Genomic DNA, 62,626 nt, shown 5'->3' on the forward strand with positions numbered 1-62,626 from the left:
TTGCAAAAAATAAGCAGCAACCTCTGCTAATGACCAATCACAACTGAACATGTGTTCAAGTTGAATTAAAAAATTAACAATTTAGGCACATGTCCAGTTATGATTGATCATCAACAGAGACTACTGCTGATTTTTTAGCAGTCAAGTCCTGTTCTTTTCTTTACGTTAAAAAGCAAATAACTTATATTAGAGTAGAGAAACTGTTGAAGGTGGTCGTGCATGTTTGGAAAGATACCAAACAAGTCACTTTTCAAAAGTCCAATCTGAATCCACCCATGCTCATAATAATACACTAATAAAGACCATAGATATTAAAACTTCGTAAAATTAAGTGTCTTTTGAGAGACAAATTTACATGCAACCAAGTAATGAGACAATTATTCTTACAATGCTAATACTTGACAACAATTGTGATCACTCCAGAACAGAAAATGTATTTCTCCTTCTCAAGCCCTTTTGAAGACAAATATGTGTCAAGTAATTGTCATATTCACTAAATAATTAAAATGAAATGTTTCATTCATCTAGACAAATATAAATATTCTTCTCAAACGAAATCTCATAATCTCATCAGTATTCACTCTTGTCTTGTCATCAAGTTATTTAAAACAATTTGTTTTTATTTTGATGTTCATTACCAGCTAAATATGATGGACTCTTTTACAGATTTCTATATTTATACTTAAAATTTACTTATTTATCAACATTAAAGGTTGCTCAGAGCAATGAGCAATCATAATGTCACAAAATTAACCCTGCAAGACAAAGAAAGATAATCATAATTAGGAGCCTCCATAAAAGGCTCTTTGGTGCTCAAGTCAATAAAGAGTGATTTATATGGTATCAATTCAGTTCTGTTGGTATTAGCTAGCCTTCATCAAGTGGATTAGATCCTTAATTAGAGTCTAGTCTCAAACTTCCAACTTTGCACAATAGTATTGTATACGAAGAGGTGGGTTTGAGATGGAAACCTCCACAACGCAAGGTCTTTTTAGTAGCATGTGACTTGGTTTTACATAGTTCTTCTCATCTTTGATGTTGGGGAAACATACTCATGCCACAAAGGAATTAATTTCACCTATAAGGTAAAACACTAAGGAAGACCATGGACTCCGTGATGCATTATATTTAATGGCACAATTGTGCTAACAACTCTTGTCATTTATCACGTGATTGTTCATCACTACAGAGCTGTTGTATAAAATAGGACGATCTTTTATCCATACTGAACTCAAAATTTGGTTCTCGATACAAAGTTGCTATTCCTTGTTGTTCTGATTGGTAAAGGACAACACCCATTGTAGCGTACGAGTTGTTTCATATCGTATTTCACATTGGTCCTAGGGTGTGCTTCAGCCTCAATCATTTCTGAGCAGAAAAGCCATTTTCATTTTCAAATAGTGTTCGATCGATTACGTATTAATCACTTACCTTAAGTTTCTCATCAAGTGGAAGGGAAGGCTTAAAGATATTCGTATGCAAGTTCATCTCTTTCTCTAAAGGTTTTTGAAGTGCAATCCTACAAAGTAAAGTTTTAGCTAGAATGGATGATGAGATTCCATTGAAACAGAGTCAACTCCAATAGACTTATTGGAGGGTCTCATTGGCGTGCATTCAGTAGGAATTGAAACTACGAATTCACCAATTATGAGTTGGGTGCTTTAATTCAGCCATGGATGCTTAATTTCGATACTGATAGTGAAATTTTATTGTTGTGTCAGAAGAAGGATAGCTTATGGCGTAAATTCGGATGATTGATGGAAGAAACACCAAACATATCCCAAACCTCTCACTCCCACCGGATGGCTGAAGGAAATAGACTGACTACCAGAGATATTCATGTTACATCATCTGCACTGATTTGTATACGAATGCGTGTCATCTTTCTCAAAACCTTTCTAAATGTATCTCAAATATATTTCAAGTAATTACAAAATTAGTGAATTACTAAGCGAGAGAAAACTCTAAAAATCATTCTTCAGCCACTGGTCCCTGCCTTTGACTATGGAGTCGGTGGCAATCCCTCCCTTACCTTCTACCATATCTCTATTCTCTCTTGTGGTTTGCCCCATGTATTTCATGTGTTGGGGTCAAATTCAGATGCTTTAACTTATTTTTCTAGAGTTTTTACTTTCATTTTCTTGTGGGTCGGCAAGGCATCAACTGGTTTTTGGTTCGTGATGTGTTGATGGTCTTCTGTTCACATTTGACATGATGTCTCAAGTTTAGGTGATTTTGGGTAGGTCTGCCTATTCTAGGTAAAGTTGTATGGTTATGGTACGTTCATGCTTAGATTTGGTGGCACCTCATGGTAGCAAGGTGTTCTTAATTAGGATTACGTTTGTTGTTTGTCTTGTCATGAATCCTCTAATTCAGATTAAGTTGTCTGTATTATGTAGTCTCACTTTAAATGAGTTTTGAGTTTCGTTATAAGTGAGTTTGAATTCTCAAGTATGCTTTTGTTATATACATATATCGTTTTATGTCGATTTGCGGCCGATTAGAAGAAAAAGTTCTTGCCATTTTGAAGTCGGTGAGGAACATTAATCTTCCCACAAATTGAGTAATATCCACCTTAACTATAAGGTAAAAAAAACATGACTTAGACCTTGGACTCCATATATATCTGATCTTATTACTTAAAGCGAACGCAACAGCTGTCTACTTTTCTTACCCCAATGAACGGGACCATGTTTCTCCTTTCTCTTCCTGCCCGCAATTGTGACGTTCTTATATAAAAGTTCCTTTTTATTTTATAATCTTACCCGGAAAGAAGTAAAAGTGTGTGTGTGTTTTTAACTGTGTACGTGTAGTCGGTGGGTAGGAGTAAGACAAGGAAAAGCCCGAGTTTGTAGACTTTCTATTTTGTAGACAACGAAATGTTGGAAGTTGTTGAGTTCTTGATAGTCGAGTACGACAACCACTGGAAAGAAGACCTGAACAATTTAGAGGGTTATGGATACATTTGAACACATCCATGCAGGGGTGGAATTTTTTGCCATTTTTTACTGCATCATACCAATTTTGTGTCATTTTTTCTGTTTCAAACGGTAATGACACTGTAATTATACCAAAACCAAAGATATTTGGTATTGTATTAATATCCAAAACCAATATGAACGATATTACCGTACGAAACACACACACACACACATATATGTATTATATTTAATAATTATATGTAAATTTACATAATACTAATTCCTAACATTTATCTTTTATTCTTGATGCATGGCTTAACTAATTAAATGTGTGTGAAATAATGATGAATGATGAGTCTTGGTTGTAGGTTATATATATATAGCACAACGATATATTTTACATTAAGAGGAGGGGAGTTCGGCTAAGCCACACAATGGGCAACCTAATTTGGTTTCGAATTCGTCATCCACGAGATTCGAACCTAAGACTTCTTACTTACCGGTGAAGAGAAATATTACTAGACTGTAATATTGAATGACAGGTTATAGATATATTAGATTATTTCATATTTTAAAGATGATATTAAGGTTCATTTTAATATGTGGGCAACTCGCTTAACAAATGAAAAAATAAGCAAAAAAACATCTTGGGCCCTAAAAAATAGCTTAATGTTGTAAGCCTATTTGACTGAACTGTATTTAAGATTAGAGAGGGAGAGAGGCCAGCGGCAAGAGAAAGAGAGAAGAGAAAGATTTAATTGTGAGGTGTGTGTTGTATCACCCCATTGTGCCTTTATTTATAGTAGTATGATAGGTTAAATCCTTACCCTAATAGGATTACAACTCGAATAGGATAATAACTACTAAGGGGAATATTCCAAGATATCCCTAGATACACTAGGATTTACACAATCACATTCCTATTCTAAATATGACTGCAACACTCCCCCTTGAGTGTGAAAATATTCAAACAAAACATCGCATCAGATTTTCAGCAGATAAAGTAGAACAATTGATGAAGTCGGCGGCACAACGGGCAAATGCAAGTCTCTAATACAAATAAAGTATGCATTGGTAGTAAAACTCACAAAACCTCGTTATGGTAAAATCTAAACCAGGTGAAAACCCATAGACTAAGGAGAAAAGTGAGAAGTATACACAATGTCTAAAATAAACGTCAAACAAGACAAAAGTAGTGAATTCAACGAAGTATGATCATCCCAGGATGGGTGCCTTATCAAAACCTCGTTAGATAGCAAAAACCCAGTGGGAAAAATACTCCTAATTGTAGGGGAAAAAAAGTACATAAAGATCAAGTGAGTATGCTTCAAGATACTTCCCGTGAGTTAGACACAACTTCCAAATAAGAGAACTACAAGCAATTCAACTCAGATAATTTACACATATCAATTCCTTGGACGAGCTTCTGAAAAGTAGACTTAGGCAATGACTTGGTAAAGAGATTGGCCAAGTTGTCCTAGGAACGAATTTGCTTGACTTCAATTTCCGATGTTGTTGTTGTTGCTGGTGAGAATAAAAGAACTTCAGTGCTATGTGTTTGGTGTTGTTTCCCTTGATGTATCCATTCTTTAACTGCTCAACACATGTTGCATTGTCTTCAAAGATCATCGTAGGAAAGTTAACGACAGTAGTAAGACCACTAGTGCTTTGAATATGTTCCATGACTGCTGTCAACCAAAAGCACTCACACGATGCTTTATGCAGTGTGAGGATCTCAGCATGGTTCAAAGAAGTCGCAACTAGTGTTTGCTTGGTAAACGTCCAACGAGGCAAGAATCAACCTAATGATCGAGAGGGGTGGCGGCTCATTTCAAGGATTCGTGGGTGAAAAACAAACCCAAGCCCGTTGTACCCTTGAGGTAGCGGAAAATGTCTTTAACACCATTCCAGTGTTTGCATGTGGGCGCATTGTTGTATCTATCATAAAGATTAACGGCGAATGAGATGTTGGGTCTTGTGCATTGAGATAAGTACAATAAAACACCAATTACACTTAGGTATGGAACTTCAGGTTTCAAAATCTCTTCCTCATCCTCCTTGGGACGGAAGATATCTTGTTTAGCATCTAGAGTCTGAATGACCATAAAAGTACTCGAAGGCTTCGCTTTATCCTTATTAAAACATCACAACACCTTTTGGGTGTAGTTCGATTGATGTACTAGGATTCCATCCAAAAAATGCTCGACCTCCAGGCTGAGACAATATTGAGTTTTTCCACGATCTTTCATCTCAAATTCTGATTTCAGGTGAACAACAATTTCCTCAAGCACTGTGAAAGTTCTGATAGGGTTCATGTCGTCGACATAAACTGAAACGATCATAAATCCAAAATGTGACTTTTTTATGAACTCATATGGGCATAGTTTGTTGTTCACATAACCCTGACTTGTTAAATATTCACTCAGACGGTTATACCACATCCACTTGAATTGTTTCAATCGGTAGAGTGATCTCCTAAGTCTTATGAGAGTGTTCCGTGGTCTATAACTATTTGAACCAGTTAATGGAAGTCCTTCTGGAACTTTCAAGTAGATTTCCGTATCTAGATCCCCATAAAGATACGCAGTTACCACGTCTATAAGCTGCATATTCAGTTTTTCGGAAACTACCAAACTAATAAGGTAGCGGAATGTTATGACGTCCATTACGGGGGAATACGTCTCCTCGTAATCAATCCCAAGGAATTGAAAGAAGCCTTATGCTACGAGGCGGACTTTGTATCGCATTATTTCATTCTTCTCATTACGGTTCCTCATGAAAACCCACTTGTAGCACACGGACTTCACATGTGGTGGAGTAGGAGCTACAAGCCCAAACACCTTACATTTCGCAAGCGAATCGAGTTTGACCTGGATTGTTTGTTTCTAGTTTGACCAATCTATTCTATGTCGGCATTCATCAACGGAACGTGGTTTAATGTCATCACTAAGCATGATGTCAGTAGTTATTGTGTACGCAAATACATCGTTGACGATCATCTCATTCCGATTCCAAACCTCATCCAATACTACGTAGTGGCCTGAAATCTCACGATTCTCGGGGGGTCGGGTTATCTCATCTAAAAATTCACTCTAATCTAGAATAACCTCATGCGTTGGAATAAATGAGTGAGCAATGGTTGAATTCAGACTAGGGTTAGGGTCACTAGTCTGTGCCGTTTTCCTATTTCAGGGTTGTGAATCCTTTAAACCAGGGGGTATGCCACGCTTCAGGGTAGGATCAGATGATTGGCTATTCACCAATGTACGGGGCCGCGTGGAAGGTGTTGCCGCCCCACCCTCGGGGACAGTTCGGCCTTCCTATAAGGTATTACCGTGTACTCGAGGTACGTCTATCCTTGCAGGTGCATTTGCAACAGGTATATGTGATCTCGTCACCTTTGCTAGATCAGTAAAAGCATTCGGCATGCTTTGAGTGATGCTCTGAAGATTTATAATACGACGCACTTCGGTTTCAAATTGGGCAATGCAGGGATCTAAATGAGACATAGTGGGAGCATACCATGACAATTCACGACGTTCTACAGAAACATTAACATGCTTATATTCCCCTAATGACATGAAGATGATCTCATCAAAGTGACAATCCGTAAAATGTGCGCTAAAGAGATCTCCTGTCAATGGCTCTAACTAGCGAATAATTGATGGTGAATCATAACCAACATAGATTCCTATTCTTTTATGAGGACCCGTTTTAGTATGTAGTGGTGGCGCTATGGGCACATAGAATATCCTTACATACACTAGGATTTACACAATCACATTCCTATTCTAAATATGACTACAACACTTAATAGCAAATTGGTACAATACTATTATCATATCATCCAAACCAAATTTTATGTCATATCGAAATTTTGGTATGATAATGGTACTTGATTTTGCCATATCAAAAAAATTAATATGGTAGTTAGTGTAAGCATTTACGGTAACCACATTAAACCCACCCTATGCATGCATGATGTTCGTAATAAACAAATAGGATGTTTGTTCGAAAGTCTTAATTAAAGAGGGGTTATAATAAAGAAGAGTATCCTATGAATCATTTTCTCTGTCTAGTTTCCTTGAACCTTAATTAGCTCAAGTGTATATATTTATATCTTTTGTTTACAACAAGATTATTTGACCCCAATAAGTCAACCTCAATAATTTTTTCACCATGTCTATTTACTCTTGCTTCGGAGAGAAACTTACATATTACCAAGTTCTTTTGATTAAAACAAAAAAAACTTATATGTTACCGGTTTCATTGCCCTAGTCTGTCTACCTCCCTCTCTCTAAAAAATAGTATTGTAATAAATCATATTATAGAGAGAGAATTTTTATTTTTTTATTTTTAACAAGTGATATTATCTACACTAAGGGGAAGGGGTAGACTTAGCATCACAATGGGCTAACAATAATGTGGTTCAAATTCGCCTTTGGCGAAAATCGAACCTAAGACCTCTCACTTACAAGTGAAGATGAATAACACTAGACCGTAGTACTAAGTGACTATTATAGAGAAACAAATTAGGAAAGAAGTGACGTGATATTAAGTAAGGAGAGAAGTCACTTAGTACTACGGTCTAGTGGTATTCCTCTTCACTTTGAAGTGAGAGGTCTTAGGTTCGAATCTTGTGGATGGTGAATTCGATACCAAACTAGGCTGCACATTGTGTGGCTTAACCAAACTTTCTATTCCCTTAGTGTAAAATATCGATTTACTAAAAAATAAAAAGTAAGAAGAGAGAAGTATATAAAAAAAATAGTGTAAGCAGGCCATGTGAGAAGAGAGGTCGATGGAAAGAGGATGATCAACTCAATAACACACATTAATGATATATTTTACAAGCTAAGGATTTTAAATTGTTCCTGAACTTTGAGAAAAATAAAAGATAGCGTTATTTATACATTTATTTTTATATCTTATACACCTTATTAATTTTTTATCATTAATCATGTTCAATTCATTCGATCTAATTCTCGAAAGTTGAAAAGACTATGTAAAAAGTAAAAAAGATTGTAAATAGCACTACCCAAGATAAAAGATTAATTATGGAAAAATTTGAAATAGATCCAATTTTATAGATTACCTTTTGAAATAGGTCTAATTTTTAGTGACTTTTGACTGTTGACTTTTGACTTTTGAAATAAATCCAATTTTTAGTTACTTTGACCCATTTCAAAAAACCCCATTAATTATTTCTTGATTTCACCCTTCATTGAGAAAGAATGATGCTTGTTCTTCCAGTTACCCTCTTGCTTCATTTCATACAAAAATGATATGCAATTCATCAAAAGAGTCAAAAATTTACTTTATCACTTGGTAAGAAAAACAGTTAAACTTCAGATGAGTATGGAAACTGATTGATTGAGAGGGACAGATAAATCACCAGATTGGACAACGCAACAATTCCATTAACAATAATTAACAGAGAGCCTTTGAAACCCTAATCCATAAAGATTAGGATTCTCTTCCATACTCTTTCTATCTCCTTCCATTTCTTCCATTCATATTTTCTATCTTGTCCTTTTTTTTTGTATAAAAAATTAATATAAGTTGTTAATGTAATTTAACCGTAACTGTTTAAATAAGAAAAAAAAGAAAAAAAATGAGAGAGAATCCTACTTCAATCCATAAAGTATGGCGGTAGGATACTCTCAGATGCTTGAGCAGTGGATTTTGCCTTTGTCCTTGCTTCTTTTTTTTTTTGGTACAAGGGAGGGCAAAGCCCGGCAAACAAAACAGAAAAAAATCAGACAAGAACAGCCCTAGGGAGGGCCCTGCCAATAGAGTCAGAAACTAGACAATTGCTAGCAGTGGTAGGAGGAGAAACAAAAACATGAAGGCCAAGAGATAGCCCATGACCCAAGTCAGCCATGTGATCAGCTGAGGCATTCATTTCTCTATAGATATGAGTGACTTCACATCTCCAATTTTTTCCGATGGCTTCTTTGCAGTCAATAATGAGGTTGTAGAGCGGGTGCGAATCCAAAATAGGTTTTTGGATCAAAATAACAGCATCCCAGGAATCACATTCAAGGATTACATCCCTGCATCCCTCATCCCAAGCTATAGAAAGGCCCATGAAAACACCCCAAAGCTCAGCTTCCATGATGGTTCCTCTGCCCAAATTAGCAGCAAATCCCTTAATCCAATCCCCTTCAGAATTGCGAATCAAACCTCCAGCACTTATGTGCCTAAATGGGTCCTTACAACTCCCATCTGTATTGATTTTATATCTACCAATTGGCGGGTGGATCCAATGGATTGAGATGATTTGTCTAGGAGGCTTACTAGAAGAGCACTTGTTGGCATTATACCAATCCCTTGCAAATTGAAAAATGAACTTCTGGGGTAAGACAGGCGGTTGTTGACCCTCATTGAAGACAAGATTGTTCCTCCCTTTCCAGCAATACCAGAGAGTTGAAGCAAAGATTAGATTCCAGGGTAACCCATGAATGGTAGAACAATGTGACCTAAGGTTTATGGCCATCCAACTCTGGAAATCAAGAGCAAAGGAATGGGCAACTTCAGAAGGGATTCCAACACCGTTCCAAAAGGAAGGGGAATGCCTACAAGACCTGAAAATATGATCCATTGATTCCTCAATATTAGGGCAGATTGGGCAACACGGGTTATTAGTAAATCCTCTTCTAGCTCTCTGCACATTGGTGAGAATTTTCCCATGGCCGATAGTCCAAAGAAAAGTCACTAATTTGGGTGGGAGCTTGAGTTTCCAAATGAAATTCCAATTCCAAGGAATGATATCATCATCGCCAAAGAGAGAGAGATAAGCAGTTTTCACGGAGAAGGTTCCAGATTTAGTGAGGCTCCAAATTACCTTATCATCCCTATGATTCGCAGTTCCAACATGTAAACTGAAAATATGTTCCACAATATCAGGAGGAAGGCAGGAATATAACAAGTCTACATTCCAACCATCATCAGTAAGAAAGTCTTCAACAGTCCATTCAAGCATGTCAGCTGAAAGAGGGATGGTAGCAAAATTTTCAAGAACGCCACTCTCAAGCCAGTTGTCTGTCCAAAAATGAATTTGGTTTCCAGTTCCGACTCTCCATCTCATACCATTAGGGAGGATTTGGGCACCAAAGAGGATTCCACGCCAAGTATGAGAACAATTAGTGAACTTAGCAGAGCAAGCACCCACCATGTCGTAGTGTTTGAGATATTTTCCTTTCAAAACTTGAGCCCAAAGGCCCGGGTCTCTTTGCATAAGTTTCCAACCAGTTTTAGCAAGGAGGGCTTGGTTCATAAAATGAGTATCTTTCAAGCCTAAACCACCCATAAATTTAGGCGTGGATACTGTCTCCCACTTAACAAGGTGAACCTTGGAATTATCCTCAGTGTGACCCCATAAGAAATTCCTGTTCAACTTATCAAGTTTATCACATATGGAAACTGGGAGGCGAGTAGATTGCATTGAGTAGATTGGAATAGCTGAGGCAACTGATTGTATGTAGACAAGCCTACCTGCCATAGAGAGAGTATTGCTCTTCCATGCAGAAAGTCGTCGTTGAACTTTTTCCACAATGTTTCCATACGTCTCTTTATTGACTCTAGAATGTAGTAACGGAACACCCAAGTAGTGTCCTAGATCAGAAGTGAGAGGAGAACCACAGATGTTGGCAATTTCAATAGCCTTACTTCGAGAGATATTAGGAGAACAGTAAATACAAGATTTATCAAAATTCACCTGTTGACCAGACACGGCACAAAAAATATCAAGACAATCCTTCAGTAATCTGGCTTGAGTTGAGGAGGCTTCCGCAAACAAAATAAGATCATCTGCAAAAAAGAGATGAGAGACAGGAGGCCCATTGCTAGATAGCTTAACTGGCTTCCATTTCTTAGTAGTGATGCAACCATTAATGATATGAGATAGTTTTTCCATGCAAAGCACAAATAAATAGGGAGAAAGAGGATCTCCCTGTCTGATTCCACATTGAGGGGAGAAAGAATCAGTGAGCTCACCATTAACAATGGCTTGGTAATTGACTGTGGTAACGCATTGCATGATGAGTTCCAAAATTTTCCCTCTTAGCCCAATCTCCCATAGAACTTCTCTAATAAAACTCCACTGAAGACGATCATAAGCTTTGGAAAGATCAATTTTCCAAGCAATGAACCCTTTTTTACCTTTGGTGTTTCTGTACTTATGGAGGATTTCTTGAGCAACAATGACATTATCAATAATTTGCCTACCCGGGACGAAGCTCACTTGAGTTGGGCTAACAAGTTTATGGAGAAACGGCCTCAATTTACCCACCAAAATTTTAGAGATGACCTTGTAGAGCGTAGAACACAGACTGATAGGCCTCAACTGTGTCATGCTTGTAGGGTTATCAACCTTAGGAATCAACGAGATGAAGGTGTTATTAATGTTGTCAGGGAGTTGAGCTGTATTGAAACAAACCTTAACCATATCATAAACATCCTTGCCACAGAGATGCCAAAATTTTTGATAGAATCTAGCAGGGATACCATCAGGTCCAGGTGCTTTGAGCCCACCAATAGCAAACATACAAGCTTTAATCTCATCATCGGTGACATCCCCATTTAGAACAAGTAAATCTTCACCAATAAGACACGGGAACATGTGAGGCAGATTCTCCATAGTTGACGTCGTTATGCGAAAGGAGAAGAGATCTTTGAAATAGTTGACAACAATCGACTTTAAATTCTCTTTATCATCTGTCCACACTCCTTTAGAATTATTGAGGCCTTCAAGTTTATTTTTCCTTCTTCGCACCACCGCAGAGAGATGGAAGAACTTGGTATTTTTATCTCCCTCCCTAAGCCAAGTATTTCTTGATTTTTGAAGCCAAAAGAGTTCTTCTTGCTCAAGGATAGTACTATACTCATTGGTGAGCTGTTTTTCTAAATCAAACAGATACGGCACATGGCAAATGCAAAGAGCCTTTTGGATTCCGCATATACGAGCTAAGAGCCTTCTTTTCTTTTGAAAAATACATCCAAAGACATTGTGGTTCCAACTTTGAAGCTCAGAAGAAAGAATGGTAGTTTTGCAACTAGCATCACCTTGAACACTACTCCAAGTATCATTAACAAAGGATTCAAAATCCGGGTGAAGCATCCACATAGCTTGGAATCTGAAAGCTTTCAAATCAGGGTTAGGAATATGCTTGGAATGAAGGCCAATAAGCAAGGGGCAATGATCAGATTTCACTTTGGCAAGATGTCTAACATATGCCTCAGAGAAGAGGTGTCTCCAAGCTATGTTGCAAAGGCCTCTATCAAGTCTTTCCCAGACGATTTCACCATGCTCATTTTTCTTGCTCCAAGTAAATTTAGCACCAATGAACCCAAGGTCCACCAAGCTATTCCTAGAGCTCCAATTACCAAGACCACTATTTTTATTAACAGGCCTACCCCCCTTTTTCTCTGAACTATGAATCAATTCATTAAAATCCCCTGCAATAAGCCAAGGCAAGTTAGAAGCTGCAGAAACACCATCAAGATAAGGCCATAAGTGACTCCTCACCCGGGGGCAAGGAGAGGCATACACCACCGTTAGCATCCACTGAATCTGTCCATCCATTACAACAGCTGTGATTGTTTGGGAGGAGCAAGCCACAACAGTCAGTTTCACAACCTCATTATTCCATAAAAGCCAAACACCACCAGAGAAACCATTGGCATCAACAACATAATAATTTGAAAAACCCAAACCTTTTATGACTTCAATTGCCCTCTCCCCACTGATCATGGGTTCCAAGATAGCAAAAATATTCACTTTGTTCAATCTGACGAGATCTTTAGCAGTAACAGAGAAAGGTTTCCCTCCAGCACCTCTTACATTCCAGACCATAATCATCATAAAATCAATAAGGATAGGGAATACCTGAGTTATGGACCCAATCAAGATGAGGATATTGGCGCCTCTACCAGAGTAGAGGTGGCACCCACCACACCAGCTTGAACATCAATCATGGCTTCTTGAAGCCTATCTCTCTCTACAGACACAAAGCCATCATTAACATGTCTTCCATTCTCCAGCAAGTTCCCAACCGACATATCCGTAACATTTTTATCAATATCCGGTGGTTCATGCCCATAAATTTGAGTACTTTTGTCTGCTGCGTCATTGGCAGCTTGAGGATCAGCAATATTAAAGTTAAAGCCCCCCAACTCACTTTCTTGAATGTCCATGCCATCAACTTGAACGCCGTTGGAAGAATTTGTGGCAATCTTAGACTTGGCATTGGTTTTCCTCAGAGAGGATTTTGGCTTCGGGGACGAGGTGTTTCCAAGATTTAATTTGGCACTAGCCGCCCCCATACTAAAACCACTAGAGCCTCCTTTCTCCTTGTTAGAGCTGTCCCCTAGAGCCTTCCTAGGTCTGCCTCTTGTTTGTTTCTTCTTTTCAAATCCCATGGTATTCTCCAATATATGTTCCTTGCCATGTACAGACTTAGCTTTATCAATAGTATTCGGATCAACATCCTCTAAATGTAGGGGACAGAATCTTGAGCCAGAATTACTCAACTTCCTGGCATTTTGGCCCAACTCATAATTATTGGTTGGCTTGGTCCGACGATTATATGTCACAATACTCCAGGGCCCAATCAAGGCAGAATCATGAATCTTCATATCCTTCCCAGCCTCAGTAAGGCAACTCTTCTCTGATTTACCACCATTTGAGCTCCTAACTTGGTCTTGAACTGACCCCTCATCCATAGGTTGGATGGTCTCTGCATCTGGAACAGGAATTGTAGCTTGTTTCCTAATCAAAGAAGGACACTGTTCACGACGATGACCATAGCAACCACAGTTGAAACAAACAAGGTGAAGACCCTCATACTCCACAACATACCAACATTTTTCAACTTTGACATTAGCAATTAGGGACTTTGTTAAGTCCAATTCAACACAAACTCTAGCATATTTACCTCTAACTTGTGAGGCAGTGTGCGCATCTACACGAAGAGTTGTGCCAATGAGGTCCCCAATTCTTTTCATGGCTTCCGGATTGAACCACTCAACATGTAGCCCAACAATTCTCACCCAGACAGCCATACGGTTGATCGACTCACTATGAGGGTCAAACCCAGCTCTCCATTTTTGCATAACCAAATATTGTCCTGCAATAATCCAAGGTCCTCCGCACAAAATATTCTTCATATCACTTTCTAGAACAAATTTCACAATAAAGAAATTATTTTCCAAATCGATTAGCGAGAAACGCCCTTGTATCGTGCTCCACCGTTGTTGTAAACGGCCAAGGACGAAATTGTGAGTATGAGACTTACCCATGATCTTGATAATAATGGCATTTCGCCATGGACGAAGTAGTCGAGACTTGACAGAATCAGTGAACTTTATGCAAGGTCCAAGTGTTTCCTCATAGGTTTCAAAATCCCCATCTCCAATTTTAAATTGGTCAGTCTCCTCACCTGGAAACCCTTCCATCCGTGGGTTAGCATCTACAAGACCCATCAATTTGGCCTTGAAGTCCATTTTTGGGAGTGGTTCCAGAGGAGAGGTGGTCGCAGGATCCATCGTGGACACCTCTCGCTCAAGCTGGTTGTCAGTACGAAATCGTTTCATACCAATCGATTCAAGTTTTTCTCTGCTACCCGGTAGACCAGGAGCAGAGAAAATAAAATTAGGACCAAGATTCGCCACCGCAGAAGGCACTCACGAGGCTACAACAATAACTGTGTTCACTGTTCAATCGGCAGTATCAGTACGAATCAGATCTCAGATGGCGGAATTAGCGGAAGCCGCGGTGGAGCAGATCACTGCAAAAGCTTGAAGCTCGAGGAGCGGTTGCGTCTGAGAGAAGAGATTGCAGGTGGGATCAGACTCGGAAGCCGCGGTGGAGCAGATCACTGAACAGACTTGAAGCTCGAGGAGCGGTTGCGTCAGCGAGAAGAGGTTGATGGTGGAATCGGGCTCGGCGATCGATCGGAGATAGCTGAGAAGGCCGCGGATGCTGAGGAACGAGAAACGAAAGAAAGTCTGGGAGGCCGCTCCAGGAACGAGAACTCTTGTCCTTGCTTCTTTGCCTGCCTTTGTAAACCACTTCTTTTTTTTTTTTTTTAGTCGAATCGTAAACCACTTCTTGCTCATTACTTTACAGTAAATTTGACTAAACAGCACTTGAATTATTCTATTGAGTGATGCTTTGCACATTATTAAACATAAAAGAGAATTGTTGATGGTGTCCTTTTGTACCTTGATCTTTTATATATCAATGCTACTTTTTCTTTTTTTCATTCTACAACGTTCTTTGTTATTCATACAATATCTTAGTAAATAAGATGTTGAGTTTTTACCCATGAGCTATATAGGTTTGAAACTTTCTCATTTCCTAAATTATTGTAATAATTTTGAACTCTCCATCTTCTCTTAGTCCTTAATAATAGTAAAAGTTTAAATAAAAAATCATTCAATTTTGGTGTAATTCCTCAAAGATTATTTCTACAAAATATTAACAAAATCAGAAGTCACTTGTATCCATTTATTAACAATATAATAAAGGAATTGAGGTTTTATTATAAAATTAATTGATAATACGTAGAGTAGTCTAACTCGTACATGGAAATGTCTCTTAACTCTCTAATCTAAGTTTCACGCTCTTAATATATCTCTTCACATGTAAGTTCATTTGAGCCTAACATGTGAACAATATATATTGAACGACGTGGTGGCACGTGAGTTAACCTATCCTAATACAATAACTCGGGTTTGTCATTTGTGTCAAACGTACTTCATGTCACTCAATTAACAATATAAGAAGTAACATAACTCGATATAAATACATGCATGGTTTCTTAATGTTAAATTCACTCTATCAACATATAATAACTCGAGTTTGTGTCAACACTAAGTTCGACTCAAAGACAAAGCAGTTTCGATCATCAAACCAAATTACATGATAAGATATTAAGAATAATAAGATGCAAGAATGTACCTGGCAATTTTTTTTTTTTTTTATTTTGTATTTTTTTTTTTTGTTCAATACCTGGCAATTTAATAACCAACCCAGTTGAATGTGAATCCAATAGAAATGCTAATCTAAGCTGTAATAGCACGTGCTTTTTCACTTATAAATTACGCTTTTTAGCATGAAGATTGAAGTTGAAGGTCAAAGCATTGCATTGGAGTGAGGGATATGCAAATGAAGTGGTCAAGCTTCGATAAGTGAAGTAGTCGACTCGACCCCGTGAGCAAAAAGTCACAACAACCCATCCCCCATGACGTAACTCAGAACACCTACTCCTTAATTTAATTAATTAATTTAATACTCTAATTAATAGCATTTTTAATAGAGATGCAAAATGTAGGTACATTTTACATTTTTTGTTGGGTTGAAAATCTCGTCAATAAACGGAATGTAAAATAATCATTTTGGCCTAAAAATATAAAATTACATAACTTTTTTTTTTTACATATTTAGAATGTAGACCCCCGTCAATTGATGAGACACTACTAGAATTATGCTCATTGCACATCATTTTTTTGCACTTTTTGCAATTGGTGGCCATAGATATAAAGCTGCTACTCTTACTATTTTTTGGTGGCTTTACAGTGGGATGCCACTGATACGGGTGGCCTTCAACATTGAGACACCAATGATTGGTGGCTGTTAAATAGCTTTATTTCTTAAAAATATTTTTTTTCTGCATTTGTGATTAACTGGGCACCAATACAATTTATTGAACACCAATAAAACAAATAAAAAAAACCTCCGCTCGCTTCCTCCTTCATTCTCTCTCTCCTCCCTCCCGTGTACTTTTCTCTTTCATGCAGCAGCGGCTCTGTCCTCTAGTCACCAACGAGCGTCAAACTATACCTCCAGAATCCTCTTCCCTTCCTCTTTCCAACCCTCAAGTTAGTTTCTCCAAATTTATAGCCGAATTTTCTCAATTTCAGATCTAAGAAACCGTGACCATGGGTATTCCGACCAATTTTCGGCGAAGTCTGCCTGAATTGGACCGCAACCAAGAGGTAAAAATGATCCTCTCCTCGTGGATGTTCCCTAGTGTAAGTGATTTCTCAAAATAAAAACTTTCAGTTTTTGGATCGATTCTAGATTTCAAATTTTAATTCCATTTTCTATATGCATGTCCAAGATTGGGGACGAGGAAGGTGAATCAAGGTTGTTTCCAACCTGGGCCGAGAAGAATGGAAGCCTTGGAAGGTTGTGGGTGAAACTAAGGTGAAGAGGGTTCTTCTAAAAAATTAAGGTGAAGAGGGTGATTTTCTCCTTAACCACAACTATCACATTTTATCTCTTGCTTGGAAATTCCCAAGATCTGCAGTTGCAATGCTTTTGATGGATAAATTAAAAAAGAAACAACTGCTTTTATAAAGCTTTTGTAGTCTCAAGCACGGTAAATATATTAGCACTAGAAAGTGAGGAAATCCACTTTCTTTGGTCAGGTTGGATTCTCTACTATGACTACCATTTTTATCTCTAAACAAATTTTTAATGGTATGTATGATATAAAAGGGTAAATTTAACTATTTTGGTTTCTTTGTTCTCATGCTTTGGTGCCTCGATTTTTAATTTTTCATAGATGTGTCTGAGTGTTTTTCCAGTTATAATTCGAGAGCCATTAGCAACTTCTAGGGGACCAAAATTGTTTTCAGGTCAAAATACAAGAACCAAATCGTAACTAGACTAGGAGATTACATTACCAAAGTAGGAAAGTTCGGTCTTGATTCATAGTTTGGCAACATAATATGTATGTAGGATGTTGTTTTGGAACCGCTTGGTAAGTGTTAAATACATCCTATAACATGACTGACTAGCAAGCATGGTCGTTCAGATATACATGCAATTGAGATCACTGACTAAATCAAATTTCTTTTATATTGAAGCAAATCTTGTCTATTGGGTGTTTGTGAAAATTCCCCAGAGAGTTAGAAACAAGGATATGATGCAAATTTGAATGTAGGCTGTTTTGGTATGTGTGTGTACGTATAGAGGTGTTATATTGATATGACATGCTGCCTAATTTATCTATTTTTGGATTGCTAGATCAAAGAAGGAAGTTCAATTTATCAAGGATCAAGGTTTGGATTGCTAGACAGCACGTCGCCTTCGGTTTGAGGTATGGAAGTCTCGTGCTTGCAATCTGGCCGTTTACGTGTTTAAATTTCTGGTTTATCAATATGCTCAAGTTTTGCTTAGCAGGTAGTTATGCTAACAAATCAAAGTTCCTTTAAGCATATGGTTGGTGCCCTCCAGATTTGTGTAAAAATCTAGAGCCATCTGCATGGTCCTATGCTAATGAGTTGCAAGTAAAACTTCAGTAATAATGTGTTTTTGTATTTCTTTCTAGCGATCAGCTCTTTGCGCTAGAAATTTGGCGATCAGGACTTGCCTTTGATTTTATTCAGTGCAGCAGAGTTTTGCATCGATTTGTTCATCTTCTTCCAGAATTCTGTTCCATTTTTTTTTTTTATATTGTTTTGGGATATGTGAATGTAATTTTTTGGGTATTTCTTTGCTTCAATTCTCTCTAATTTTTTGCTGTTTAGTTTGAACCCCCATCGCGGCATCATCATCTGCTCTGGCTGCTGCTGCCGCCTTTGACTGGTATTTCCCTATTTGCTATCCAAACAATAGTCCTCTCAGATACTACTTGCTTAGAGTACCATATACCTATATAGTAGTTTGAAAGATGACCTGGTTTGAAGAAACCTAGCTCAAACATCCTACCTGCAGAGACAATGGTTTGATCGCTAGAGAGAGATTGGCATGACATGATTAAGCTCTTTGGAAACAGAGTGATTCAAACACTTTTCAAAGTTCTGAGTCCCAACATTTGTTCAAAATTGTATAAAAGATCAGTTATGCAAATTTGTAGTATATTCTTATATCAAGGATCTTACAATTTGTTTCCTCACCCAAACAAAAAATAAAAATAAAAGGAAATATTCCTATTCAAATCTGGGTGCCCACACAGGGCATCCTTTTATTTTTTTTAATATTATTTTGCAACTTGCCACCAATGTGAATTAGGATGGCACTGCAGGAAAGGCACCAATGCAATATTGGTGGCCATTGTTACAATTGAGTTCTCTACATAGGCCACACTCTCTAGTTTAGTGGGTGTTTGGTGGCCAATGAAAAGGGTGGCTTATAGCCAAATTTCTAGTAGTGAGAGAAAAAATTAGAATAAAACTTATATTTACATCTTTTAAAAATATAAAACAGGAGAGATAAATATAACTTATGCATTTCAAATTTGCATATCTGTTTAAGATGCTGTATGCTACAATAGTAGCAGTCGAGATGTTATTTAACTTGATAAATCGGCTTCTTGACGAAGAACAACATGGTTTTGCTTGCTAGATCACTCTCTCGCATATTAGGGATTAACAAACATGGGGTGTGCATTATGTCACAGTTACTGCAGCTTATTTGTTATTGGGAAACTAAATTCCTAGGGAATAAAGCCATCCTCTGAAAGAGTCTGATCATCTGATGTGAGTTTTACTATTAGTTTAAAGACTAGCAACGGTGCCCACGCGTTGCTGTGGGATTGGAAATGTATTCAAACTTATGCAAATTCGTTCACTTCATAAGCAATGTTTGAGTGAAGAACCGAGCATTACAAATCAAAAGTCGAATGAAAATTTAACTTGACAAAGAGACCTCAATGATCTGGCTCAATTCATCATTCAAGACTTGGTCAAACTATGATTCGCACACTCTATCCCTAAACAAAAGAAAACCAAACCAAGTTCAGCAAGAATTATGCACGATCTTTGTGAAACTATATAATGAATGATACAATATTGTTAAACAAACATGGACTGGAGCTGATCTTAAAATTCATTCAAAAGAGAAGTGGCAAATACAATTCACTTGAGATGCTAACTTAATGTTTCATCATTCAAATGATATTGCTTTTGAACCAAAGTATGTGGAAAAAAGAGTGGACACCTGATTAGCAATTACCACTTTCAGCGGTACCGCATTGGTAAGTTTTACTCTTCTAATCTCCAACAAATAAGCTTCTCTGTAACTTCTGAGCACTAAAATAAAAAAAATTGGTACATAGACGAAGAGTTAAGACTGCCTACTATAAATCAATTGAAAACTACAATAATGTGACAATCCGCATGTATAACCTATGCGTCCATCGTTATAGGTTTAATAAAAATACCATTATTTTAAAATCATGGATGATTCAATTTTAACCTTAAAATCGAGACCATCTCCAGTTCTTGACAAATCAAATTTCAATAAATAGCCACACATGTGAAATAAACAAAAAGAAACAGCTCTCAGAGAATAATAGCTTACCATCAACAAAGATCTTGCTACTGTCTTTGGAGGTTTGGAGGCTTGGAGGCTTTTTTTTATGTTCGTATACTATTAAAAACAAAAAACATATGTTAGTAAAAAGCATATAGCATTGACAACTGATTTGAAAAACAAACTGAAACATGAAAAAAAAAAAAAAAAAAAAAAAAAAGGAATGCGTTCTAAAGCTTTTATTTCTCCTGTCATACGAAATTGATAGTGTATCAGATCTTAGTGTTTTTCCCTGATATAAGATGTACTGTTATTCACTAAGACAAAGATCCAACCTTGACAACCATTAAATAGTGCATGACCATTTTGTTATCATGGGTAATCTCTATCAGAAACATTCTATTCATCTTTCTATTTCAACACAATTTTAACACGTATTCGTCTATAATGTGATTTCTTTTCTTTTCAGTGGACATCTGATTGGAGTTATAGAGTGTTCCTTCTTTTTTTTATTTCACATATAATATAGGGATTGATCATGACATCTAGCAACTGATAATATATGGATGCTCTAACCCAAAAATAAAATAAGAACATAGAGTGTTGTGAGCTGCAGAGCCACCATACTATTGCGCAAGATGCTCTGGTACAGATCCATTTGAGCTGCACCAATCGTGCTCTCAGGATGACACAACAATAATTATTCAAAGATTAGAAACAAATTATATAAGGTTCATTATTTACTTTAATAATTTTATTTTCATCTTTGACTGAATTATTTTCCCTAGATTACCAGTGACAACTGCCTCTTTTGTAGAGAAACGGATTTTCTACTTGTCTTGACATTGTTCCGACGAGAAAACTCAAAGACAAACAGAGACATGCTTATTTTCGTTCACAAAACTATCCAGAGGGGTGATAAGAGAAACTTTGCAAGTTAAATCACACATGGTTTCTAGTTCACATAACTAAAAATTATTGTAGACAACCAAGAACATTAAAAGAGATTAGCTTCTTAAACCGGTTGTATTTTTATATTTTCATTTTCATGTACCAGTAAGGAAACGATAATATATTCCAAAATTAGCAGGCTACAGAGAAATATAAATATTGTGTTCAAGGAATTAATATGATTGCAAATGTAATAGTTCCATATATAGTGAGGTTGGAGAAATGATGGAAGACGCACTGAGATTTGAGGTCCATAGGTTGAGAAGAGTCCATGGCACTGATCCATATATGCATATTTTGCACAGATCTACGGTTCAAGTTTTCAAACAAAGAATCAATTTATCAGTAATTGCGACATTCATTATTTGCCAAAAAGTTATTGATTCACATATAAACAAATGAAAGCAATTGAAAAATAAAGGCTTACCACAGGCTGGCTGAATCCGAGTTTGAAATGACTGCGGATTTGAAAATTGTATTAAACATTGTGTTTGAAAGATGTAAAAATGGTATAAAAATACATTAACATTATTGAGAACATAGGGGTTAGAAAACACAATCACACAGTTGGTATTTGGCGGCGAAACTTAAAAACCAAAAATGCACTTAAACATCCTAGAGAGAACAGAATTGTAAGCAAAACGTAGAATATTGAAAGAATATTGTGATAGTCACGAAATAAGTTTATGGGTTTGCTAATATTGATTTATTAGGTTTCAAGTTTGTCTCAATTTATCATTTTCTGTTAAACTGAAAGTGTAAACGTTTAGGTACTCACCAAGAAAAAAGCAATTATACAAAACCGGTTGACCTTGAAATATAAACCAGAGAAACTAATTGAAATAATCAAAACCCAAATTCAATTTCAAAGGTATATAAGAGTCATGGAAAGGTGTGGCAGATGACTACAGCCCATAGTGAAGCTACTTTTATGGTTATTTACTTCATTACATGATAATCAAGGTCTAGCTAAGCTTCTATACCTTTTTAGTAGGAATTAACTCTACTTCCAAGGCATCCACTCGACAAATAACAGCATTCGGCAATTCCAAAAGGAGTCCTCCCACAAAATCCGTAAAACAACTCAATCAAAATGAACGTAGACTGAACGTCAAAAGTAAAATCAAAATGAATGTAGAATCAAAATAAAACACTGGATTTAACATTATAGAGTCTAAAAACTGAAAGGGTTAAAATAGTCCAACTTCGAACTGATTACCTGAGTATAGGTTGGGCAGTGAAATTTGTGAAGTGTAAGATTGTGAATTTAGGACAATAAATTGTATACCAGTATACCACTCAAATAGAAGGAGATCAAAAGGAAAAAAAAAAAAAAAAAAAAAAAAAAAAAAAAGGAACAAAAAGAAAAAACAGTCAGTAACAAAAACTGACCCAGCAAAATTGTTAATGTATTAAAAACTAAATATTTCAACAAATTATATACCCTCAGCAAAACCCCAAAATAAGAACACCAGCGTTTGCTGAAAGCAAAAAAAGAACGAAATCAGACAGCCACACACAGAATCCGAGCACATAAACAAAACCCCCAAAATTATAAAAAGAAAATTTAAACACAATCCATCTGTAAATCGAAAACAACCAAAAATAAATAAATAAATTAAATCAGACACACTGAGAACGACGAAAAACTCATCAGGAGACTCTAGGTTATGTGGGTAAGAAATGGATTTCGATCAAATTAAGAAAAAAGGCAAAAACTTCTAGGAGCTCAACGATTTCCAAGGAAAAGTAAATTAATTTCTAACAGAAAATAGAAAAAATAAAGTACATGCATAAAATCAAACATATCAACTTCCACACTAATTGAAAGCACAATTAATTGCATGAATATTAAATTAAACATGCAAATAATGAGATTGAATGTGCGAACCTGAACAAAACAACGAAATTGACGGCGGCGCGAGCATGGCTGAGATGGCTGAGATCACAGGCGGTAATTCCATAGAACTACATGTTGACCTTGCCGGGTTCTATCGGCCTGCCGATCTGGAGAAAGATGGCAACGCTAAACAGCAAGTAAAACGGCAATGCGGGAGAGAAAAAAACCTAGGTTCCAAAATACCCAAAAGGTGAGAATGGCGAGAGAAGCGAAATTGGGAAGAAGTCGAACTGAAAGGGCCATCGATGATGGACGCGTGGGCTAGAAGGGAAACGTCGTCCATTCGCTGTGACGGAATCAAACCACACAGACAAAGGATGATCAACGCGTGGCAATCAGGGGCATAACAGATATTTAACTGTGCAAAGCAGCAGCAAAACGGCTAAGCAAACAAAAAATCAGGGGCATTTCCGCCCTTTTACTATTGCTAAACAGTGCCAGAACCCAACTGTGTTTTAGTATATATAACTAGCAAAAATGCCCGCGCGATGCTGCGGGTTTTAAAACTGTATAAAATACGTAGAAAGTTATAATATGTATATACACTATTTACATATACATGGGACTCTATTTACAACCGTAAAAAAAGGTTTTAACTTCCACATAACAAAAATAGTTGGCGCAAATCTTACTAAGACTTCTAATATATATGAAGGGATCCTGTAGATGACACTGTATTGAGCATAAACTGAGCAACACAAACCATACAATTGATATTCACATCAATCAGCTATACCAGAATCACTAATCAAGCAAGAGTTGATGTAAAAAGTTTTGCTTACGTGCACAGTTTTCATCTGTTGGAAGGGTGCAAGTGCTTTTCAGCAAGACCTAAAAATTTATCTAGTGAAGAGACGGAATGTAATTGTTATGAGTGGCAAGAAGAATTTCAGCATAACTAAATGTGGTCAAAGTTCAAAGAACTTTGAAAATGAGATCGTGATTGCAATAACATATAAATAGAAAATTGTAAAGAAGCAGATACCAGTTTTTTACATTAGATTTTGAATGTTGATTCAAAGTTCATAGTGAAACGGTGATGAACAACTCTATTGTTCCCCCTATTTTAACCAAACAAAAACTGTTTTGTCACTAAATATAAACCAGAAACTTGTGTTTTTAAAGCTACAACATCACTGAAAACAACATGGGACAAAAATTGAAAAAAACCAATCCAAAATTAATGTAAGCAAAAAAAAAAAAGAAAAAAAAGAAATAGAAACTTAAAATAAACATTCTGAACTGGTGATGTAGTACTTTGTGAAAATAGATAAATACAAAAATTATAGATCTTGGTTTATACATTTGTTGCATAAATTTGAACTAACAAATGAACCTCTAAGTTATCAGAAGTGTTTAAATTGGAAATAATAGATTCATAGCAGTTTGTCCAATTATATTCAATACCAGTAAAGCATACTATGAGACCATGTTACAGGGAACAAAAGAAAAATTATATAAACAATTGAAACAATATAATTGTAAATGTAAGTTATGTGATCTATGGTTAAAAAGTATGTAAACCACCTGGATATCAAGAAATTAAAAGTAAGTTAAAATTATAGAACAATTTGGCCAAAATGATAAAGTAGAATTAAAATTAGTAAAAATTTACGGACAAAGATCAGTTAAAGTACTGTTATACACATGAAAATAGCAAAGATGGAAATTGATGTATCATGTCAGAAAATGAAATGATGTGACGTTCAAACATTGGAAAAGCATTGTAAAAAGTAGAATTTATGTCTGATATTGATTAGAATGATTGGTAAATTCTAAGTGAATCATCACTAAATGACTACATACAGAGTCAAAATAGTAACCAAATTTAATGAAATGAACTGAAGCAAATTGAAGACCACAATGTAAAATGCATTAAATCTGAGAATATGGCCTAAAAAGATATCCAAGTGAATTTCGCACTATTTTTATTATAAAAATGGAAAGAAGGGGGTGTTGATAGATGGATCAGATATAGCCCGTTTAGTGAAATAATCATCATTTCCAATTTTTCTCTTCAGAGGAATTGGCTAATACCAATTTATAGACAAAGACTTTCTTCTCTTGACCTGCTATAAGCGCATGGCTAATTCCTCAGCTGTTCGCTAAGTGGTTTAAGATGGACATCCAAAAGTATAAATTGAGATGGTCAGACCAAATATGTACTCTCTTCACATGCCTTAACTAAACCAAAGAACACCCTAAGAATAGGTGAATTATTTAAGCTAACTAATGAATAATGAGAATGATGATAGATTTAACAATTTTCCTATTGCTAAGGTGTTCTTTGGCTTTATCAAGAGATGGAGTGGGTAAATTTTTTGTGAGGGAGTCTTCACTCATATTTTTGGATGTCTAACTTAACCCCTCAATGGGCAGGCTAGTAATTTGGTCATATATTCAAACCAAGTGAAAAGGAAAAAGTCTATATATATTGGTATCAGCCAATTCCACTGAAGATAAAGGTTAGTAAAGATCGAATTGAAATGTAAAACGTTAATGAAAGAAAGCTAATAAACTCTGAATTTTTTCACATACCATTGATCCTTACCATTGTGGTGTAAGCTTTAGTGTTTAAGGTATAGCCAATAATCCTTGTATATGTACCTCTGTTAATATTAAACGAACTTTTAATACCTTATTGCACACCTGAACACCAATTATGTAAACTTGATTTATTAAACTGGACGGGTAAAAGAAATAGTTTTCTGTTTTGACTTTAGCTAACATAAGTCTGTTATTTCATTATTAAATAAGATTGATATGTATCATGAGGATTAAGAAAATGACCAATTCAAGAATTTCCAAGAAATTATCAAGTTGGACTGAAACTTATTAATTTTTTATTTACGCAAAGTAAAAAAAAAAAAAAAAGTTAGTTGCAATGAAGCTAACCTGAGTTTGCTATATGTGAGTGTGACCAATTTGATTTTACTCACATAGAGATCATAAATCTTTTGCCTGTAAATTCAATGAGATGCATTACATCTCGATGATATCAAATCGGATCAATATAATGAATAACAATATTGAAGCTATCAAATAGAATAAATCTAACCTTTGTTTCCGACATGGAGCAATGTTGCTTTCTATCTCGACTTTGCAATGACTGCACTGTTCATCTTGCATACATAAAAATTACATAGTTACAATGGTTAGCAATGATTTCAAACTATGTTTAAACAGCATTACACAGTTGCCTTAATTGTATCCAACAAATATATAAAGAAATAAACTAACAATTTGATTGTAAATTTTGTAACACATCTTTAAATACTATGTTTGCAGTATAGTTGTTTACATTATTTTCTCCATCTCCTATTAAAAATTTTAGACCTTCTTTTGATGTCACTCTGGATAATGCAACATATAATTGACCGTGTGTAAAAATAGGTTCAGGAAGATATAAACCAACTTGTTTCAAAGATTGTCCTTGACTTTTGTTAATAGTCATTGCATAACATGGTCTGATCGGGAATTGACGTTTTTTTAAAATAAAAGGCCACCTACTTTCAGTTGCTGTAAGAGTGATTCTTGGTATAAAAACTTTGTGACCAATATTGTTTCCAACAAGTATTTTAGCTTCAATAATTCTATTATATAATTGAGTAACAACTAATCTAGTTCCATTACACAAACCTAAAGATTGATTTAAATTTCGTAACAGCATAATTGGCATTCCTATTTTTAGAATTAGGTTATGTGTAGGTAAACCATTGAAATCCAGTTTATTTAAAAACTCAACAGGATAAAATGTTTCTAGATTTTCGATATTTCCATTTGAAGAACATAAAGAATCATAACTTAGAAACACATGTTGTTCTCCAGGTAACAAATCAATTATATAATTATTTATATCTGCAACAGTTGTATTTCGAGGTGTTACAATAACACGTTCTCTTAAATAAACAAAATTGTCAAAAGAAATTTCAAAATTGGGATAAGTTGCACGAAAGATTGAACAAATCAGATTTCCAGAAGAATTAATTATCAAATCTTTAGGTATTTCAATCAAAGATGTGTCTTTGTCATTTTGATTATCTTCATTATTTATATCACTAATTTTTCCATCACCTATTTGTAAAATCCAGTTTGCAAAATCATTGATTTTTTTCTTTTCTTCATTGCTTAATCCATTTCTTGACAACCTCATATTTTCTTTCAAATGAAAAATTTTAAAATGTGACCACAAATAAGAAGTATTTAGAGAAGCATTTATTATATCTTCTCTGGTTCCTCCAGGTATAACAGGTAATATTTGTCGAAAATCACCACCTCATAAAACAGGTTTACCACCAAATGGGATATTATTTTGTGAACCATGTAAATGTGACAAAATGTCAGAAAGTGATTTATCCAATGCTTCAAAACAATGTTTATGAATCATAGGTGCTTCATCCCATATAATTAAATCTGTTTTTTCAATTAATCCAGCAAGATGAGTTTTCTTTTTTATTGGACAAATTGAAGAATCAGTAATAACCAAGGGAATTTTAAATCTAGAATGAGCTGTTCTACCACCTGGTAATAACAACGATGCTATTCCGGATGATGCCACTGCTAAAACAATTTTTCCTTCAAATCTAAGTCTACTTATTATAGCATCCCATAAAAAAGTTTTTCCAGTACCTCCATGACCGTAGACAAAAAATAGTCCTTTTCTTTTATTTACAGTATCTATAACACAATCATAGATATGTTTTTGACCTTCATTAAGTTGCGATTTTAAAAGTCTGTGTTTTTTTTACAATTCTTCACAATCATAATTTAACTCTTCTCTTAAAAGTCTATTTTTTATTTCTAACATTTTTCTTGCATCAGGCATTGGTAAATTATATTTGTCTAAAGAAGTTGATGCATTATTAAAAAGCAATTCTAGCTCAAATAAGACAAAAAAATTTAATTCATCTTGTGGTACAATCATATTAGGAATTGCAAAAGTTTTTCGTAATTTGTACAAAATATCATCATACATGTTTTCCCAATGACTATCAAAAAGAATTTGAGGATTTGCTACATCACAAAATAAAATTATTGTAACAAACAATAGTCTCAATTGAGCAGATGATGCTACATTTACATCATTTGACAAAGCTTCAATCCATTTTTTATCATCGCCTAACAATCCTAATGATTTACATGCAACATGATATGAATTATGTACAACACCATTAACAGTTTTTATATCATCAAAGTTTAATGCACCTTTTTTCAAATTCAGAAGCATTCTTAAATAATATAATTCACCAGATGTTGGATGCACATATGCTATTCTACCTATTGAACCTTTTTGTTTTCTTGGTTTCCAAATTTTTTTCCCATGCATCATATAAAAATTTTGACGGAAACTGTGCATAAGTTAGTGAACGTGCTTCGTTATAAATTTTGTTAGCTTCAAACCAACTTGTTAACATTGTATGTTCAAAAGCATTTTGATTGATAATTGATTGCAATGATTGATCGCCACTGAAAACAATATTTTGCTCTAACGATAAATGTACTGGCAATCGTTCCACAGAAGGTTCTCTATGATGTATAGAATATTGAAACAATCTCCAAACAGCTTCGTAGGGTGATATGTATCTACAATTTAGATATGTTAATATTTCATCATTTGGATCTTGTTGAAGAATTAATCGTGCTCTATATGAACCTTTATTTACATATTTGAACAAATATTTTATAAGCATTGATTGACAACAGGATTCAACATTTATATGAGCATTATATCTCAAAAGTAGTTCAGGATTATAAGGAACAACAAAGCTGTTATCAATTTTGATTCCATTTTTTAAAACAAATTTTGTATCATCATCAGGACGCCTATAAACTGGAAAACCATTAGGTTAAAAAATTGTCTCATTTTTATATGGTTTAGGAAAGTTTTTGGAACACTTATTTTTCCGCATGCAAGGAGAATTTTGATTAATATGACCGCATGGACCATGAATCATGAATTGATTAACAATTTCATAAAGTTGAGGATTGACAAATTTGTCTAGCAACTCAGCTGAAATAATAGAATCTATATCTGATGCAATGTAGCACTTGAAATTTGATTTCAGCCATATTAACATATGAGAATGAGGTAAACCTCTTTTTTGAAATTCAATTGTACAAACATCTGTTTGCAAAAATATTGAAAATAGAAGAAAACCCTTAAAAAAAAAAAAAAAAAAAAAAAAGAAGTTAGTTTTATGAAGCAAAAAAATGAAAAAATTACGGTAAGGAGAAAAATGAGTTTTTGGTACTCGCTTCAACTTCTCCAAAAGGCTTTCCAGATTTGATGAAGTCAAGCATATCATCAAGTTTCATTTTAAATATTCTGGAAATTATATCAGGTCTGTCCTCAGGTTTGAATCCCCATTTTTTTGCAAATTCTCTCATAATTTCTAGCCACTTTACATTACATGTAAATGTTATGAACAAATCAGGATGTCCATGTTCATTACAGATAGCCATAGCATCTTGATAATTGTTAATCATGTATCTAGGACTTCCTGTATATGAAGCAGGCAACACAATTTTTTGTCCCAAACTACTTGCATCATTATCACCTCTTGATATTGCATTGTAAATTCCTTTGTAAACTTCACTTCTCAAATTTTTTTATTTTGTCTAATGTAATCCAATCTATCTTCTTCAAGTGTTGCATAAGAATCTACCAAATATTGTTGAAAAAGTCTACCTCCTTTTAACAATGTAGTTAAAATGGTTCTCTTTCTTGAATTTGATAAGTTATATAAGCTCTCATAGGCACTCTTTGTCTTTTCATTTTTGGACCTTTATAATTTTCATTCCATTTTAAATCTGGTCTATAGTCATCTTCACCATACGGAAAAAGAATAGGATATTGAAGAGCCATAAACTTTGGATTCAATTTTGTAACACGTTTTAATCCTTCACTTTTAGAGTCTATAATGATATCTCTATTAGAGTCGGACAGACCTATATCACCAACTATTAAACCACCTATTTCATCACTTGTTGGTCGGTCATATTGCTTGCCATCATTTGGTTGTCTTCCTGACACTATCATTTTCAAAGAGATGAGACCATCTCTTGCCGTTCGAAAATGTTTGACCAACTCATTTGATTCATCAAACATTTTAATCAGATTTTCTACAATTTTTGAATCAAGTCTTAAATTTTTTCCATCACAATCAACAGCTTTAAGACGATTTTGTACTTCATTATATGTATCATAAACATATAGCTGAGCAAATTTTGGACTCATTATTAGCGGGTAAAAGAGATCCCATCAAATGATAAACTTGATCACTAATTTTAAAAATGTAAGGACTTGACCCATCATTAATTGAATGATCAACTTTCGCTCCCATTGAAGTAAATGAAAACATAGAATTATAAGCTCTAATATTTTCTCGAAATGATAAACTTTTTTGACCTCCATTCGGATCAAGCAAGGAATCTAAAAAAATCGGCGTTGGCTTTGGAGTTGAAAATTTAATTTTTCCTTGTTGACAACAAAGAGTGAAAATGGGTTGATTTTTTTTCCAACTTTGTTTTAAGTGACTCTTTTAACCAAAAATATGCACCACAATCAACACATTTATAACTCTTATCACCCAAGTCCGCATAATCTTTCACAACCCCTACAAAAATACACATGCCAAAAAAACAATATATATATATATATATATATATATATATATATAATCACAACATACAATTAAGTAAATGCTAAAGTTAAAACTTAATGATGTACAGAATTTAAAACGTACCGTTTCTATTTTTTTGGAAGAAGGCTTGACCCTTATTCATAAGATTACAATTGTCACCAGCAAAGGTTTTTTTAACTCTGTTTTGAGCATTATTTGACAAACTAACAACGTTTTTCCCTTTTCGATGACGTGCGTACAATTTCTTTTCAAGTGGGGTCACATCTAGCATTTCATCATCAACACATTCAATGGCGCAGTGCTCAGCAGAAGGTCTGCTGGTGGAGCACTGAGAATTATGGATATAAGTAGTTCTACACACTTTTTGATTGATGATTATGCTCAAACAATGTATTATCATATTTGTCATCAGTGATATTTTGTTTTCGCTTTATAGTATCATTTGTTTGACCAGTTATAGGCTTTTTAGACATGATGGAAACAAACTGTTACTGTTATTTGAAAAACAAACAACTGCAAAATAGATTTTAAAAAAAAAAAAAAAATCAATTAAGACACGAAACATATGCAAAAACAATATAGCTCTCATCTAATATAAACAGTAAACGAAAGTTGACTTAAACTATAGAAAACTATATAATTAAACTTTCAATTAAATCATTCCAGAAGTTTAAATTACTAACCTTGAGCAGAGAGCGTTTTGGAAGCTAGAAACAAACAGCTTAGAAACCAGAATAACTAATTGCTTTTCAAATCCTGTTGAAAAAAAATGATCACTTATCATTAGCTCAGAAAAGTAAATTGAATTTAATAAATATAGTTAATTTCATAAAAACAAACAAAGTCTCATTTCTCCATTGCATGTAACGTTTTAACCATAAGTATTACAACCATAGCAACCATAATAGCTCGATGCTTCACATATGTATAATTTCTTTGAGCAAATACATTAAAAAACAAATAGGCGATCCAAAACCAGTAATCAACATTCCACAGTAACAAAAAAAATGGAATTAAAAAACAATCATACTATACAAATAGTTATTCAAAATGGTGTTGCTGGCCATTGCAAGGAAACCCAATCCAAAATTTACTTTATCAATCTCAAACCCTAACACTAAATTGCCAATTTCTTCCCTAGAATGATACGTTTTAGATCCCATGGAGAAGGTCCAAAACGAAGGTTTCTTTCCACTCATAATTTTACTCAGGAAATTACCACAACACCCTCCTTTTGCTAACTACATTGTTGAGAATTTGGAGATTACAAAGTCAGCAAAAGACCCCAAATAATTTCTTGAATGAAAACAATAGCTTTCCCAAACAACTCCACCTCTGCAAATTTGTTAATTTTAGTTGTTGGTCAGTTCTTGCATCCAAGACACCAATCCCCTAATCCCCTGCTCTAACCCACCAATTATGAGAGAAAGAGAGAGAGGGACCCAATTAATAAATTCGGAAAGAGAGGAGAACCAATATTTCTCTTCTAATACACACCCAAATTTGTGATCCACATTTAATATCAATTTCGTCTCCCCAGGAGTGCAATAATACTAAAAAACTTATAGCAATGGAAAAAGCAGGCATGATTATCACAAATGAGTATAAAAAAAACTTGAGGCATCCATTTAAATGAAATCACACAAAGCGAAGAAACATTTGATAAAAGCACAACTGCCTTCTCAAATTTTGAGATATCCATCGAAATCAATTCACACAAATTCCAATGATTTAAATAAGAAATGCATACAGAATAATGAAGAAGTGGAGGCACGGAAACCATACCCAAAACAACGGTTCCAGTTGCTGCCAAATTTCAGATTTTTCAACAGAGGATGTCAAAGGCACAATTCGCTTTTTGCCGGCAAAGCCTCGAAAACACTACAACTCACCGTAAAACCAAACCGTTAGGGTTTCGTTCATTCAAATCAATAAAAATCCAAAAAAAAAAAACACACACACACACAGCTGTTATAAAACGCACCTGGATTCAATAGAATTTATCGCACAATAACCTGAAAACAGGCCGTTCCTAAGCTGGGCTGAATATTCGTCAAAAATCCGGCGACAACTTCGGTATGACAGATGGAAAAAGAGACACAAAGTCTTCCTAGCAATTGCAAGTTGAGGATAAAACCTTGGAAACCAATTTTATGAGTTTCCACAGAACGTCAACAAATCTACGTTCACAGGGATGCACAACTTCTTTGAAAACGGAGATCGCAAATGAAATCCCCAAAAACCAAAAATAAGAACCGCAGGATTTTAGAACAAAGGATAAAACTTCAGAGGCCAATTTCATGAATATTTTGTGAAATAAAGTACAGAGGATTTGAGAGGAACGCAAGATTTTAGAAGAACATAACGCAAAATAAGATGGATCGAAGCAGAGATCGGCGAGAGAGAAGCCAACAAAAGGGTAAGGGGAATAAAAAACCTAATTGAAGGCTAAAGAAGTAGGATGATGGACCCGTGCCCAACATGGGCAAAAAGGCCATTTCACTGCATCGAGAAAAGAATAGAACGGAGAACCAAGAAGAAATAGAGGGCAATTTCGCCATTTCACTGTTAATGAACAGTGATCATCAACTGAGTTTTAGTATATATAACTAGCAAAGGAGCTCGCGCGATGCTGCGGGTTTTAAAACTGTTAGGCATAACAAAAACAGTTGGTGCAAAGTTGTAATGAATAATTTGAAACGAACCGTTTCTTGACAAAAAAATTATTTGCTTCCTCTACCCAACCCAAATTAATTCATACAAAATTTGCACAACACAAATTAAGAGATCAAACCAAATCTACACAATTCAAATAAGACATCAAACCAAGCTAATCTTTTTCTTCCGGAAATAGCAGCATACTCTTGGGAGAAAAGTGAGGTAATTAGTAGTGTACCTCTAATCAGACCTCTGTAAATCAGGTTGGCCTTAATTGATCAAACCGCATATGTTTTCTAAAATTTTGAAATATCTATCAAAATGAAATCACACGAAATCAAATTGAAAGACAAACCATACTAATTCAAATAAGAAATACATAGAGTTCCCAAATAAAGAGCATGGTTCAAGTTAGTGATTTGATTTAGGCACAGAATGCAATAGCAACCTATCTATTTATATAAATTAAAAATATTTAAATGTATACTTCAATAATGTTTATAGTTATTCTCTACTGTAAGCAATTATTTTTGTTTAACAGAGTTCATTATTTTGTACGCAATTATTTGTCTACAAATTCGAAAACGATTTATTCACTTAAGTTCCTAATCAGAATAACATAAACATTCACATTAATAAAGAACTTGGAAACTGGTATGGACCTCCAACTGTTTACATCTTCCCATCTTGTCTAAAAATAAACACCACGTATGGGTTTTTCCACTGGATGAACACGTCATTTTCTATATTCTATTGGGTTCACTTTCTTTTCATTTTTTTTCATTTTTACCATACCGATTTGTGCATTTTTCTGTCAGTATGCCTTAACTTTTGAGTCCCTATATGCACCTGCTTTATTACCCTCTCTCTCTCTACAGCTTTCCTTTTAAATAGGTTATCATAAACCCATGCTCACTTTCACCCAACAACAAAAGAAACAGAGGAGAAAGGAAGACACCACATTTAATTAATTCAGGATTCTGTCTAATTAGCTTTGATTGAACTGGAAAACCTAAATCCTAAGCTCTATATAACAACCTGCATTTAAACTGTAGTGATTTAAACTGCATTAGGCTAATGATTTCAAATTTAAACTCTCAACCATTACAAAGAGTTGCAAGCATCACAATGCATAATTGAAATATTAAAAGAATAATAAATCTCTCCCCACCTAAAACAGTCAGATTCTCATTCTCATCCAAGGCCCCGATGATGTTTAAATACTCTATGGCGTTTTGCACCTGTAAAAGATATCAAGAGACAAAAGGTGAATTGCAGATGAGCAACAAAATTTACAAATAAGCACAACATCATTTCAGGAGGAACAATTTGGGGTCAGCCTTTAGCTGCATGTGTCTAGGGTGCAACTAAACCACCATATGCCTCTAAGATAACAAACAAACATTAATAAGCATATGCACTGAATGCTAAGGAATTAGCAAATCTTTAGCTCTAATCAGTTTAAGAAAGTAACGCTACAATGAAAAGCAAATTACAACAATTCTCAATAAGCTTTCAGATCATTTTAGTTCTGACAACTTACATATTTCCATGTGATCTCAAATAATTGGAGAAACTCACATGATCCATCATCCATGTGATCTATCTTCTTTTTCAAATGGGTAACCTCCAATCGATCTAATATCTACTGAGTAACACTCAAAGATCAATACTTTAAGCAAAAACATAAGGGGTTCCATTTATTTCCCAAATAAAATCAATGGTTTACATAGAAATTAGAAAAGCTGACCAGTGAGTGAAGAATTAGACTATGGAAAAGGAGGGGTGTCTCCAAGGACTGCATCAAAGCTGGTGGCGTTCAAATCTATGGCGAAGTCGCAAGCTGATGTTCAAATTCCTGATTTTCTGTAATGGTATAATGATGTTTGAGTGAAAAGAATAAACATTAGGCTCATTCATATCTCTATCAGTACAATTAATTTGATTAAATCGTCCATAACTTTCTTACAATAAAGCTCTATATTTCTGTTTAACCGCACTAAAATGCCTATTTTCACTCAAGAATCTTGTCAATCCATCTCACCAGTAATTCTTCGAAAAAATTACACACACATTTTAATCAAACACCAACCAAGGAGTTGTCAAATCAGGAAAAAATAAAAAGAGAAAAAACTTACCCAAAAAATAATAGGACCGCCGGAACGTTCGGTAAATGTGAGACTGACCAAGCAAGGAACCAAACCGCAAAATATCCTCTTAGCCAGGGAAACTCTAGCATAGGAACAGAGTCAACCCAAAACCAAACGGTTACAATTCCATCCAAAATTAATCAAAACACTGAATAAAAATCAAAACACAGTAGTTACAAAACATACCTCAATTGTAGAAAATTAACTTCCCAGCGATGCAAAAACAACCGGTGCTCAAACGGAAAACAAAATCAGAAATAGATCCAACCAAAATCGGTGCAAATCAAACATAAACAAACGCAAAAACCGCGAATATGATCTCTTGTCTAGGCTTGGAAGCTACGAAATTGAAGAATCTATTCCTCATATTGATTCTACTTGATATATCATTAGTAGGATCACTAAATCATGAAATTATCCAAAAATCCTATATCGTAGAAAATAGCAGGTAATCAAAAGCTTAAGAATTTTACACAGAAGAACTAATTTTCAAATAATTAAATATATAATTACGGGAGAAACGATACATGTGTATGGAGGTGCTTCAATGGAGGGGAGAGAGAGAGAGTGGAAGAGAGAGAAGCTCCGAAATCGGGAGGAAGAAGCCGCGAGTAGGTTTTTGATTTTTAGTTGCTTCGGCAAAGGAAGAGGTGGAAGAGAAAAAGAAGAAAGAAAGAAACGAAAGATGCTTCCAGCATCTTACGGAACCCACGGAGGTGAAGCGGGAGAAATGGAGGGTGAATCGGTGTTGTAGCTGGTTGCGAGATAGTGACAGAGAAGTCGATGGAAAAGAACAGTCCAGAAGAGGAAAAGAAGAGCAAGGAAGCAGGGGGAACACCCCAGATTTTTCAGCCTGCTTCCATTTCACCGATGACAAACACGTGTAAAACATGGCGCAATTGAAATTAAACAGACCAAGCAGGGGCAAAATCGTCAAATCACTGTTAATGAACAGCATTCATCAACTGAGTTTTAGTATATATAATTTGTACCAAAATAACGCCAAGTAGAGCAAAAGAATTGGACACCTAATAGATCTGGAAGTACTATTTTTGCATCTTTCTAATCCAATCCACTCACATTAGGATTACTTGTTAATGGTTTTTTTTTTTTTTTTTTTTTTTAAATATATACACACACACACACACACACATATATATATATATATATAACTAAATTAAAATTCTATTCCGAATAATATCAACATGTTTGGGAGACAGAAGGTTTACATATACAACATGTTTGGTAACAGCATATATTAATTATTAAATCTGGCAGTGTACTTTGTTAAGCTGTTAAAATGCAACGGAAAGACTAAGTCGTGAATCCTCTTCAGTACAAACTCTTGAGTTTGTTTACTTGGTCAGCAGTTTTTATTGGATAACCTTTATGTTATTATTATCTTGATAAGATGAATGCGATTGCTGACAATTTGGCTTTAGCTGGTAAGCTTGTGGACGATGATGAACTCGTCCAAATCATTTTGAACAACCTTGGTCATGCGTTTGAAATGACTGTTAATGCTGCTCAGGCACGTGATACACCTATCATATACCCAACTCTTGAAGCTCTTCTCTTGACTACGGAAAGGAGGATGGTGGAACAAACTCACCCACTAGTTAAATCAGCCCCGGTTAATGCTTTTGTAGCAGCGAGAGGACGTGTTGGACATTCTCGTGGCACTGGACGCGGTGGTTTTCCGTCCAATCATGGAGGTGTCAATACACAAGTTTCTGGTTCTCGCAACAACAACTATCAACACGCTCCTAGTGGTAATGGTGATCGGTTTGGGTGTGGAAGTAGTCGTATTACTTGCTAGATATGTGGAAAGGAAGGGCATTTAGCCCTTGATTGTTACCAACACATGAACGATGCGTATGAAGGCTGTATTCCCACCAAGCGTCTGAGTGCAATGGCCTATTCATCAATCGTTTTGAATCACCAAAACAATGGCTCCTGGTTACTTGATACAGGAGCAAATGCTCACATCACACTTGATATTCAGAACTTGGTGAATCCCAAAGAGTACAATGGTAATGAAAACATTGGAGGTGTAGGTAATGACATCGAACTTTCTATTGCTCACTCTGGTTCGAATCAAATAAATACTACTTCTTGCTCGTTTAACCTTAATAATATTTTGCATTGTCCATCTGCTTCAACAAACATAATATATGCCCAAAAATTTATTGTAGGTAACCATTGTAACCTTCTAATTTTTCCATATCATTTTGTTGTTAAGGACTTCAATACCCGGATGACGCTTTCCCAAGGGAGGTGTGAGAATAGCTTATACCCATTTCAAAGTGGCGGTGGAATATTCAAACATCCTTTGTTTGCATTTGCAGGAATTCGTGTCTCGGCACAAAAGTGGCACTCTTGTTTAGGCCATCTTGCCGTTCAAATAATCAAGTTTTTAATTTCTAATAATCAAGTGCCAGTTCATGGCACCAATGATGTAAAGTTTTGTCAATCATGCCCATTAGGTAAGATTTCTAAATTGCCGTTTAGAACCTCTGAGTCTATTTCTAAATTTTCATTAAAACTTTTACATTCTGATGTTTGCTGTTCTCTTGTGGTTTCAGTTGATGGATATAAATATTATTTGCTTTTTGTGGATGATTTTTCATGATATTCATGGATTTTTCCCCTTAAGCAAAAATCTCAAGTCTTTACAGTGTTTGTCGCGTTTAAAAAGAAAGTGGAAAATATATTTAATTGTACTAGTAAAACTCTTCAATCTGATGAGGGAGGAGAGTATAAGAGTCTTGCATTTACTCAATTTCTTGCATTACATGGAATTTCCCAAAGATTTTTGTGCCCTAAACACCCTAAACAAAACAGTCTCGCTGAATGACAACATCGTCATATTGTTGAAACGGGTTTAGTCATGTTGTCTCATGCTCATGTTCCTAATAAATTTTGGTTCAATGTGTTTCAAACAGCCACTTATATTATAAATAGACTTCCAACTCGAGTTCTCTCAAATAGTTCACCATTTGAAAAATTGTTTCAAAGGAAGCCTAACTATGAGATGTTTAAAGTGTTTGGCAGTCGTTGTTTTCCATGGTTGAGATCGTATACTAATAATAAACTTGAGTCCAAATCAAAGTCTTGTGTGTTTTTAGGATATTCACTTAACCATCAAGGATATAAATGCTTGGATTTATCCACGAGACGAGTTTATTTGTCTCGCCATGTCCTATTTGATGAGGACTCTTTTCCTTTACAAGAACTCACACCTACCGAGGGTTGCGTCGATAAAACAGGTTTGGATTCCTCACATGATTTTTTTTTTAGTTTCCTATCTTCTCAACCTGCTTCCATTGAGATCATTAACCCCATTGAGCTAGTGCCAAATCCCATAGTTCCACAAACAAATCTTGTTGTACATGAAATCCTAGGATAACCTGCAGTAGTGCCTTCCAATCCTACGAACAATAAACCACCTCTAGAATCCCTAAATGAGCAAGAAGTAGTGTCGTCCATCCAGCAAAATGAACCAGTGAGTGCATCAACTAGTTCCATTGCTGCACAAACTCCAATGCATCCCATGACAACTCGCAGCAAAGCCGGTGTCCAAAAACCTAATCCTAAGATGCATTGCATGTGACTACTAATAAAAAAATGCTTGAACCTACTTGTTTTAGTCAAGCAGTTAAGCATCAGGAATGGAGGGATGCAATGGTGAAAGAGTTCAATGCCTTACAGAGATGTGGAACCTGGAGGTTGGTACTTTATTATTCTTCCATGAACTTGCTTCCTAATAGATGAGTTTACAAGATCAAACAACGTGCTGATGGCTCAATTGAATGTCATAAGGCAAGGTTAGTAGCTAATGGTTTTCACCAACAAAAAAGGATTGACTACAATGAAACGTTCAGTCCAGTTGTCAAACATAGTACCATTCGATTGGTTCTCAGTCTTGCAGTTTCGAATAAGTGGTTGGTCCGTCAACTAGATGTTCAGAATGCATTTTTGCATGACCATCTTGCAGAGGATATTTACATGAAGCAGCCACTGGGTTTTATTGATAAACAATTTCCCAATCATGTATGCAAGTTGCAAAGGAGTTTATATGGTTTGAAACAAGCACCTCGTGCTTGGTTCCAACGGTTTTCAGATTTTTTGCTGTAACTAGGGTTCCAGGAGTCAAGATGGATTATTCTTTATTTGTGTTTAATCATCGTGGAGTCTACTTGATTTTATTAATCTATGTGGACGATATATTGATAACGGGAAACAGTCCAGTTCAAATGAAGAATTTAATAACGAAGCTTGGCACCTTGTTTTCTATAAAGGATTTGGGGCCCCTACATTATTTTTTGGGAGTTGAAGTTACTTATTTTAAGAATCATATGCATCTAAATCAAACAAAATATGCTCTTGATTTATTGAAGAAAACCAAATTCGCTGATGTAAAGCCTATTTCAACTCCAATACCTTCTGGACACAAATTGAGTGCTCATGATGAAGACCCTCATCCTGATCCATAAACATATAGGAGTATTGTGGGTGCTTTGCAGTATTTGAGGATAACGCGTCTTGACTTGTCTTATGCCGTTAACCAGGTTTGCCAATTCATGCATTCACCAAAGAACACTCACTGGACAGTTGTAAACCGAACACTGAGGTATTTGAAGGCCACTTATGATCATGGTTTGGTGTATAAGCCTGGTAATATGCAACTTAATGCTTTTTCTGATGCGGATTATGTTGGCGATCCAGATACTAGGCATTCTACAAGTGGTTTATGTATTTATTTGGGGTCTAATTTGGTTTCATGGAGTTCCAAGAAGCAAAAGACGGTGTCTCGTTCTAATATTGAGGCTAAGTATAGACAATTAGCATATACTGCTGCAGAGTTATCATGGTTGCGATCCTTATTCAAGGATTTGCAACTACAGCTTGCTCGGCTACAGATATGGTGTGACAATATTTCTTTGATTTCCTTGGCTTCCAATCCTGTTTTTCACTCACAAACAAAACACTTGGAGGTAGATTACCATTATATTAGGGAAAAAATGGTTCATGGTGAACTTCTTGTGAATTACATATGTTCTCAAGACCAAATTGCATATTTATTTACTAAAAGGTTGTCCTCTGAACGTTTCAAACTTCTTGTATCCAAGCTTCTAAGCGTTCCCCGTTCTGTTAGCTTGCAGGGGGCTGAAAGACTGAGTAGTGAATCCTCTTCTAGTACAAACTCTTGAGTTTGTTTATTTGGTCAGCAGTTATGATTGGATAACTTTTCTGTTATTATTATTTGATATTTCAAAGTTGTAATTAGTTTCCGCCGTGTATTCAGGTGATGGTTTGTTATTTTTTGAATTTTGAATTATAACTTGTAAATAGGATTTTGAAAGTTATGATGTAATCCGAAGTTGATTATAAATAGATTGCATCCTACGTTGTTGAGGGCATGCAATACAGTGAAGAAAAACCTTGTGCGATATTTACTTTCCTGCAGAACCAGTTTATTGGAAATCTAGTTCTTTACAAATCCTAGTTCTTTAGCAATGACTTCTTCCTACAGTTTTTATTTCATTCATTGCCATGTGGGTTCCCCTCAACTCATTAAGTCAGAATATTGGCCTAGCTCATGTACATATGGATTTGGATCCTTACATATGGATTTGGATCCCATCCAGATCTAAATTGTGGGGATCCTAGAGATCCTCACATCTTAGCCATTTATCATACATCGTGTGGTCAGAAATCATTTGATTTTTTAATTTAAAATTAAACATAAATAGTATCTGACAGAAATATTAGAATTAATTAGGGTTAGACCTCAACAAGGATTACAAACATATCACTAGACTTTAAGCATTGCATGTGTGTGTATCTATGATTACCCAGGAACAATCATTATGCACATGCATATAAGTGTTTGCAGTACTACTAGAAGAACATTTATCAAGAAAGACTGGGTACCTGAGGACGTCATTGATGTAGTTGAGGAATGCACAGAGAACCAAGGAGGGCCTTCTTTTGATTCTTGATTCTTATATGACATGCTTCAAGATGAAAGTGATGAGTCTGACAAGCGTAGGAAAACCCTAGTTCCTTAAGGGAAGCCTTCTACTCACTGAGGAACCTTTATGTCAAACCCTAGTGATAGTGCTAGAAAGTGTTTGATGTTATCTTTCTGTAAGCAGGGACATCTCGTATATAGGCAAATTACCCAACCGCATCCCAGCTGTCATGGAACGGTTGAAGCCTAGTAATCCTCCATGTTTATTCAGTTGTAAAACCACAACTAATGCACGTACACTTAGTGTCCTACAAACAAGAAATTGTATCCTCCAGATGGTTTTGAATTTAATTAATTAATTCCACGTTGATTATTCTTATAATACTCAGTGATAATTCACATGGAGTCCTAACATAAAACTGTATGATACGATAAACGACTACGATGTGAGGATCCCTAGGATCCTCACAAAGTGGATCAGGAGATCCTGTACATATCACCAACTTTTCCTCACCAAATCAAATGTTCAATGGCAACTTTCATTTTTATTCACTCTATATATCACATGACAAGAAAGACGAACTGATTACCTGATTGAATTTTAAACTCAGTTAGGACACAAAGGATAATCTTCAGTGCAAAACTAAGTTATCGTCCTTTATATTTTTAATGTCGAATCATGATCAACTATAAATAGTAATCAACTCAAGGATGAACAACACATTGTAAAATTAGAAAGTCTCCATCGACGTTATTGAATACCATATGATATATATATTTTTTCTTTTCTTATTTTGTTATTCAAATGAATTCAAACAATGGATGCCAAGATAAAAGAAGTGATCAAAACATGTCATTTTCTCAAATTTCTCCTAAACTTTCAATCAAATATTCTGAATTGTGGATGATCAGACAACGACATTGATGAGAAAGTTTGAAACTTTGGTAACTGTAGGACGAGGATACACTTCAGGATCCAATGGCTTCCCGTCCTAAGACAGAGAGTAGCTCAAGAAAAGTTCACGAGGCGTTATGGCCTCTGTTGCTTTCGGCTCCAGCAGCACAATGCTGTGAGCCTTGAGGCTGTACACTATGAACAGAGAGGTCGTATAGGCGTACATCATTAACAGAGACGCCACTAAGCGCCGCCACCACATACGACGACTCATTTTGGAGGGAGAGGGTCCGTCGGTGATGCTACTGGTGAGGAGGAAGATAAGTGGATTAGAGTTCCTTTGGCGGTAGTGTTGGTGGTGACTGGTGAGGGTAAAAAACGGTGAAGTCAGCACCGCCATATATTCGTGACACTGGTTTGTTCGTAATGAGCAAACACGTGGGCTGGAGAAAGAGGAAGAGAGGCCCAATTGAAATCCAATGGGCTCTATGTTGGCTCAATTATATCACCTCTCTAATTTCAAGGCCCAAAAGTGTAACTTTTTTTATTGTCTGACCCAAAGGTATAACTAGATAAGCTAATCCACATAACCATACGCTTTGAAGTCAGGTTAACTTTATTCTCAAATATGAATGTGACCCCGTAAATAAAGGCCAGGTGTAGCCATACCTTGTGGCAAGGTGGTGGTGGTATTCAAAGATGGATAATACTTAGCTCCTTGTAAGAAAGAGATTATTGTTTCATACATAACAACGCAACTTTATTTAACCGTACAAGCATCATAATTTGAATTGTTTATTCTCTTTATCATCATCTTAAATTATCTCTAGAAAATTTCATTAGTTTTGAAAACCGTTTAGCCATTCATATATTTCGAATAAATCGATGGGCATGGTAATGAGTAATATTCTCTTGATTAACATCGACGTGTTTGATTTGTATGGATTAATGACTAAACAATCTTTAAATCGAAATATAATTTTTTAGAAATGATTTTTAGATGATAATGATAAAGAGTTTGAACGGTTAGAATTATAATGATTGTAAGGTGAAACGATGTCATGTTATCATGTAAGGTTCTTCCTCCTTACATGTAAGGAGCCAAATAGTGTCATTCAAAGATAGTCGCTTCACCACCAATCTTGTAAGTATGAGAAAATTGTAGTAATGGTCCATCAACTTTAACAAAATTGGAGCTCCAATGTTCCCACAACTAAAAATCCATGACCATCGGTCCCTTAACTCATCAAAACGTGTAGTTATGGTTATTTTCATCAACTTCTTTAGAATTCTATCAAAATGAGTCATGTTGGAAGAATTAGTGCTACAAGTGGGTTAAAGTTAAAGGATCATTGCTCAAATTGGGTTAAAGTTAAGGGAATCTTTCTCCAATTGGGTTAAAGTTGAGAGACCATGACTATAATTTCCTCTGTAAATATTGAAGAGGGTTGTTTCAAACTATTCTTGTACGTTGTGTCAAGTAAGGAGGAATAACTTCTTATTTGTCAAGAGCCAGACAATGTCCCTTAAAAATAGTCGCATCACCACCTCTTGTAATTATTGAATTGGCTGCTTGGAACTGCTCTTATTATGAAATAGTTTTATTCATAAGGGTTTTCTACATAAGTGTTTTATCGTAAGTGCTTTTTTCAGAAAATGATGTTATGACTTAGAAGCATTTTAAATTCTTCTCCCAAATGTATATATGAGTATTTTTATTGTCAAAAAAACATTTTTAACTTTTTTAAAAGCAGTCTCAAACAACTATCACTATTGAAGAGCCTGTTAGAGACATACATATTTGTGGTTTTATTTTTTATTTTTTTAAATTAAATTCATTGAATACTTTGTAGGATCATTATCCGGAACAATATTTATTGAATCACCATAACCAAATAGTGAAGACATAATTGGCGTAGCCACACCAAAAGCTACGGTGGGCTGTAGCTCAGGAAGGGTTTGTGGCAATATGTATACATATTTTAGTGTATAGTCTAATATAATAGAAAAAAAAAAAAGTGCAAGAAGAATTATATTTAATGAAACTAGCCCAATGAGTATTTAGCACAACTAAAAATATAAAAATTACCATGAAAATTGAGATATCATGTTCAATATTATTTTGCTTTGATTTAGTGGTCTTTATATTGTTGAGTCCCACATCAGTAGTAGAAAAAAAAAAGTAATAGTTTAAATATTATAACCCTACTCTAACTAACACCATGACCGTTTGTGATAAAACCTCATACCTGACGGATTGTGCAGTAGTAATTACCAAGTTGAGAACAGATCGTTGGAAGTGATCCCTTGGCCCGTCTCTCTGATAATTCTACATATATTAGTTTCAATCAATTTTTGTTAAGATTGTCTTTACTTCTACTTTCATTGTTTTGTTTTGTACTAGTTGTGTGGATGTAGTTGAGATATCAAGTCATCTCCAACCAAAGGGTCCTAAGGGCCAGAGGGCCGAAAAACGCCCGAAAACCGTCTCCAACCGAGGACTAGGTCAGAGGGCTCGTGGGCCCCAAAAAATCTGAAAGGGCCAACCGGCTGGCCACTTTCAACTAGCCCACTGGCTATCCCAATTTCAATTTTTTTTTTTTTTTTTTTTTTTGTTCTTTTCCATTAGCCCAGCCCTTTTTCTTTTGTTCTTTTCCATTGCCCAGCCCACTTTAGGGTTTAGGGCTTAGTTTTTTTTATGGTCCTAGCCAATTTTTTGTTTTTATGCCCAGCAGCCTTTTTTTTCTACCTTTTTTTTTTTTTTTTTTTTTAATTTCTAATTTTTTTCCTACACCATTTCTTACATATTTTTCACTATTTCATACTATCTTACCTCATTTTATTTCAATTCTTCACATTCCATACTATAGCCCTTTGGCCCTAGATAGGAAACAGTTTTTTGTGACAGGGCTAAAATGAGCCCTATGGCCCTCGGTTGGAGATGTTAAGGAATATGGTTATGCACTGTTCATTAAAATATTAATTTTTAACGAGCCTTCTGACCATCCTTCAGTTGGAGATGGCCTCAAGTTTTTTTTTTTTTTTTTTATCTTCTTCTTGTGTTTGCATTTAATATATGTGAAATTTGATGATTCATTGTAATTTTTGCAGTTTACAATTATGAAGTTTATTGAGTTCATGCGAAACAAATTTTAAGTATACAAATACAAAAGTTAAACTTAAATTTTTGCATACAATACGTATGTAGGAAAAAAAAAATCATTTGATTTTGGGGTAATCTTTTTAGCTAGCTCAGCCATAAAAAATTTTCTAGCTCCACCCTATTACCCTTAAGAAAAGAACAATAAGTTGAAGTCCAAATGCCGTTAGGCTTAGGCTTATAGCTCAAATATTTTAGAGCCTTAACCTTTGCACTCGCGTTTCTTATTATATACGAGTTATCCCCTCCAAATTTATTGTTTTTCCAGTCATTATTTTCTGGTTGAATTCAATCAATTTCGCTAAGTGATCAATGAGGTTTAGTGGAGAAATTTTTCAACGTGATCGGTAAACAGGATGGTATACCATGTGTTACTATACAAATGATGAGATACGTGTGTTAAAAAGTTAATAACTTAAAAAATAAAATTTTCTACCACTTATATAAAAATACGTGATGTGCCTTCCGTATTCCGGTCACAATGAAAATTTTCTCGGTCCAGTGATCTACCATCAGAGTAAGGAAGAGCTTTCAGCCAATGCTGTTGGTGATCAAAATCTCAACTTTTTATTACTTTACATAAAGTTTTGTTTTCATTAAACCATCGAGCATTATGTAGCTTCTGATTTTCTTAACATAAAAAAAAGCAAAGAAAATTACGACAGAATAATAAAGCAATATTGTAGCATCATTTAAAAATGCAAATTGGAAACTAAAGAGAGAAAAAAATGAAGTAAATAAGCAGTTAGAAGTCGTAATCAAGAGACAAAGAAAAATGAAAACCCTAATAAAAATTAAAAGGAAAGCCCAGCAAGCAGCCATAAACGAACAAGGAAGAACATCACAGACATTCAGACCCTACATGCATTCCAAACACAACAAAGAATCACAAGTTGAAGTTAGTGAAGAATTCTCTTTCTTTTTTTAAATTTCCACGCAGGTCCCTACCAAACCGGCCACCGTCCAATAACTTACATTAAAAATTCATTACCAATAAGTTTTGGTGCTGTTAGGCGGCTCTTGTCTTTGACTTGTTAATAGTGTTTAGCACTAATTGGTTTCCAACTAAGTTCAGATCACCAGTGAAAAGCAGAAAGGAAGGAAAAAACTTGACGTTGAACTAACTTCTTAATTTCCACTTCTTCAGTTTTTCCCCAAGTGATACGAGTACGACTTTAATTAAACCGTATGTTGTCAGTAATCCGTACATGTGTGAAATTAAAAGGTGTTTAGTCGCTTTTATGGATACATGGATACATAGACAGGCATTACAAATTAAAGCTAAAAATCCAAAACCAACTTTATGTATATAAACGTGATTCAGATTAATAGTTTGATAACATAATTTAACATTATTAGAGTGGTCCAGATGGGTATGTAGAAATTGCAATGTGAACGGTTGGAGCCGGAAAACATTTCGTTTTGCCATATTGACTATAACTGTAAACACGAGTGGAATTAGGGTACGGTCTGCTTCCAAAAGATAGGCGGGCCACACTTAAACGACTTATATTCTGGAAGTATTTTTGTGTATTTCTCAACTGCAATAATTGCATTCGATCGATGGATATATATTTGTATTATTTTCAGATGCTTAGTTTGATGTGGGTAAGGGTAACCGGCCGGCCATTGAGCTTGCAGGAGGCTGTCTAAATACACTGACATCCAACGTAACCAGAGGCCCCAAGAAAAGGTGACACGTAGGGATCCATGCATTTGACAAATACCAGAAATCATTGGGTGATTAGGGGCCTCTAAATTCTCTCGTATAGCACCTTCTTTAACATAATAATCTTTTTTCAGGTTTTTTTTTTCTATAATATACGTACTCACCTCCCTCTAAATTAACTAAGGTATATACCTTTAGCAGACCCTACAAGTCGTTTAGAAGAATCGTATGTTACTATAGCGATCAGTCATATCGCTTGTATAAACAAATGACATCCTTTGAGGTGTGAATAACGTTTCCTATATACTAAAACTTAATTTGAATAGTCTTATTTAAGGTACAATACTTCATGAAGAAGCACAATACTAAAGAATAAATTAAATATGCCATAAATTAAGGGGAAGCAATGTTGCTTAGATTCCATCAATGTGTCTAATTGCTTTGGTTGTGGTAGGAACTAGGAAGGGAAGGCCACTAAGTTTTGAGTTGGAAATAATAAAGGAGAATAAAAGGAAGAAGATGATTATATTAAATAGAAAAGTAATCCGCATATCTTTCGTCAATCATAAGCTTCAACTTGGTGTGCTTTCAGTAATTAATCAGTTGTAACCTTCAACTATATAGTAATTTAGTTAATTAGTATGTGAAAAGCATGGGGACTTAATAACAAACCCACTCGCAAATCTTCTTTCCTATTAAATTATAGAATATATTATCATTATTTCTCAATGTCATACAAAATGCCATACAACTGTAAAATTCTATCCTTAGAGTATATGGGTGATGATCATAATTCATAAGTAGCTTCTATCTAGGCTCAATCATCATACAATTAGCTTTTGCAAGAGTGGAGCAAAGGTTCAATCATCCTCACAAGGTAGGCTCACTCTCCTATGCTCAAAATATATCGAATTATGTTCCAAAGTCTTTGAAGAGAATTGAATCTACAGTCTAACTACCTAAGCTAATCCTTTTAACAAATCTGTATATATTATGACAAGTAGTGCTACTATCGAATACTTTTCAGGAAGATGTACATGAATTTTTATTTATTCGAAATATGGTTAGGCCAAGCTTAATTAACATAAAGAAATAAAATGGTTTGGCAAACACTAGAAATAATTGAAAAAGGTGGTTCGACTACTTTATCATGGATATATAGATTAAGTGGAGGCAATTTTCAACGGGAGTAGTCCAATTAATCAATTAATATTGTGCCATCTGTTTGCATGATCAGATGAATATCTTACATATATTCTCCTTTCATGCTTGAATGCGTTTGACCATCTTTGTCATATGTAACTACTTTTTATAGTTCATTATATCCATGAAAAGCAATATTAATTAATATGATAATCCCATTTGGATTACACCTGTTATTTGAAGCACATTACGAATAAGTCTCATGTTTGCGTTTAGTTCTCGATGCCATGTTTTGAAAATGCTTTTAAACAAACTGAAACTCTTGTTAGATAACCAAAATTGTTTTAGCAGTGTTTGACAACAAATTTTACAAATGCTTATGAGTAGCGAACGCATTTTAGATTAGTATTTGAACAACCACATAAAATACATATGCCTCTTCAAAAAGCACTTAAATTTTGCATAGTTTTCTTTTCCACTTTTGTCAATTATAAGCAATTGTAAGGGTAAATGTTTACGACAAAGATAGTATGGAATTGACCATAATGTTAGCCCACCTCAAGTCTCCTTCGACGGTTGAAGGAATGTGTGGCTCACGATTATTTAATTAATTAGATAAGCGATATGTATAAAAATTTGATTGCCGTTGAATAACGCATGAAAGGTTCAAACTATTTTTGAGAGAAACAACAAAAACAAGTTTCTGTTTCACATGAAAACAATTGCAGTTTATTTTTTCTGCATGGCCTACTACGATAATTAATGAACCAGAATTATTAGAAGCACTTGTCAATTGTATATATTTGTATAAAAACAAAAGGAGAGCATAAAGATGGTGACCTCTCTCTATATATATGCATGAACATTTTTCTTTGAAATAGGCCGGGCAAAAATTATAGAGATAGAGAAACCAGTAATTGGTTAAGCAGTCAATTATATCAGGGATGTCCTTGTTTTTGGTGGTAGTCAATTATTTTGGAGATGGCAGTTTAGAATATTCCGGTATATTAATATTAGTGAATAAGGGAACTTGCTAAGCCACACACAATGTATGTCATATATTATCAATTTGATATTGAATCTGTTATTTACGCAAGTCAAACTTAAGACTTATAACAGTCTTATTATAGGTTAAGATGAATATTATTAAAATGTATGCCTCACGTAGGAATGAACAATATTAGTTGAAGTGGTAAAAAGATAAATATAAAAAGTCATTCATTATATATTCACACATCTTTGGATGATAAACTAACCAAAAGTATATTGTACCACATGGATTTGGATCCTCTCCTGAGCAGGGGGTTCGAATCCTCCTGACCCAATAACACGGGCCGTTAAATTTTGATCCAATAGTTACAAACAAGGGATCCCTCTAAAAGTTATAATAATTGTAGCTATTGGATCAAAATCCAACGACCCATGTTATTGGTTCAGGAAGATTCGGACCCTTTGCTCAGGAGAGAATCCAAATCCGTACCACATAACTTTTGATGTTCTATTTTGTTGGACAAAACTTTTTAGTTCATACAGTTATACGCATATATAAATCTTATAGAGTATGTATAACCTTAAAACTCATCCTATCTCATCTCACCTAATATAATCAAAGAAGAATAATGCTAGAGATATTCCAAAAAATTCTATACTTTGAACAGTATTTTGTACGGAGATTCGAGTATGATGTTAATTTGTAACCTACCATTCATCAAATGCCAAATGTTGAGAAAAACAAGTATTGTCAACAAGCATCCGAATGAATGAAAAATGCTGGTAACGAAGGTTAGTTGAGTTAGTTGGAACTGGTTATCATCATTAGACAAGGCCTAGGTTCGAGTTTGTTATTAGCAACCATTTTGGTAGGTGATCTATAAAAATCAAAAGAGTTAAGATTTTCTCTATAAATACTCAAAAAGGCTTGTGGTATATTCTGCCCTTAAGATGAGGTAGCCTCCCCTTCCTCTTTCTTGTATCGAGAAAAAAAAAATGACTACCCAGAAGTTAAAATAAATGACATCAAGGGATTTTCCATATATAGTGTTAAAAAGCCAAAGAACGAGAAAAAAGAACAAACATATTATAAATTTATACTATTATTTTACTAACCGAAAAGAGTAAAAAAGGACTACATATGCGATAAGACGATTATATAATGCAAAATGATTATATCTTGCTAATTTAAAAGTTTTACCATATAGCTACTTAGTATTACGACTTAATAGTTATTTTTTTCACTTGTAAGTAAAAAGTTTTGGGTTTCATTCTCGTCAAGACGAATTTGAACCACATTATTACTAAACTATTATGAGACTTAAGCTACTCCCCCACCTTCTAGTGTAGATAATATTGTTTGTTTAAAAAAAAATTTAACATATAAAACTAAAATATTGTGATACACTAAATTGTTAAAGGGCTGTTTGATAACTATTTTATTTTCAATTTTTAGTTTTTAGTTCTTTCGAAAAATTGAAAACTCATTTGATAACTAATTTCAATTTTTTTTTTTTAACGATAAAAATTTCATTAAATAAGAATAGAAACATTTACATAAGCAGCCAGAATATTGAATAATTACTCTGGCTCAAACTCAAACCTATTATGAAAGCCACCTTCCTTAGACACAAATGACTACTAAGTGGGCTGCCTTATTACAATCACAAGAAACATAACAAAACTCAACAGACCTTTCAATTGTTACTGCAGAATTCGAATATCGAAACATAACAAAACTCAACAGACCTTTCAATTGTTACTGCAGAATTCGAATATCGAAAAGAATGCCTTCTATCGTTACCTCACTCTGCAAATTACCATTTATCATCGCAATAAGATTTTTAGATCAAACTCTATATGAACGTCCAAGAAGCCATGTTCTACGCACACCCCTACCGCGGCTCTAACTGCCTCTGCCTCCGCCACCAAGCTGGACACACACGGGGTACTTGCCGATACCACCTGCTGCCTTTAAAATCCAAGCGAAGTCCCTTGCAACCCATCCAAAACCCCCCATCCCCTTTACTGTAAGCGCCATACAACAACGTTGCGAAAACGACACCGTTGGCATTACAACACTCAAGTACATGCATGTACGAAGGGACAAGTAAAGTTTGTGTACGATGGATGCATACGGTCTTGTTACAAAAGGCAGGAATCATGGATGCGTATGCATCTCTCCCCTTCCAGTCTTCCACTTCACCCAAATCCCAAAGCAACCTAAAAACCGAATGAAGTATTTTTCTAAAAACCGAATGAAGTATTTTTTTTCTCACCATCATTTAGTGTGTCGTATACTCATCATCTTATTTATCATCGTTAAATAAGTTTAAATTTCGAGATTCGTACGGTGGATAAACATAAATTTCAAAATTCAAACTTATCTAACGATAATAAATAAAATAGTAAGTACACATCACATTAAATAATGATAAACAAAAATGCATTCAAAAAGCGAAACACGAAACACCCAACCCTAACCCAAAAGAGATGCTGTCTTTCTCGATAACCTCGCCGCCCAAAATGCGTGATAGCTGGCATTGCAACCACTCATGACGCGGCCTCCCTTCTATCCCTTCTTATCCTCAACGGAAACGGACACCAACACATATCTGATATCTTTGAGCTTATAATATTGAGTCGAATGTGACCATGCATTATCCATCATATTGGTTCGAATGTTAACTTTGAAATAACCCATTTTAAATGTATAAAAAACCCTCTTGGCCAAAAGATGTAATATTTATGTACATTTACATACTGATTTTTATCTCCAAGAGAAAGAAAAAAAAGTATAACCTTATCTTGAAGCAAAAACCTACATTTGTCTCTCTCATAATTGTAGAGGAAAGCTTTATATATTTTAATTGGAAATTGTTATTGGTTTTCAAAAATATTTTTTTTGCACAGCAAACTTTATATATTTAAGAAAAAACGTAATTGTGAGGATTGTAAAATGAAATTTTTTTAAATGCCAATAATAATTTCTCATTTTAAATATGAGTCTCTTCACTATTAATGCTGTTAGATTAGAATTTTTTGGATGATATAGTTGCCAACATAATAACATGATACTGGCAAATATGTATACTACATAGCGTCATTATCAATAATATAAACCAAATAGTTGTAAATGATTTTTTTTTCTAAAAAAAAGGGGACAACTAGTGACAAACCACGATTATCCACTCTTTTCGGGCCCAAAGAGGCTATGAGGAATTCATCATGCCCGTGGCCAGCTCAGAGCATCAAACCCAAGACCTCCCACATTTTTTTATTTATTTGGGAGCCGCTATTCGCACTCTTTATCACTGGACCATTTGTTGTGGTTAAATAGTTATAGTTGACAAATGATGAAAATAACTATTCAATTAGCCAGCTATTATGATCTTTTAGTTCAATATCCTCTTCTCGTTTTTCTTACATAACAATTATTTTTACATTAAGAGAGGGGATAATTAATTGATATCAAACTCTTCATGGACGAGATTTGAACTTAGATTTCTTACATACAAGTACAAGCGAAAAAATAGCATTTGAACGTCATCTTTAAAAATAAAAACAAAGTGTAATTTATTTAGGGATATTTATTGATTTGCCTCTTGAACTTGTATTCAGCTATCAATTCCCCCTATGCTTTAATTTTAGCCGATTACCCCTTTGAACTTTTTTAATTAGCCAATTTTCCCTTGAACTTTAATTTTAGCCGATTACCTCATGAACTTTTATAAATAGCCAATTCCTCCCTAGCGTTAAATTTTAAAAACTTTCATTCAATTTTTCATCATTTTTGCCCTTATACAGTTGCCATGTGTTGTTTCCGTAATGGAAAATTGGATGAAAAATTTAAAATCTAACTCCGGGAGGAAATTGGCTATTTGTGAAAGTTCAAGAGAATAATCAGCTAAAATTAAAATTTAACTGGGAAATTAGCTAATTATAAAAGTTCAAGGGAGTAACCAGATAAAATTAGAGTTCATAGAAAAATTAGCAGTTTTATACAACTTCAGGAGGTAAATCAACAAATATGCCATTTATTTATGAATTGGATGAAATATTTGGGTTATGATGGTGCCACGTCATCAGAAAAAGGGAGGAGGCAGGGTGGTGCCGTGCGGTTAGGTTCGAGTAAGGATCCTCGCCGGATCCTATTTGTGAGAATCTCGGGAATTATTCAATCACATCCGTTCAAATTAGATCATGCGGTCAGTTTTTGTCAGATAGTGTTTATATTCAATTTTAAATAAAAAATTTACAATAATTGCTGATCATATGATATACAATAAACATATATAATTTAAAAATTTCTGAAACCCCCGTAAAAAGTATTCGACTAAAATCCTTACTCGTGAGGTTCAACAACTTGAGGACGTGGAGGGGAGAAATTCAGTTTTACGATGCATAGGACGGAGACTTGTCGGAGCTCAAACAATGAATTTCGGGCGCACACGTGGCATCGGAAACAGAAGAACATGTGTGTCATCTATGTTTTCATAACAACTGTCATATTTGTCCGTTTAACACAGGGCGTCTACTTTCCCAATTAAGCTCGTTTTCCACGTGACCCGAAGAATGGGGATAATAATTCAGGAGAGAGCCGCATGGATTCCATGTTTATGGCGCTTTTCTTTTCTTTTTTTTCGTCTTCCTTTTATTCTCATATTTGCCATACCGACAGTTGTTAGAACGGCTGAAAGTACTAGGGTAGATTTATGCTTTTCACTTTGACATAGTAGTCTTGGTTCCGGTGAGATTATGACGCACCATTTTTTTTTTTTTTTTTTAAACGATAGTGTTGTATTCATGCAGGAAAAGACCAAATGAAATCTCAACCAAAGGCCTTACATATTATCCTCAACAAGGAGGTCAATGATCAAGCTAGGAGGTTGAGCAAACCACTCACACTGTTTCCAATATTTAAACCAAACCTAGCAAGTCTATGAGCAACTGTGTTAGTCAACGGACATGGGTGCATAATTCTTCAGTGAGTGCGCCGAGAATGCTTTTCATGTCTTCTACTAATTGCCCAATTGATGTTGACATGTTAGTGGATGTATCACAAAGAGCCGTTGCAATTTGAAGAAAGTCTCATTCCAATAAGAAATTTCTGAAACCCCTCGAGTCCGCCCAAACTGAGCAAGCCCTTGCTACCATAACTTCTGCCTACAAGGGAGAAAAGATATCCTGGAACTTTATGCAGGATGCCGCAACAAAATTGTTACATTATTCGACATTTTTGTTTGTCGTTGATCTGTCTCTTCAGGTGAAAATTGATGAACTTATTCTCAACATACATGTACATTGGATTGGCATGATTGTGAATCATGTTTAGACTTGTCCTATCTAGAAGGTAAAATCCTTATTATTTGTTGTTCTATATCATGTTAGTTATTATTTGTTGTTGGGGTTTTTTAACTTTAATCATTCAAGAAGATTGAAATTAAAAATAAACCTAGTGTTAGATTACATATTGATTATAATCCCTTGATGTGTCCTTAATTCAAAATAATTAATGTGCATTTATTTAACGTCTCCCATTAAATATTTAAATTTATTAATATACAAATTTTAATTTATTTTTTGACCAAAAAAGAGTTTTTTTTAATTTATTAATTTTATTTAACATTCTTCAAACTTGAAATGACACACCCCGATCGAGATCAGGGCATGCTGGCCATCACGTGGAAGCGACGTAACCATGTGCACAGTGCGGAAGCTAATAAAATAATAATGTAAGTGGTACGAATAAATAAAAACTGGTTTTACATAAAGTAATAACAAGTGCAAGCGTAAGGGTGACGCTAAGTTCAGAGCATAGAGCCTAAGCAGTCCGGGAGAAAATGACACAACAAAGTACATCTGAATGTGGTCCTACGCTGGTGATCGTCTGTCAGAAATGCCGGGAAAGTCCTTTGGGAAACCACCAAACCTGCTAGTCAACTAGAACATGGAGGGGCGCAAAACAAAACCGTGAGTGAGCAAAAACAAAGCTTTTCGAAAACCATTTAATAAATAGTTCTAACCCCTCGCCGTAAAACCTGTATACTTCCCAGAAAATAGATATATATATATATATATATATATATATATATATATATATATATATATAAACATATGCCAACCATGCTCAAGAATATACTATGCCAAAACCTCAAAATGAAATGCAAGTGCTCAGGTAAAATCATATCAATATCATATAAACTGTCAGCCGGAGTCACCTAACGTGACCTGTACGGCTGAATCTAGAGCTCAAGTCTCAATCTCACTAACTGGAACTGCACACGAGTCGGAACCACCTAAAGTGGTCTGTACGACAGGCCTGGGTGTAACATATAAACGCTCAAGTGCTACGATCACGTGAAGGCTGGGCGAATAATCGCGGGTCACCTACGAATCGGAACCACCTAAAGTGGTCTGTACGACAGGACTGTGCACCTAACTTGGATCCAAGCTGAGCGTGTGGTGCGAGAGGTGAAGATCACGTGAAGGACTGTGCCCTACTCTGGGCGGGAGCACTAACATCGGGGGTGCAGGTTATGAGCTCTCTATGCATCTAAAACCACTACTGAACGTAAATATAAATCACCACTCACCTGGCACTTACCTGTGCGTCCGCAGCACCAATACACACACATATATAAATGCAAGTAACCATGCATAATCAACGGCAATATACTATATGGCATATGACAAATAAACAATTCAAATCATTTTCTGGGGAAAATATAAGTATATTGGTATATACGGAAAACCAAAAGCCCACTCACTGGTATGTGGAAGGGTCGTAGCCCCCTGCCTCGAGTGACCACGCTCGTCCTCGGGATAGGTATCACCTATATGCGAAACAACTACAAAAACGTAAATTTTAAAGCACATAACCAACCTTTAGAAATAACTTCTCATACAAAGCTCAAATGGGGTGTATGAATACACCAACGTGATCTACTCGACCTCAGGAACATCCCCATATTTTTAAAATAATTTTTCACCGCCGCACGCGCCCCCACGCGCCGGCCACGCGCAGGCACGTGCCTGGCACGCTGACAGCGTCAGTTGACGCCGTCAGGAATATTCCGTTATCCCTAACAGATTCCGTCAACGGCGTCAGGAATATTCTGTTAGATTTGACGGAATATTCTGTCGTCTTCTCCGGCACCGTCGCCGGCGCCGGAAAATCGGAAAAAATTCAAACCTTTGTAACTTTTTCGTTTTTCACCCAAATTTCACAAAATTGGTACCAAAATGAAGCTTACAACTAGAGGAACACAATCATACTACTTTCAAGTGCTAAAATCCACGAAATCTCACCTGAAAAATCACCCCAATTCCGGCCAAACTCGAAACTAACTATCCCGACGTCCAAAACCTTCAAACGAACCACCCCGAGCCTCCTAAGGACCTCACCAAGCTTCCTACAAGCTTGAAATTCCCAAAAACATGAGAAATTACGTGTGCATGAACAGTACCAAAATCGGGCATCGCGAGTTCGACGTGAAAACGAAGGTATCCTTACCTGAAATGGGTATGATTGGACTCCTACGAGCCTCACGAGCATGAATATGTACTTTATTTCTTCGATCTGTGAAGGTTTGATGAGTGTGTGGGTGTGTCCGTACGTTTCAAGGAAAATGGGAAAGGAATGGGGCTCGGGACAGGTGCAGGGAAAGGGAGAAAAGGGTGTGGAGTGTGGGAGTGTGTGTGTGGCTCAAAACATGTCAACAAAACCCAAAACATAACACAAAAACGTAAAGGAAACGCACTAGGGGCAAAATCGTCTTTTCACGTGTACGTTTTAAAATTCCCGGGACGGGCTGTCACATGAAAGGCTCAATTAATGTACCTAAATGTTAGTACCGAAATATAGGCACTGAAATATATTATATTAAATTAATATACCTAAATGTGTGTACCAAAATGTATGCACCGAATGTTAGTACGAAAATGTATTATATTAAATTAATGTACCTAAATGTTTATATCGAAATGTATATACCTAAATGTATATACCAAAATCTATTATAATGAATTTAATGTACCTAAATGAATAAGACAAAGTACATCGAAATATATTGTGTAACAAAAATTAGTTTATATAAATGTTTATACCAAAATATATTAGGATAAATGAAATGAAAATGAAAATGAAATACAATTAATACATTAAAAATTAGGAAGAAAAAGAGAAATGATTAAAAAATAAAAAATATAATTAATAAATGAGGTTATTAATGCATCAAAGGATTAAAATTAGATTTTGATCTTACTCATGGTTTTAATCCAAAAGTCATATTTGCCGAGGATTAACAAATTGTTAGATGGAATCGAAGCTGATAGCGTAAGAATTTGTAATTTGTAATATTTTATTATATTAAAAATAGTACAAGACTAAATTATTGTGTCATAAACAACAAAGATGGGCTTGATTAAATAAGAAGAAGTTTCGAAAAATGTCTTATACAAGATTAAAAATTGATTTTAATCCCTAAACTCTATTTAATATCAACATATTAAATGTCTCTCTTTTTTATTTATAATTTTATGGTGTTCATAAATTAAATTTTATGAAAATATTATAAATTTTAATTCTCATTATAATAAGTATCTTATATAAGAAAATATTTTCGCAAAGATTATTCCGTACACATATTTTTGCATGTTTTCTTATGTGCCACTAATTCATTACAATATATTTAGGTATGAACATTTCGGTACACTAGGTTAGTATAATATGTTTAGGTACGGATATTTCGGTACACTAGTTTATTATAATATATTTAGGTACACTAATTATCAGAAGAAAAATAAATATAATGAATTAAAATGTGTATAATAATAAATAATTTTAATTTTAATGTAATGACATTAAATAAGATATCTATTAAATATTAAAACAAAAAATATAATATAAATTTGAATTAAGTACACATTAGAAGCCTAAAATCAATATCCAATCAAACACTAGGTTTTTATTAAATTTTAATCTTTTTCAAGGATTAAAGTTCAAAAACCTCTTAATAAATTTTTTTCATTTGAGTGATTTGGTAGCTCTGATGCAAATTGCAAAGTTGAGTCGTTAATGATATATGTTGTCGTTCCTTAATTATTTAAAAATTGATCTTTCTGGTAGTTAAACACGTAACCATTTAGCTACCACAATTTGGCATTTTGTTATGGACAAGATCAACAACAAAAATTTTAAGTGGATTATGCTAGAGAGATGATTTTATTTGAACTATATTTTATAAATTTTACGACTTTATTATTTAAGATCGAATTATTGCTGAAATATTATTAACGTTTTTATTTTTCATTAATGACACACTAAATAAATGATAAATTTGATCTAAAATGTTAATTTTACTTGTATTGCTCTTATCAGAAACTGCTTGACCTCGTCTTTCAAAATTTTTCGTAGCCCAAAACAAAAAAGTTAAAAATATATATATGATCACAGATCCCTACGATCCAGCCTTGTAAAACTAGCTAGATGGGTCAAGAAAATACTATCTTTGTAAGATCCCACATCGCCCAGGGGAGTGATCCTTATATGTATATTCCTATCCCTACCTAACACGAGGCCTTTTGGGAGCTCATTGGCTTCGGGTTCTTTAGGAACTCCGAAGTTAAGCGAGAAGGGGGCTAGAGCAATCTCAGGATGGGTGACCCATTGGCAAGTTCTCGTGTGAGTTCCCAGAAACAAAACTATGAGGGTGTGCTAGGGGGCCCAAAGCGGACAATATCGTGCTACGGTGGAGTCGGGCCCGGAAAGTGGTCCCGCCCGGGCGGGGATGTGACAAATTGATATCAGAGCCTAACCCTGGTCGCGTGTGTGTCGTAAAGGACGTCAGGCCCTTAGGAGGGGTGGATTGTAAGATCCCACATCGCCCAAGGGAGTGATCCTTATACGTATATTCCCATCCCTACCTAGCACGAGGCCTTTTGGGAACTAACTGGCTTCGGGTTCCGTAGGAACTCCGAAGTTAAGCGAGAATGGGGCCAGAGCAATCCCAGGATGGGTGACCCATTGGGAAGTTCTCGTGTGAGTTCCTAGAAACAAAACCGTGAGGGTGTGCTGGGGGTCCAAAGCAGACAATATCGTGCTACGGTGGAGTCGAGCCCGGGAAGTGGTCTTGCCCGGGCCGGGTTGTGACAATCTTCGTGTTTAGTGATAATTAAACAACCAACTTGCAGATTCTCAATCCGATTTCGATGTGGAGACTCAAATTTTATACTTATGTTTTCATATTTGAGTTCTAAAAAGTGGGGTATTTATGTATTTGAGTTAGGAAAATTTGAAATAGGTCCAATTTTATAGACCACCTTTTGAAATAGGTCCAATTTTTAGTGACTTTTGAATTTTGAAATAGGTCCAATTTTTAGTTACTTTGGACCCATATCAAAAAAATCTCATTTGAGTTTTAAGATGGGAAGATGCTAGATAGATTATATTTTTTTTATAGGGGTGTGATATCCACACACCTCATTTTACTTCTCACACACCTTTTTTATTTTCTTCTGTTGGATCTGATGAATTGAAGAAGATGAACGGACAGAAATTATCAAGGGGTGTGTGAGAAGTAAAATGAGGTGTGTGGATAGTACACCCCATTTTTGTACTATATTTATAAACTATGTGATGTGACAGTTGATAGTTGGATTCCATATTTAAATTATTAAAAATAAAATTCAACCATCTAGCACCCAACCTAAGGAAAATGGCTCAAGTTGATCAGTCTCCTCATCAACAACTGCTCTCTTAATATCTGGTGAGATTTTTCAGTGTGTCGGGCATACGACATGTTACGCAAAGTGTAATAATATAATTGGTTGGAAATTTGAAAAAAGAAAAAGAAAATTTAACCAATTATATTATGACACTTGGTGTACCAGATCGTATTCCGACACACTGAAAAATTTCTCCAATATCTAATAGGGGAACTCTTTTAATCCCTTGGTTCACCCAATCCTCTATTTAGAAAAGCGGTTGTATACCTCAGGGTCGCTCAATATCTTTATTACTAAGGTTATAATTGTTGTAGACCTATGTAACTGAGCTATTCAAAGGGAATAGAGAGGGGGAGGCCGTCGACAATAAGAGAGAGAAGAGAGAGATTTAATTGTGAGGTGTGTGTTGTATCAGCCCATTATACCTTTATTTATAGTAATAAGATATGTTAAATCCTTACCCTTTTAGGATTACAACTCTAATAGGATATTAACTACTAAAGGGAATATTCAAATATATCCCTAGATACATTAGGATTTACACAATCACATTCTTATTCTAAATATGATTGCAACATTCCATCTTGAGTGTGTAAATACTCAAACAAAACATTGTATCAAATCTTCAGCATATAAGGTAGAACAGTTGATGAATTTAGCGGCACAACGGGCGAATGTGAGTCTCAAATTTAAAGAAAGTATGCATTGGTAGTAAAACTCACAAAACCTTGCTATAGTAAAACATAAGACAGGTGAAAACCCATAGACTAAGGAGAAAAGTGAGAAGTATGCATAATGTCTAAGACAAAGGTCAAACAGGACGAAAGTAGTGAACTCAACAGAGTTTGATCATCCCAGGATGGGTGCCTCATCAAAACCTTGTTAGGTAGCAAAAACACAATGGGAAAAAGGCTCATAATCATAGGAAAAAAAGTACATTAAGATTCAAGATACTCCCCTTGAGTTAGACATAACTTCCAAATAAGAGAATTGTAAGCAATTCAACTTAGATAATTTACGCATACCGATTCCTTGGACGAGCTTCTGAAAAGTAAACTTGGGCAATGACTTGGTAAAGAGATTGGCCAGAATTTTCCTGGGAACGGATTTGCTTGATTTCAATGTTCTGATGTTATTGTTGTTGATAAGAATAAAAGAACTTCGGCGTTATGTGCTTGGTGTTGTCTCCCTTGATGTATCCCTTCTTTAACTGCTTGATACATACTGCATTGTCTTCAAAGATCGTCGTAGTAAGGTCAACGACAGAAGTAAGACCACTAGTGCTTTGAATATATTCCATGACTGTTCTCAACCAAAAACACTTACGCGATGCTTCATGTAGGGCGATGATCTTAGCATGGTTCAAAGAAGTCGCAACTAGCATTTGCTTGGTAAACCTCCAAGATATAATGGTGTCCCTAGTGGTAAAGACATAGTCCATTTGAGAACGTGCCTTACGTGGGTAAGATAGATATCTAGCATCTGCGTAACCAACAAGGCGGGAATCAACCCAAGAACTGAGGGGGCAGCGCCTTATCTCGAGGATTCGTGGGTGTAGAACAAACCCAAATCTGTCGTAGCCTTGAGGTAGTAGAAAATGTCTTTAACACCATTCCAGTGTCTGTGTGTGGGCGCATTGCTGTATCTAGCCAAAAGATTAAGAGCAAAAGAGATGTTGAGTCTAGTGCATTGAGCCAAGTATAATAAAGCCCCAATTGCACTTAGGTATGGAACTTCAGGCACCAAAATCTTTTCCTTATCTTCCTTGGGATAGAAAGGATCTCGTTTAGCATCTAGAGTCTGAAAGACCATATGAGTACTCAAAGGCTTCGCTTTATCCTTATTAAAACGTCGAAACACCTTTTAGGTGTAGTTCGATTGATGTACTAGGATTCCATCCGAACAATACTCGATCTCCAAGTCGAGACAATATTGAGTTTTCCTAAGTTTTTTCATCTCAAATTCCAATTTCAAGTGAACGACAATTTCCTCAAGCTCTGCAGGAATTCCAATGAAGTTCATGTAGTCGACATAAATTGCAACGATCGTAAATTCGGAATGTGACTTCTTTATGAACACATATGGGCATAATTCATTGTTTACATAACCCTGACTTGTCAAATATTCACTCAGACAGTTATACCACATCCGCCCGGATTGTTTCAATCCGTAGAATGATTTCCTCAATCTAATAGAGATAGTGTTCTGTGGTCTATAACTATTTGAGCCAGTCAATGGAAGTCATTCTGGAACTTTCATGTAGATTTCCATATCTAGATCCACATAAAGATACGCGGTTACCACGTCCATAAGCTGCATATTCAATTTTTCGGAAACTACCAAACTGATTAGGTAGCGGAACGTTATAACGTCCATTACGGTGGAATATGTCTCCTCATAATCAATCCCAGGGCGCTGAGAGAAGCCTTGCGCTACGAGGCGTGCTTTGTATTGCACTATTTCATTATTCTCATCACGCTTCCTCACGAAAACCCACTTATAGCCCACGGGCTTCACATGTGGTGGAGTAGCAGCTATAGGTCCAAACACCTTATGTTTCACAAGCGAATTGAGT

General features: G+C 35.3%; 1 protein-coding gene and 2 long non-coding RNA genes across 12 annotated transcripts; all 3 read right to left on the reverse strand.

Annotated features, from left to right (window-relative positions):
* Window positions 1–8,679: 8,679 nt before the first annotated feature.
* On the reverse strand, window positions 8,680–12,777 carry LOC137720416 (uncharacterized). Its single transcript, XM_068459521.1, has one exon. The coding sequence runs from the start codon at window positions 12,775–12,777 to the stop codon at window positions 8,680–8,682; it is 4,098 nt and encodes a 1,365-aa protein (XP_068315622.1).
* Window positions 12,778–19,463: 6,686 nt separating this feature from the next.
* On the reverse strand, window positions 19,464–21,701 carry LOC137733419 (uncharacterized). Of its 3 annotated transcripts, XR_011068472.1 has the most exons (5): window positions 21,566–21,701; window positions 21,377–21,445; window positions 20,232–20,304; window positions 19,873–19,957; window positions 19,464–19,645 (listed from the first exon to the last, which is right to left on the reverse strand). It is a non-coding gene; the product is annotated as an uncharacterized lncRNA (long non-coding RNA). The 3 variants fall into 3 exon arrangements; XR_011068470.1 differs by lacking the exon at window positions 19,464–19,645 and having other exon boundaries at window positions 19,668–19,964; window positions 20,236–20,304; XR_011068471.1 differs by lacking the exon at window positions 19,464–19,645 and having other exon boundaries at window positions 19,677–19,957.
* A 3,031-nt stretch (window positions 21,702–24,732) lies between these two features.
* LOC137733432 (uncharacterized) lies at window positions 24,733–36,444 on the reverse strand. Of its 8 annotated transcripts, none has more exons than XR_011068484.1 (10): window positions 36,017–36,444; window positions 35,478–35,571; window positions 35,090–35,205; window positions 34,883–34,984; window positions 34,511–34,580; window positions 32,467–33,652; window positions 31,365–31,437; window positions 26,097–26,160; window positions 25,934–25,999; window positions 24,736–25,687 (listed from the first exon to the last, which is right to left on the reverse strand). It is a non-coding gene; the product is annotated as an uncharacterized lncRNA (long non-coding RNA). The 8 variants fall into 8 exon arrangements; XR_011068479.1 differs by lacking the exon at window positions 36,017–36,444 and adding an exon at window positions 35,676–35,926 and having other exon boundaries at window positions 24,737–25,687; XR_011068483.1 differs by lacking the exon at window positions 36,017–36,444 and having other exon boundaries at window positions 24,733–25,687; window positions 32,467–33,635; window positions 35,478–35,926.
* Window positions 36,445–62,626: the final 26,182 nt, after the last annotated feature.

This window comes from Pyrus communis, chromosome 1 (assembly GCF_963583255.1).
Source record: "Pyrus communis chromosome 1, drPyrComm1.1, whole genome shotgun sequence".
Taxonomy (NCBI): Eukaryota; Viridiplantae; Streptophyta; class Magnoliopsida; order Rosales; family Rosaceae; genus Pyrus; species Pyrus communis.

What these genes read in the sequence shown, in the direction of transcription:
- LOC137720416 (XM_068459521.1), bottom strand. Translation starts at nt 12,777, where the DNA reads ATGGTCTGGAATGTAAGAGGTGCTGGAGGGAAACCTTTCTCTGTTACT.